Raw genomic sequence first — 72,089 nt, 5'->3', positions numbered from 1 at the left:
TATGAATGCAATCAAGTAATAAAAACTCACTTATCCAGCCAAAACACCACAAAAGAGCTGTTTAAGCTCATCTAACCAAACACACCACATAGGACCTCGAAGGGCCCATCCAACCTTATACACCATGTATGTGGACTAAGCCACTCAGATAATAATACATAGTAAGGCTGGCGTATATGCAGTGCAGTACAGTACATTGCGGTAAACCGCTGTACAGACATGTTGTAGTTTAAACTATCGGATCGGATAATAAGACGCAGCAAAGTTGACGTACAAGTAGTATAGTACGGTAAATCGCTGTACCAATAAATTGTAGTTAAACTGCCAGATCATATCGAAATCAGTCTTCCTTCTCTTCACAACCAACCCAAAAATTTCTTTATGCAAGTGCATGTATGTTTACAACCTCATAGAAACGATGAACATATCCACAGACAGTCAGACAGAAATAGGCATGCACACATTAAGCTAACCGGGTTCTGAATCAGATATCTCACACAACAGTCACAAATAATAGATAAGATGAAGCCCAGATCAGAGTCTTAACTACCTTCAATAAAGCCTAGTCAAGGGTCGGAACACACACACATATTTTCAGATAAAAAAAATAAAGCCAGGGACATGACCGTGTGAACAGGCCGTACAACTCTCTGTTTATTTGTGCTAAAATAGAGTACAGGACAGGCATGACTGTGTGAGGGTCTTACACGTTCGTGTGCCCACCAAACACGGCCACGTGTCCAAAACACACGCTCGTGTGGGATCCCTAGATCCCCAAATTAGCCATATGGTCGTGTGGCACCAAATCACTAAAACCCTAATTCCCAAACACATACACCCGTATGCCCAGGGGGCACGGCCGTGTGAAAATCGACTAATTTCCCCAAATCAGCCACAGGACCGTGTGGCACCTAATCCTGCCCAGAAACCCTAATTTCTAATTCTACATGGCCGTGTGAACCGGCACATACCCGTGTGGCCACTTATGTGGTCACGAAACTACATCAGAATGAGCCAAAATCACCGTTTTAGCCGTCAAATCAGTGCCCAACCTTAAAAATAACAAAAATATATCAAAATACGCAGTATTCCACATACTTCCTCAACAACTAAATACCCAAAATCAACGGTTTAGAGCACACTCAAGAAATGCCGAAACAACAACTCGCAAATAAATTATATAAGGTTCGAATTTTGCACCTGATTCACGATCATTGATGTCTAGACACCGACTTGACGACAAAGGAGCAAAGCTCTCTGAAATCCGCAAGCAAAACCATTTCCCAATAGAAGAAAAAGTAAAAGAAAAAAAACAAGAGAGGGAAAGGAGAACGTGAAAAGAAAAATAGTAACCAAAAATAATAAAACTAATAATTATTTTTAGACTTAAAACAAGTCTACCATTTAACAAAATAAAATAAAATTCTCCAAAAACACACACAAAGATTCAAACACGTGACCTAGAGATGCACTAACACAGAACTAACTACTAGACCAGCAAGCCCATTCTGTTACTTAAACGCGCAACTAAACACAATAACACAACCTACTCATTGACCCTAACCACAAAATTCAAAACTTCTAACCTCAAAATTTAGGGTGTTACAATTATGAGGTTGAATTATATTTGCTATTGGGTATGAAGTTGTACAGAAGCATTTTGAGTATATTAATTGAGATGAAGACATATTGATTTTAGCCATATGATAAGATATGGAGGTGATCGATGTGCAAGTGGACTAGACTTGATAAATCATCATTGTCGGGCAATCCGGGATGGTAAGCCATCATCGTCAGGCAATCCGAGTTGGCAAGTCATCGTTGTCGAGAAATCTCGGATGACAGATTGAAATGAGTTAAAATGAGTTCACGAGTTTGGAATTCCAGTGGTAGCATAATATAGAATGATGTTCCAAAATATGAAAGTGAATAATCGGTGACTAAAGATTCATGTTCAAACGTAATAGCATGAATTTTAAACATTAATTTAGGTAAATGTGGGTTAAGTTAATTTCTTTATACTTTTTCAATTTTAAAAAAAGTACATTGAATTACTTACTCATCGTGTAATTCAATTTTTGTATGCAGGATAGGTTTATAACTAAGTTTGAGTTTTGCTTCAGCATCCAATTGAGATCCCAGAGTCTTTAAAGTTTGTGCTCCTTTTTCCATATAATTTGACACATACCTAGGGATGTCATTTTGGAATCTATGTTGTCAATGTATGTTTGAATTTGTTAGTATGCATTCTAGTGAGTGGTAAACACTTAGTTTATGTAGTATTGTGTTTAGTTGAAAGAAGTAAATGAAATGATGAATGTTTAATGTTCAAGATATGTGGTTATAGAAATGTATGTTTATACCTTGAGAAATGGAATTGGCTATGTTTTGTTTGGGAAATGGTGCCACTTTGTGGAATATTGGTTAGATGATTAAGGGTGTTTTGGATGGTATGTTTTTAGCATGGCATTAACATGTTTTTGGGTAGGATTTCAATGAAAAAAATGGCATTTTAGGTCACTTTTAAAGGTTGGATTGTATCATGCATAAAATGACCTATTTTTGCACCACACGGGCTGGCACGTGGTCGTGTGTCCCTTTAAGGGTTGGATTGTATCATGCATCAAGTGACAGGACTATGTGATCACTGTAAATTATGAACCATTTGCACCACGCGATTTTCGATTGTCACATAGGTTGGCTACACGCTCGTGTGAGTACTATAGATTTGGTCATTTAGTTTTTCACACGGTTTTAGTTTGTTACACGGCCTATCCACATGGTCGTTTGACTTTTGTTGAATATTTGAAATTTGACCCATACGATCACAGTGAGTTACACGGTCTATACACGACCATGTGACTCCAATTCTACACGGTTACAGTTTCACACAAGGCCCAGTCACATGGCTTTGTGACTTTTATTGAATTTTTTGTAATTTCATTCACACAGCTTCAAAGAGTTACACAGCCCGGACACACGACTGTGTGACCCCTATTTTACATGTTTATCTTTATCTTTTGAAAATGTTACAATTCAATCTTTGTTTGTTCTCGGGTCAACTTTAGAGCTTTCGTAAGATCAGTTGGGACTAAGATTAGTTTGTAAATCATATTGTGCATGGATTGTGTAACCTTTTTACTGTTTAATTGAATTTTAAAGCCAAAATTGTATATAATTCACTCTGTTAATTATTGTAGCATCCTGTAGCTCGAGTCTGACGTTCGGACAGGGCGACGAGTATTACAGCTTATCTATCTTTAGTATATTTGAGAGGTTTATTAAGTTGGTGTTACCTTTCAATCGTGACCCAACTCAGTTGGGCAAATTTTGGAAAAATTTTTTAGGCAATTTCAAGTTGTGTCAATTAAGTTTACACTACTCAGTTAAGAAACTTATCATTTTAATCTTAGCAAATTTTGGTAACAAAATCTTTGGGCTTTGATTCTTGTTGATACTTTGGATGGCTGCAAGCCCATGTATGATATCCAAACTCTTTATAACAATATATCTTGGAGATTAGTTTGAATTTCATGAAGGAAATCGACTTCTTAATTTTGGTGAGATTGGATCGAATCAAGTAAAACTTAAAAGTGTATTTTGAAGATTCAGGACTTATCTTGAGCTCATTGAATATATACTTTATGCTTGTTATCTTTATGGTTTTATGGGAAAATTGATTATAATTGATAGAGTATGTTAGCAAGTCTCAATTCCATCTAAATTAATGAGACTTGTAATTGTGATATACTGATTAGAGAGCACTTAATTCTTATTCATTGAATAGCGTTTCTTGTAAGTGCATTGAATGCAAAATCAAGTTTGTTACTTGTTTATTGTCCTAAGTTTTCATGGGAAACTTAGAGGAGAGTTGTCTAGATCTTAGGTACCAAAGTAAGGAGGCTAACTTCTGGTGAATGTTAGAGGTTGTAATCACTTGTTGTATGAGTTGCTAAGAAATTCTATATTGATCTTTTATCTTTTTTATCTTTTCATTATTATTTTATTATTTTTCTTATAATTAAATAAAAATTAAAATAAAAAAATAGTTTGAGTTTGTAATCACTTGAACACAAATTTTTTGTCACACTAACTATGAGTAAATATTTTTTTATTTTAAAGAAGAAAAATATCATTAAAATTTTAATTAGATTATTTTAATTAAATATATTTATTAGAATATTAATTTAAATTATAATATTAAAAATAAGGGAAAATATTAATTTAAAATATAATATTAGGAGATATAATTATACATTTGAAATTATAATTTGATTGATAGTTTTAGTATGTCTAGTTGAACTAATCACATACTTGAATAAAAAAAGTTTATATTTAATTTTTGGAAATATTTTCTATTTTTATTTTTAAAGATAATTTTTATTTTTTGAAAATTGAAAAGAACATTTGGTAAATGAAATAAAAAGTTTCTTTAATAATAAAAATATGAAACTATGTTTGCACTACAACAAGACAGGTCAATGGCATGCCGAGAACTCTAAAGACATGCAAAATGACGTCGCTATAGAGTTTGGCGATGCATCCGCATGCGTCACCACTGCGTATGTCTTCTTAGGGTTGGCGATTCAAAAACTCACCCATCTCCATAGCTCAGACATGGGAGACGCTATACCTCAATCTATGGAGACACGAGACATGCATCTCCATAGGCATGTCAGTGGAGACACATCCATTGTGTCTCTACCTCTAGTTAGTGGAGACGCATGTGCGCGACGCTATAAAATTGTCAGAGGAGACGCATTATTCGTGTCTTTATTTCTAGTCAACGGAGACGCATATGTGCGTCTCTATAATTCAGTCTATAGAGATGTGTCATTTGCATCTCTATAAACCTTTTAGAGAAGACACATTCTTTGTGTCTCTACCTCTAGTCGATGGAGACACAGTGCGCCTTTATATCACAGTTTGCAAAGAGACGTGGTTTTCATTTCTATTGCCTCTAGTTCAATGTTTGGTGGGGCTTGAGCTCATCTTACTAATCAATTGTTAATAATACAAATAAATCACTAAAATAACTATAAGAACTAGATAACTAAATTAACTTGATATATCAAGTTTCCAAATGTAGCTTGCTTATAGGTCAAGCACAAAAATCTAACATTACATGTCCACAAAATGCCAACCATAATAACAAAAAGAACAAACTGAAAGTAGGTGATTGTTTTTTTTTTCAGCTCCATTCCAACTCAAGCATATCTAAAAGCATTAAGAAGTTCATGTAGTCAAGTGTCACATATTATCTCCATGGTCTGTTCCAATATCATCCGAGCATTGTATCAAAGGATCATCAGATGAGAGAAAATCTGTGATCAAATAGCAGTAATCACATTGAATGCCAGAAATCACATGAATTATGTAAAATTATGTAAAATAGTACTTACTTCCATTAAAATTATGTAAAATTTTCAGTTTGCATATATTCAAATTTGTTTTTTAGCTTATCATTCTCAGCTCGTACTACAACTAATTCCTCTGCATGTTTTTCTTGCAATTCATTAATCATTTGGTCCATTGATGTTGTCCCCGTCATTTCTGTGTTTTGTGAGTTTTACAAAATCACTGGGGTTACGCCAAGGCCGTATCCTCTCGTCCCTCCATGAAAGTTAGGACCCATCACAATTTCATTAACTTCATTTTCGAGGGTTGTCCTCTCTTCTTGTGTCATGGGTTCCCCTATTTCTGAAACAATTTTCTCTAGTTCAGTTAATGCCTCTTGCTATCAAGCAGTATAAACCAACATATTATATCAAAATATTATATGGTCATAAAAAAAAGAGCATAACTCAGACAATGCAATGTGTCTAGGTCACTTATACATATATAGAGTTTCTCGACATGCTCATTTATGAATGTACCACTATCCTTGCAGTGTTGATAATGAAAATGTTCAAGTCAAGAAAGTTCTCTATGCTTCTCTTCCTCCTAGCAAATCATTACCAAAAAATAATGTATATATATAATTTTGTCATAAAGAAATAGATAATTATTGATTAAGAAGTAAGAAAGACTTACACATATCTGGTTTTGTTCAGCAAAAGACATTGGCCCCATAGTATGAACAAATTTTAAATGGGCACGTGATGATGCTCCAATCTTCGATAATCTTTGTCAATATTTAAAGTAGGGAATAATGTATATATATGTATATATGTATATATACGTAAGTACACAAATATGTATTTAATGTGCAAACATGTCCCTAACCAGGTAGTGAACATCTCAACAAAATTTAGCTTGTCAACATAGCAACTACACTTAATCTCTATCATTTAATCTTTGTCACATTCAGCCTATACTTGCAAATCATTACCAAAAATACAACTAGACATTTAATCTCTGTCAACATTCAACGTATTCTTACCGGTCATTCTCATTTAATGTACAAACATGTAGTGAACATCTCAACAAATAATCTTAATCTATTAATTACTTACATCATGTTAACAACCCATCCACTTCTCAACTAAGCATTTCCATTGATCTTCATAAACACCTTTCGGAACTTTCTTGAATATCTGTTTAAGTGGTCATCCCCTATTAGAATATAGTTGTCACTTTTTAGCCTATATTTAAACTGTCTCCATTTCACACCAACAAAATATATTATAAGGCGTTGCACTTTCTTTCCACCAGATATCTTGAATCTTTGTTGCATAATATGAAGACAATGATCATATTCATATAAAATTTGAGCATTGCATAAATATCAAACATGTGGTAGACAATCATGAAAACAGGGAAAATACAACTTTACGTTCACTTCTTGCAAAAGTTGTGTCTTGTAGAAAGGAGGCACATCCTTTCATTCTTCATAGTTCAAAGGAAATAAATTTCCTTTTCGCGTAGCTGAACCAAGGAACTTGGCTAGTTTTCTTGCCTGTACATTAACGGGTTGAGAGAACTTGTTTAAATTTACGAGAATCTTTTTTCCTTGTTTCAAGTTCCAAAAATTAAGCATATGAGAGCGACCTTAAGTTCGACGACCATCTCCTACATTCATTAAAAATTATTATTATTTTGAAACAAGATATAATTTATATTGGTATAAAAATTTCATAATTTTTAAAAATACCATTTAAGAGGATGGGTTTTGTGGAGGTTTAGGAGAAGACAGTAATGTCTTGTTGTCATCTCTCAAACTCGGGGCCATAGGGGGATGAGATCCGTCAATTGTGAATTGAAGCCCTTGCAGTGACCTTCTTATAGGCATTTTCAACCCTGCAAAATAAATGTTGACCTGATTACAAAATTTCATGACATTCATATCAACTTTGCTTTCAGAAGAATGTTAGGGAGTCCTTTTAGAGTAAGTTGTAAAATCATATAACTTATCTCAAAACCTACATATACCTATAGTCTTTAAACTCTTTTAACCTAAAGGGTGACCAATCTAGAATTGAGGGGAATGAGGGAGCAAGATTTGAAGAACGAAAAAGGAAGGAATGAATGGCCTATCAATCTTTTTGTATTCTTTTCCTCGTGGATAAAAGAAGAAAGTTTTCTTACTAGAAGATGACACGAGCATTGGCAAATAGCTTATTCAACAATTTGAAGAGGTTTTTTTTGCACATGAATCACTAGTAGAAGAGGATGGCTCACCTTAGGAAGGAGATCGACCGACTTGGTCACCTGGTGAAGAAGATGGTTTTCAGTCTCCAACAATGAAATCATCTTTGACAATCTCTCATTCAAATATTTTAGCCTTTGTCTTCAAGTGCCAATTATATATATGTTTGAATGGTAATATTATCCACCTTTTGGGTTGTTATATGTGGGCCAAATTTTTGTTGAAATTGGCCCGCAATGCTTGCAATAGAATAGAAAAAGATTATTGTTTATTTGATGTCTCATATATTTGATAATATTTGAAGTAATATAAATTTATACTTAAAGTTCAAAATTTGAGAAATATATGCTAAGGAGTACTCCAAAATCTATTAACAATAGTTCACTACAACAAAACAACCCTAAGACGACACTTTTAGGCTAACACTTTCCTAAGTGTCAGGATAGACTTGCCGACATATGCTTTGGCCAACTCTTTGTATAAGGATTGGGATATGCATGCCTAAGGCAACGCTTAAATAAGAGTCGACTTAAAAAAGAACTTACCTACACCGGTGTAAGTCAATTTTGATAAGGGAAAAATGTTGTGCAAGTTTTAATAAGGGACCAAATGAAAATTAGCAGTGAATTTATATTAGAGTTTGAATCGAGTTAAACAACAAAGAATAAATTCAAAGAAGCAAAGAGTCGTTTAAAACAACAATAATTAATTGATTCAAAGAAACAAACAATCGATTAAAAAAAACAATAATGAATCGATTCAAAGAAGCAAATAATCGATTTAAAACAATAAACAATCGATTCAAAGAAGAAAAGAATCGATTTAAAACAACAAACAATCGATTTAAAAAAAAAGCAAAGAATAAAATGAAATGAGCATATATTTCACAACAAACAATCAATTTATACGGTGTATTTACGTATTTTCCCTTAACAGAATATTGAGGGAACCTCCTTTTTCTTGACACGTTTAACATGATGCTTGAGGGAAAAATAACTCACTTACACTGGTGTAAGTCAATCTTGATAAGGGAAAAATGTTGTACAAGTATAAATGACCAAATGAATATCAATAGTGAATTTATGTTGGAGTTTGGATCGAGTTAAACAACAAAGAAGCAATTCAAACAATAATAAATCTATTTAAAGCAACAAACAATCGATTCAGAGAAGTAAATAATTGATTACAATATACCCTTTTACACATAATTAAAAGATGAATATAGAGCATGTCAACTTGCATCATAGATCATATGTATAAAAATCATCATCCTCATTATTTATAATCATTGTTGAAATTGATTCATATAGGACTCTTGGCTTGGTCAATATTGTATGAAACCATCCCTTGCTCTTCCCATCTTCGATATAAAAAGCTTATGTTGCTTGAGAAAGAAATATGACAGGGTCATTTGTTAGAAACACTGTTGTGTGGATCAACTTGGAAAAGTTCAGCAAAGTGAATCCATTCTCATCTTGTGTGAGACCCTTTGAAGAATTTACATCAACCCAATCACATTTCATGAGGGTTACCTTAAAACTTCTATAGTAATCCGAATTAAACATGCGAGTTGCAACTCCATAGTAAATTCTGCCATTTGCTACAACCATGATGCTGCTATTTTGAGTAGTGAGAAATTTGTCACGTTTATTCGTGTGGAACCGAAACCCATTAACAATGTATCCATCGAATCACTCAATTTTGTCATTAGGGCCACGGGCAAGAGTAATTACTTCTAACGGTGCATTATCATTCATCAATAGAAAATAAGAGACATTTTACTAAATTCTGTATTAATATGATTAACAACCAACCTGCTTATTTCTTAACTATCCATTTATACTGTAAATTTTGAGTGATTCTAGTGCTAGGATAATCGCTCTTCATGAAAGCCAAGAAGCCATTGCATCATAAGTACATTCCATTTAAGTGAGAAATAAATAATAATCAAATGAAAAAAATTATCATTTAAGTAGAGAACCTTACCGCTTGTAGGTGGATAATATATCACTATAGAGCAACACATAGTGGTGTGCTTGAGCAAGCGACATCATTCCAAGGTATCAGATTTGGAGATCCCCAATACTCGATCTTTTGACGAGAAAAGATGAGTTTTTTTCATAATCAGGCTTTTTTACTTAAATAATATAAAAAATTAAAACATTTGAATTTGGTATACCAACTTATTAATTTACGAAAATGGTATGCCAAGGGTGGCGGAGGTTGGTGTATAGGCGACACCACTCTTATTTTCTGACACCCATCACTTTCAACTAAAAAACCAAAAAAAAATAATTTTTTAATGGTGCAGCCTTCTTGATAGGCGGCACCAAAGTATTTTCCCCCAACCTGAATACTACCCGAGTTGAACCCTAAGAGGTTAGCTCATAGGCGGGACTGGTAAAGGGTACCCTATAGGCGGTATCGACCTGGTGCTTTTCTGTACGATAGGATGCGGGATTGGTGAAAGGCACCCCATAGGCGACATCGGCCAGTTGCTTCTACCCTCCTCTACTTCTCTGTGCACGATAGGACAAGACCTTTTAAGGGTCTTGTGTAAAAGATTTTTTGGGGACCTTATAATGGTCCCCCAATGTGAAAAAAAAACAGAAGAAGAAAATTTAGAGAAGAGAATAGGAAGGGAAAAAAAGAGAGAAAAAGATAGTAGTAGAATAGAGAAGAAAAGAGAAGAGAATGAGAAATGGGAAAAAAGAGAATAGAAGAGAAAGAAAGAAGAGAATGAGAAGGGGGAAAAAAGAAAAGAGAAGAGAAGGAAAAAAGAAAGGGAAAAATATTTGGGGGTTTAGAGAGTTGAGTTTAAAGTTTAGTTTGGGATTTAAAAAAAATAGACTAGTGGTTTTGTTTAGGGTTTGGAAAAAACGATTAAGGGGTTTTGTTTGGGGTTAGAAATGTTTTGGGTTAAAAAAATTCAAAAGATGTATTTTTAATATTTATACAATATTTGTTAGTTTAGTGAATTTTTTATTTATATGTTATAAATGTTATTTTTGTTTTTGTTTAACCATGTTATTTTAGAAATGTTTTTGATTCATTTAGATTCTGGTTAATTTTTATTTATTTATTTTTGTAAGGTATTTATTTCGATAAGAAAATAAGTTTTTTTATAGGTATTATTTTGACAAGGTATGTTTCTGTTTTATTTTTTGATTTATATTTTTTTTATGTTTTTATTATATTCAAATAACAAAATTAGTCCCATTAGGTTTATTATGTTAAGATAATTTATGTTGTTTTAACATAATTTTATTTGTTTTTTTATGTAGGTAAAAGATGAGACCATTAAGTTGAAATTTATAAGATATTTTTTTTGTTCTTTATTAACTTAAGTAGGATTTATTATATGCTGAAATAGTATGGCAAAAAATGTAATGTGCGGCAAAAAATGTAATGTGCACCAAACTCTTTAGTATTTTTGTAATTATATTATTAGTGTACTATATTTATTGTATAATATTTATTGATAATTATTTAAAATGTGATAATTATTTTTTTGTTAGGGTGTCCCATTTTTGTATTTTAATATTTTTTTCTCTTATTATTGGGATAAAAAGCCTAAATAGAAATTAATTACCTACCGAAATGTGTTTTTTTGCAACAAACTAATTGAACTCAAATTTTTTTATATTGCAGATATCAAAATGGATTTTTTGATTAAAGATGATAATCACATATAAAAAACGGTTAATATGATGGTAATAAAATTGTTATTTCTTACATTATAAAAAGTTCCATGTCATTTGCTGCTTTAAACTAGGTTATATTAATTATTTTTGTAATTTACTAGTGGTATGGCCCGTACCGCGCATTAATGGGTCGTGTGAATGGTTTAGGATGTCCACTGAATGAACGACTAATGTCATACTAGGAGTTAGTTGGATTCAAATTAGCAACAACATTTGATTTGCGGTACGACTTAATATCCGCTTTGTTCGAGCGATGGCACTTAGAGACCCACACTTTTCATTTGTCGTGTAGGGAGTGCACCATCACTTTGGAGGATATTGCACTGCAACTCGAGCTCCCATTCAACAGGAGTGCGATAATGGGCGTAAGTGCGATCTTTGAGCCGCCCGCCCTTTGCTATAACCTATTGGGAGTCTCACCCGGTGATGCTGAGTTGAAATTTTTGGGTTTGAGGTTTTCATGGTTAAAGGTCAATTTCGAGCATTTACCAATTAATGCCACTGAGCGAGGGGTGATGTGCGCCGCTCGAGTGAACATTATGCATATTATAGGGGTGTACTCATGCCAGATGAAAATAACAAGGTCCATTGTAGCTCATTGTATGATGCATCCTAATCTCCATACAATTGTTCCATTACCATCTGTTTAGCTATCCAAGCTTTTCGGTATGATACTCGATACTTGAATCATGCTTGCATTTCGTCAATCAATATCAAAACTTTAATGGTCGACATGTCTTTAACCATTGGCATGATGCGTGTACAGATAGTTTTGGAATCAAGTTTTTGACGATCTTCTCTCATACATATTGAAGTGCATGTATGAGGCACAACAAATTTTTGTATCTTACACATTTGTGACTCCTGATTAAATGCGGCTCGTACCTGCCAACCGCAGCCTTCCGTCGACCTCCAGCACTCCCCAATATACAATATCAATTTAGACATGGTGACTTTGAAGTCCACCAACACATTCATGTTATACCATTTAATGGCAAATACACACTCTTCTTTAGTTTCAAATTTTTGGCCCACGAACAACTCCTCAGGTTCAAAATCTACGACGAACCAGTGAGCATGTAGTATATCAAGGTGCTCAGGGAACTCGGCTACCTGCGGTGCATCAAGGTTTATTAGCAACATGTGTGCCCTAGGATCATTATGTATCACAATACGTCGAATCAGGTTCCTCACTGAAGACGCATTAACATTTCTATCGTCATTCACGCCTTTGTCGTCGATATCATCTGGGACCTCATCCACATCGGGATCACTATCACCATCGACCTCGTGATTAGAAGTATCACTACTATCATATCCATCATCAACAACCACATCAGTTTTAGGTGCAACATTAAGATCCACTTGTAGAAAAGTTTTGAGATGTTTTTCCCACAACGTCTAATAATTTTTGCACTAATCCTTTCCTTTATATCATCAACCGAGATATTTCTATTAAATCTCATTACTATTTTTTGGCGACATTCAAATATACATCTAACAGTTGTTGTCAAAATTACTCCATCAAAATAAAGACATACGAAAAATTTATTATCCATCTTCAATACTAGATCTATTAAAAAAACAAATAAAAATTCTCTATATAATGTTAATCAAAATAATTACTGTAATGTAAAAAATGAATTTAATCTCTATTAACCTTGTGAATTCTTCTTTGTGTGTTTACTCTTCTTCTGTAGAAATTTTTTTTGTTGTTATTTGAATTCTCAAATTTTTTTCCCAAACACTACTTAAATAATGGCTGGGAACTGGTGCCACCTGCAAGAGTGGCACCGTTGGTGCCGCCTAAAACATTGACACTAGTACTTTGGTGCCGCCTTTTCCATGGGCACCACCATCCAAACCTGTATTTAACCCATGTATTGGAATTGTATGGAAAAAATACTTTGGTGCTGCCTATCAAGAAGGCTACACAATTATTATTTTATTTTAGTTGAAAGTGACGGGGGTCAGAAAATAGGGGTGGTGCCGACTATACACCACCCCTTCCACCCCTGGTATGCCATTTTCGTAAATAAATAAGTTGGTATACCATTTTTGAATTTTTTATATTATTTATTAAAAAAAGCTTCATAATCACCTTTTTGTTCCTGCGGGGTAGTGAAAAAATTATTTCCATGTTCGGGAAATACCGTGAGCATAATGTGAGGCATTCAACTGCTAAATATCCTTCAGCAATTGACCCTTCTAGGAATGCTCTATTACGCACAAGTGATTTAAGTCAAACCAAAAACCTAGAAAAATAAGAAAAAAATGTTATGTGCAGTTTAGGTTTAACTTAACATGTACATGCAAAAATTATATAGAATATATGGAAAAACAATTCATAATCTCTTATGTATTTACCTTTCAATTTGATACATCCACCTATATTGGATAGGACCACCTAATCTTGTTTTTTCAACCAAATGAATTAATAAATGAACCATGATGGTGAAAAAGCTCGGCAAAAATAGTTTCTCAAGTTGCAAAGTGCCAATGTAGCATGTGTCGGCAAGTGATCAAGCTCTATTGTATTGAGCACCTTAGAACATAGCTTCTTGAAAAAGCTAGAAAGATTAGATATACAAACAAGTAATTCTTTGTCTACCACATTTCTCAAACATATTGGAAGTAAATCCTGCATCAAGATGTGCCCATTATAGCTCATCATGTTAGACAACGTATGCTCTTTTAGGTTCATACACCTTGAAATATTTCACGAATAACCGTTGGGCACTTCAATGACTTCAAAGTTGAAGGAACATGTCTTTCTCCTTTGATGTTAAATTGTAACATACTGACGGTAGAAGAATCTTGCCATTAACTTCTCGTGGATGAAGTTCACTTCTTATGCCAATATCCTATAAGTTAATGCGAAGTTTCAAAATATATTTAACCTTCCGATCCATATTGAGCAAAGTGTCAATCACGTTATCACACACATTGTAACACCCTGGAACTTGGGGTTAGAAGTTTGAGGTATGTGTTTAGGGTCAGAAAGTAGACTGAGCAATTGGGTTGGTAGTCACGTTTTGATGTTAGAATGAGTCTACTGGTTTAGTGGTTGTGGGTGTGTTAGCTTGTCCTTGGGTCTTATGTTCAAATCCTCGTGAAGGTTCGAGAGTAATTGATTTTTATTTTGACTTTGGTTTCAATTTCCTTTTGTTTCTAGAATTTAGCTGAAATTTTATTTATTATTCTATTTGGTTATTTTTAATTTGTTTTAAAAAAACAAGTCCTAAAACTTCTCTCACCTATTCCAATTATTTTTTACGATCGTTTCTACCAATTTTTCCTTCTTCTTTCTTTCTGTCAATTTCAGACTTGGGCAGTTCTTTTGCTATGTTTTCTTACTTCTTTCAATTCAGTTGTAGTGATCTTGTGGTATTTCAATTTCTTCCTTCTCGTTGTCATTGATTACCTCCTTAAGGGAATTAGTAGCTATCTTGTTTTTTTTTTCGTTCAGTCTAGTGATGAATTGGAGTATGAATGTTGTTATTTTTTAGAGCACGTTTGGTTCGTTGTAATGGAATAGAGCTGTAATGGAATAGAGACGTAATAGTAATTCAATTGTTTGGTTGAATGGAATGGAATAGAACTGTAATAGTATTCTTGTGTTTGGTTGAATGGAATGATGTTGTAATAGCATAAGGAAAAAAACTAAAATGACTAGAATACCCTTAGCAGAATTTTTTTAGGTAGATGATTATTGTTATTGTTATTAAATTTTAATAAAATTATTAATATAAATAATAAATAATTTAATCATATTTTAACATAATTATTATTAAATATAATTTAATAAAAATATATAATTTAATAAAATTATTAATATTAAATATTCTTATGTGAATTTAATAAAATAATACTATATAATACTATAAAATATAATTTAAAAAAATAAAAAAATCATTTTATGTAAAAACTCAATTTTTTATATGAAAATAAAATTTATAAAAAATTATATTTTGTGAGAAAAATATTTATATTTATAAAAAATAGCATATTATCTAAAAATTTAAAGTCTATTTTATTTGCAGATTTTAAAAATTGATGAAAATAAGATTTCATTCAAAAAAAGAAATATTTCTAAAAATTAATTTACTATTTTAGAAGGTATACGATATTTTTTAAAAAGATAACAGCCCGATTTCATGTTTCATAAAAAAAATATATTTTGGCAATTAATTTGTCAAATAAATGTATATTAAAAAAGTTTATAATGTTGGTGTAAGAACATTTTCGATTTAAATATTGAGTCAAAAACAAATACATTTGAGTAGGAATTTTTTTTTATTTGTTTGAACTATTTAATCGGAGGTAAATATATAATTTTAAACAAAAATGAAAACCTTTTAAATTTAATAATTTATACTCAAACCAATTGCCGATCCTCCTTGAATGGTTGAAATGATGAAACCAAAATGAAACAAAATACGACCATAAAAAACATAAGTACCAAAATGAACATTAAAACCAAAAATAGGGACTAAAAAATATATTTACCCATCGATATAGTACCAAAATAAGATGAGCCACTAGTTCACTACCGATGGTTAAATCCTGTCTTTTCTTTTTAAACTCTGCTCACAGATACAGATTCACAGGATGAGAAAATGCATCAGATTGTCCCATCAAGTTTCAAGACATTATCCCACACTTATCCAACTATATTCATTTTTACTCATTTTGGGTTAAATGTTCCAAGGTATTTTCTACAATGAATCCTGTGGAATATGTAACTAACTATCCAGTCTTTCCCAATACAAAGCTGGGATGAGATGTTAATATATACAGCATACATTAAATAAAAATAAAACAACAATGGCAAAAATCTGCATGTCCACAAACCTCAACATGCTGCATTCCAAAATAAGTTGCATGAGGCAAAATCTCTTATATCAATGCACATTGACCAATGGCCAAAGCAGCAGTAGACACACTACATGGTGGTTTGCCTCTTTCATGAAAATTTTGATTCCATCAAGAAAACCTTATGATCTGAGTTTTGAAGCCAGTGTCATTCTACAACTCGACTCTTACTCCTTCTAGTGTGGCTGCCATTGAAGCAGATGCCTCTTCAAGTGTTCGCTTCTTTTGAACAGTGTTGAAGGCGTCAAGAACATCTCCTTCCTGCCATTGATCATAATCTTCCACTCCCATACCACACTCCAAACCAGCATTTACCTGTCCGCAAAATTATCAACTAAATATGAAACCAAAGAGAATTCCCGCATCCCTTAAATTATCAACCATACAATTTTAGTAAGAAAGCTGAAATATTGATGCTGATATAGCCATTTTGCATGATAATTGATCTAGTCTCTCTCGAAAAAGCATCTTCAAACATGATCTAGAAGTACAAGACCACAATCCAACTTTACCAAATATTAAACTTCCTGTAACAGAAGTAACTTCCATAAACATTTCTCAACATAATGAAAAGGATTAACAAAACCAAGGCAAAGGCATTAAAAGCAATGTCACTTCTTACATTACAAAAATCAGGACAAAGATCGAGTCACTGACAAATAAAATACTAAGATCAAAAGCTGTTCCAAGGCATTGAATTAGAACCATTTCATTAGACAAATGCACATGAGAAGCCCACTACAATTAGATGCATCTATTGTTGCTACAATATATAGACTATAATCAAAATCTATCCTTGGCATCCCGTGAAACTGAAAATTCCTAATTATTATAGAAAGTATAGTAAAGAAAATAGATTTAAAAAACACTTTTTAAATTTAAGAAAATTCCTAATTGTCAATCATACCATTCATACTAAAATAAATTAAAAAAAAAACTTTTTTGGTTGGGGAAATGATCCAAAAGTACACTCGAAGGTGAAACACTTCCAACCACAAAGGCAATCAAAGATGAACATAAGTTCAGTCTATCATTCAAAATTTCAGTTGAGGATTAACCAGCTTCTAAGAAAATCGTCAATGCAGGTTGCTATCTTTACAAAACAAACCTTACCACACTTCATATAGTCCAAGTTGGAAACAAGTACAAATAATTCAATATTTTGTTCATCCCACTGCTTAGCTAAACTTGACTTATTATTAATCAAATATATAATGATCTCCCATCTAAATATTCAACATAGAAACTTCTGGTTGCGGATCTCTTTATATGCAATTTTATCCATTATTTTATTTTTTCTCTCTCATCTTTATGTCAAATTACTAGGCAGCATATCAAACCCATCAAATCCTCCCAAGCACAATTATTAGATAATATTCACATACTTATATGTAGTAGCCAATATGCCAGCAGATACATATGAGAAATACATGAAAAAGTTTACTGGAAGAGTCAGCATGCATTAAAATTTCATATTAAAGAGAGCTGATGATAGAAATGTGAACAAAGAAAAAAAAACGGTACTATCAATCAATAGTATACCTCTTTAACAATTTCCTTAACCCTTCGCAATGAATCAAGAACACCGACACGGACTGTGCGACCATTTCGAATGACACGGATGCCACAACCATCCACTATCTTTCCCTCTGTTACCATACATCCAGCAACACGACCACTACCACTGCTGAAAATAGCTCGAACCTCTGCAGAGCCAATTGGTACTTGTTCCTTTCAAAAGAAGAGCAGTATACGGAAAGCCAGCAATGTTTTAAACAATCCAACTTAATACAGAAACCAAAACATGAACTCTAACAAATTTCAAGAAATGCAAATAAACAGAACTCAACATTACCTCTGGAAATCGGTTTTAGGCAAAGAGTGAAAATACATTACCTCTGGAAATCAGTTTTTTGTTGATAAAATGAAGAAAAGAAGTAGAAATCGATGGAAGGGAAAAAATCAATTTTAAGAAACGAACGAGAAGAAAAGAATCGTACGAGAAGAAGAAGCAGAAATCGATTGAAGGGAAAGGGAAATTACCTCTGGAAGGGAAACGTCAGAGAATCGATGAAACGGAAGCAGAATTCAAGGGCGGAGAATGGAATAGAAAATAGGAAACAAGGGCGGAATCCCTAATCGCCGCTTCACGAGGGGAATGGCTATTACAGCCAATGGAGGTAATAGCCGCGTAACCGAATCGGGCCATAATAGCATTACGGCAACCAAACGCCAGTTTGGTGGTGGGCCCGTAGAATAGGGGGAATGCATGCCTATTCCCCCCAACCAAACGCCTTCTTAGTTTTAATTGAGCTCTTTGATTCATTTATTCATGGTTGAATTAATATTCTTATGGTTTAGGTATATTTGAAAAATTGAGTTGTAGGTTAGTGGGGTTAAGTGGATCGATTGTTCATCGTTGTTTCGGATCCCATTCTAAGGTGTATGTTCTAGAACTGACTGATTTCGTTATCGAATTGCATAATTTCGACAACCCTTTGTGTGTCTCTGAACTGTCTGAAGCTATTAGTGAATTGTTGATGGATTTTTGGAAAAATCTATAGAAGTCTGATGTGGTTTGAATTGTCAATAATTGGGGTTTATTTCACTATCACGAAACCTCAAGTTCAGCCTATTTCGAGGTGGTTTCGTGACAACACAGGTGGCCATACGGGCGTGTGCCGTAAATGGACGGTCCACACGGCCGTGTGTAATTAGAAAATTAAGGTTTTGGGTGATTTTTGGTACCACACAGTCGTGTGACTGAATTTGGGGATTTTAGTCGATATTCACATAGGTGTGTGTTTTGGACACACGGCTGTGTCCTTTAGCCACACGGGTATGTGGGATTTCCACACAGCCATGTCTCATCTGCATTTAATTTTGGCACTTTTGGACAAAGAGTTACACGAGTTGTTCACACGGCCATGTCACTCAGTCACACGAGGGTGTGTCATAGCCACACAGCCGTGTGCCTCCTTCTGCATGGGCGTGTAGACCCCCACATGGCCTAGGCATTTCCACATGACCGTGTAAGGCCATGTGGCCCTGTTTTATAAAATTTTTATACTGTGTCATAATTGACTCGTTTAATGCCTCTGTGTATTCTGACCCTCAGTTAGGCCTTAGTAAGGATGTTTGGGATTCTGATCAGTTCAAAATCATGCATTTATTTGTAGTTGTGAAATTAATTAATGGTTTGTTTAAATGTGAGTGAGTTGTGATTTTGTTTGGTTGGATTGTTGTGTATTTGGTATATCTGTTTGAGGTTATGTAATCGAGTGTTCATGTTTTTAAGTAAGTTAATCTGTCATTGAGTTTAGGCAACTGAAAACGTGTGTTTCTACTTCTTTATGTCTATTGTATGTGGTGGACATTTTTGCATTTGCATTAAGGTTTGGGATTTGGTAATGAAGAGAAGGAAGTCTATTTGGCAGTTTTAACTGCAATATTTTGTATAACAATTTACCGTACTATACTAATTGTATACCAGTTCAGCTGTATACCTTTACTTAGTGGCTTAGTTCACTTTATATGGTGTGTAGGGTGGATAAACCTTTTATGGTTCTATGTGGTGTGCAGGGTGGATGAGCCTTCTGTAGCCCTTATTTGGTGTGCAGGATGGACGAAAAGGTGTTTTGATGGATAGGTGAGATATCTTATTGTCGCATACTTTACGCAATTGAATTTATGTCTGTTGAATGACCATTAGCACATTTATGAAATGCTTTGAGAAATCTGTTGCGTTTAGGTACATGGGTATTTGGAATGATAATATGAATGCGTTTGGTTTGTTAAAGATAACTTTTCATATATTAGATTGCTGTTTGAGATATTTGTATGTGATATGTAAACATAAGATGCACTGGATTATTTTGTTGTGTCACTCGGTCTTTTGTTTTCTGTTGAGTTTCAGACTCACACTGAGCTCGCGTAGCTCATCCCTTAGTTTTTCCCCTTTCAGGTACTCTCATGTTCTGAAGCTGGACTCGGCATGTCGGAGGTCTTAGAGTGTTACATTTTGAAGCAAGCTAATAATTTTTTCTTCAATTCTTATTTTATTAAGTTGTTTATTGTCTGTAATTGTTTTACATGAACTGTGGTATAAATTTTGTTTTGGACTGAATTTTAGAAACTACAAAATTATATTTTGAATGTTTAATACGTAACTTAGATTTTCTGTTTTGGATCCTAAATGGTTAAATGGTTTAGTTCAAACTTAGCAACTGTGTTCGAAATGAAATGTTAACAAGTCGTTTTGTAAAATTGCCTCTAGATCACTTTGGTAAACAATGTGACCTCCGAGATCCGGCTGAAAATTTTAGGCCGGGTTATGGGGTGTTATACACATTTTTCTCTATATGCATAATATCTAAATTATGATGTAATAGATTGTACCATTAGTAAGGAAGTGGAAAAAAAATACTATTTTTCTTCCATAATGTCAAAAATGAGTTTGACAGATCCGGTTGATTCTCATCTTCACCATCCAATTGAATGTCACTCAATTCTCCCAAATTATAATCAGCTTCATCATGATCTTTCTGTTTCCTATCCTTGGGTGCCTTCTCATAAGAAAATACAATATCGTCAAGTTCTTGTATGAGTGCTCTTTCATTCCATCAAACTCATTATTTTGATGCTTGAATGGATGATTTGAGGGAATCCATCGACGATAACCCATGTAGCAGAAATTCCTCTCATTATGTAGCCAACGAGAATCGGTTGACTTTGCACATATTGGATATGCGACATGCTCCTTGGTACTTTAGCCTGACAAGGTTGCATATGTTGGAAAATCATTGAGGGTCCATATGAGACACACACGTAAAGTGAACATCTCATTCTTAGATACATCAAATACATTTATTCCATTCCAAATTTGTTCCAATTCGTTAATTAATGGCTGCAAGTAGATGTCAATGTCATTACCATGACCTTTTTCACCTAGTATTATCATCGATAACATGAGAGATGAAGCCTTCATACACGTCCATGGTTCCATGTTGTATGGGATCAACACCACCGGTGATGTACTACGTATAGTGCTCATTGTTCGAAAAGAATTGAAACCGTCACTTGTAAATCCTAAATGAACATTGTGAGGATCAAAGGCGAAGTCCAAAAACCTCTTATCAAAAGCTTTCCAAGCTTCAGCATCAACTGGATGTCGGAGAAGTTCATCTTTGACACGAGAATGGTCATGCCAAGTCATAGAAGCCACAATTTTGGATGACTTGAACAATCTTTTTAGGTCTAGGGATCAAAGGAAAGTACCTGAGGAATTTTACAGGCTTTTGACACGAACAGGTTGTTGTTGCTTAGCTAGTTAAATCTGCAATTCCTTTAGTTGTACTTGTAACCCATCTCGAGAGCCCACATTTTTTACATGATGTAGCATTTGCATCCAGACCCCAATGCAATGTACAGTCATTTGGATATGCATAAATCTTGATATAACCAAGATTAAACTTTTTGAGAGTTTTCTTTTATTCATAATATGTTATAGGGAGTAAAGTATGAAAAGCATCATTTAATAAATCCAGTAATTCGGTAATTGATTTTCCTGACCACCCATTCAAGGCCTTTATATGAAAGAGTTGCAGGAGGAATGATATGAGAGTATTTCTGACAAGCGAATAAAGAGGTACCTCACAATCATCCATAAGATTGCTAGCTTCATTGGTGGTTCACCTAACATCTTTAGAAGGAAGCGAAGTGGAATCAAAATCACCTACCATTAACATGACCACTGTGAATAAATTCATCTCTGTCATGTACTGGCACATTTAATCCAATAGCTTCCCTTATCAAGTCCCTAGTTCCTAAATCAACATCAGTATCATTCAAACTTCTCGTATGACTTGCAATATTGGGGGAATAATATGGAAAAATTGACGCGAAAGTTTCGCCATGAAAAATTCATCTCTTATACCCCTTCACAAAACCATATAGATGAAGATGATTATGTACAACTTCGGGACGGAAGAAAACTCTATTAGAGCACTTCTTGCACGAACAATATATGTTCTAGCTGTTTATGCAGTTCTTGGTGGCATATTCAGTGAACGAAGCTATTCCATTCATGTAAACCACGCTTAATCTGGGAGCATCAATCCAACTTTTGTCCAGTGTCTACATCATAAACAATATAGCGACAACCATTTCAACGAATATATAATGTGCATGTTCAGTAACAAACTTATTCATTATTTGCATACGTACAAATGAAATACTTATATCACAAATTCATTCACGCAATGGATATTTGGGATAATATACATAGAAGTAAACAAAAAAAAACCCCATTAAACTTTATATAAGTGAATTTGTAATCATATGGATGGATAAATTTTCAAGATAATGAATATGGACATACCACTGTCTCTACTCCAAGATCGTGAATTTGTAAGGAAGCGAAAATTAAGGAGAATGAGAGATTGGCATTGGAAGAAAGAAAGCAAGATTCAAGAGACCTACGAAAAAAGCAAGAACAAAACATTTCAGTGTTTAAGTTGTGCAAAACAATTTAGAGACCTATAGAGATACTGACATCTCTACAATCGACAGCTTAAGAGAGGCGAGAAAGCTTCTCCTTAAGTTAGGCCTAAGGAGACGTGCCATGGTGATGTCTCTTTAGTGCCTACCTAAGGAGACACTACTTATGTGTATTTTTTACATATTGATGCGAGTTAATTTAAGAAGACGCAACCCTAGCGCATCTCAAGTCATTTGTCACTTTTGACATCTTTTGTTGTAGTGTTGGTAACTATTTTTATATTATAAAGATATGAAAAATAGAATTAAAAAATACTACATTTATAGTCGGTTGAGTTTTAACTCTATTGGTATGGGCATTATTGCCAATGCAGGAGGACGAATGGGGATTCGAGTGTGTTGAAGCGCATTATCCTCCTATTTATGAGTTAGGGAGGGGATATAGGTAATTCTAGGGTGTAAAATAGAACAGATATGAGCAGAACGTATAATAAGATTATTAAAAAAATTTCTACATTTATATGACCATAACAATTATTTTTTGGTATAACAAGGTATCATTCATGAAGACTAATCCTTTTGAAGATATGTAGTTACTCTTCCGAACAATATTTTCTTTTTAAAAATACAATATAACTTACTGTTACACGCAACACTTATTCTTATTCATCCATCAAAATTTTTTAATTAATATGCAGCACACTTGACCCTAATCATTCCCTTTTTTTTTTTTGGCATACGCATGCATGTCCATTTCAATCGTCTTCCTATGATTTTCTGTTTGACTATTTTCCTACTTTTTCTTTTCTCTAAACACGATGAGCAGATTAAATTAATATAATCACTTTTGCTGGAAAAATGAAAAGAAAGTAAAATATGTGAAGGAGCAGAAAAGCAGGTTGGCCGTCGGTAGAGCTTTCATGTGCATGCCGGCAGAGCCTAACATTTTCAAAAAGAACACCTTCAGTTTCAATTCAAAAAGATAATGAAAGACAGATCATATTTTCAACTTTGTTTGATACGAGTGAGAATAAAAGGGCAATGCCGCAAAATTTGACGTGGGAAACCCAAAGCATTCGTCTGCATCCACAAAATGGGTGGTCCCTTCCCCTTCCAAAAGCCTCTTTTTCTTGCCACTCCCATATTTCACGCAGCTTATTAGAGTAAATGGGTGGATTAAGTGATAAATTTTTCGAGATTTCTCTAACTAGTTGATTTAGGATTCCATCTCTCTCAATTCCCAAAACTTTATTTGTTGATGTCCATATTCTTTGTTTTAGTAATTCAAACACTCCTTATCATTTGTTCTTAATTTTGAAGAAAGCCTCTCCAAATATCTAATCTATCACCTCTATAAATTTTAAAATTAAGTAAAAGTTTAATTTAATTTAATTGTACATGTTTTAAAAAATAAATTTATTTTTATACAAGATAAATATAATTATTTATATATGTAATATTTAAATGTAAAATGATGTTATATTAATAATAATGTTAGTCAGGGGTGAAGTCAAAAATTTTTTTTTGGAGAGGTTGGTATATTTTCATGATAGTAAAAATGCAATTTCACCTATATCTTTATATTTTTTTAGAGGATTAAATCAGATTTTTATTATTTTTAGGAATCAAGGTGTAATTTTACCATTATTAATTTAAAATTTTTATAAATTATAAAAGGCCTAAATGGAAAATTTTTCATTTTAGGAGGGTTGGCCCCTGCTAGGCCCCTTAATCCGCCCCTGACATTAGTGGTTTTTAAATATTGAATCAAATCAAAATTTTATTGTATAAAATTATTAAAAAATCAAAATTTATGTATATTAAAACTTATATGTAACTGTTAGAGTTATTCCTTTTAAAAAATATCTTTGCGTTTTTAACATCATACTCTAATATAACCACGGAGGTTAGATGAGATAAAAATAGTCTCTTTTATCTTAATCAATAGTTGAGGGTTTGATTTTCATCTTAAGTATGAAGTAACTTTAAAATTTATGATCATTATTTACCTTTTAATGAGCCTACAAAACATAAAAAATATTATTTATTAGATTTGTACATTGGGAAACAAATAAAAAAAAAAGGTTGTAAAATATTTTTGTCGGTTAGTGAATAGCAACTTGGCAAAGGCAAAGGCCCACTGGAGTTACTGCGTGCGTTTTGCCTAAAGGCCATCCATTATCTTTTTCTAACAAAAGCATAATACTCATAAGTTGGTCCCGCCTCCCAATGCATGCAGTGAACTCAGAATTTTTCGCATCTTTTAATAGGTATGATAAAAAGCTTTTTTGTATTTAATATATTGGTTTTATACAACATATGGATATATCATATAAATATTTCCTATACAATTAATGAAATATTTTTTTTTGAATTTAATAATCGAGTGTAAATAGAACTTTTAATTTGCATATATAAAAATCTTAAGCACTTAAGCATTATCAAATTTCAAAATTATTGAATTTTTCTTTCTCAATCTTTTGGAACCCTTAACCACTTTATAAAAATAAAATGTCTTTTTTTTTTAAACTATAATTAACATTATTACTTTATTACCATTCTATTTATATTTAATTTTAAAATAAAATTTTCTTTCACTGTCATAAATGTTATATTCCTTCATATGGCTTTTCAGATCGTGAATATTGACTATAAGACAAAAAATTTTGAAAGTATAATTTGCTTACTTTGAATTTCAAACTTCTCAAAATATTTATTTTATAGTTTGATCAAATACAATATTTTAAAAATTAAGTTTGTTTGACTAACAAACATTGAGAAGAGAACTAAAATGGAGAGAGTATCAACTCATACTTACTCATAAATGTCATACATTATATTTTCAAAGGAGAACATAGATTTGAGTCTTAGAAAGAGTATTCACATTTGATATATTATGATAATGATGTCATTTTATTAAAAAATTAAAACTACTACAAAGTATTTTATTAATAACTAAGTAGCATCATCTAATTTAAGATAGTGCCAGGAATGGTAAAAGTTGGAGAACCGTGTGTCGTGTTGCCCCACTCTGGTAAGGACTAAGGAGGAACAAACAAGAGATCGGACAAAAACTAGACATGAAAGAGTTTAAAACTCAATATTCAAGGTTGCAATCACATGAAAAGTTAGGAAAGAAAGCCGTATAGCTTTTTTTTCTTCTCTTTTTTTAAAGACAGGTTAAAATCTAAAACTAAGAATTTTACAGTTTAGTTCATGCATGACGTTGATGCTAATCATGGAATATTAATATCTGTCTTCTCATGACCCCAGTTTTGGTTGAAAGCAGTGCTCCTCCTAATCTTCCTCCATTTTGAAAATAGACATATTATATATATATGGGACCAAGATTTTTTTGAAAATAGACATATGCATTTAGTCCATTGTTTGGTTTATGGAGATAAAATTATATCATGGTAGGATTCGCTTATTGTTTACTGCATAAAGGTTGAAGCAACTAGCACTTCTTTTTCAATCAAAGTGATTAAAAATGTTATTTGTTGTCATATATGGGCAAATTTAATCAAAATGATAAAATAAGGATGGTGAAATTGCTATAAAAGATTCATTAGTTTTCATTATTATTTCATAATGCTTCAAGTAAAATGAATAATAAAATCATTAAAATTGGAGTGAAATTATTAAAAATATCGCATTATTAAGGGAATGTAAGATTACCTACTGAAGGTGTTAATGGCTATTAAATTATATACATATTCAATTTATAACCTGTAAATAGTTTATTTCTATAAATAAAAAAGAACACAAATTATTTTTTTTTTAAATAAATTCATTTTAGATATAGTTGCAATTATTATGCTTCAGATGAATTTGTGCAAAATGGGAGAGAAGAATTAATGATGGAGATAGAATTTAAAATCAAACTCCTCTTACCCTATTTATGTCATTCAAATTCGATCAAAACAACATCAACTGAACTAACATGCAACTTTCCATTGAATGTAGAAAATGAAGAACCCCTAATCGCCATGTCCAATAGGGATCATGTGATGGGAAAGTTATAAAATACATAAAAGGGTGGGAGTTGCAAGTATGAAATGGGAGTGCTTACGGCATTATCCTATTTCCTGGCCTAATCAAATGTATAGTTGTAGTAAAGTAGATTTATCAAATTCTCTTCAGTTAGAACTTGAAAAAAAAGGCTACTAATATTTTCTTACTGGCTTCTGTTACTTGGATCAAAGTCCTTTCCATATTGCCCCTGATAGTCAGAGCTTTGGTACTCGGTTGAAAATCTTGTGAGGTCTTGCTGGTAGTGCTGTGATGATGCAGACATCCAAGGTAACTGTGGAGATAAAGGTTGCTGCTCATTGAAGAGGTTTGAAGTGTAATAGGAGATGTCAGCATCGTTACTGCTCGAAAGGAGTTGTGCATATTGAAGCAAGTGGGGATATGAATCCTGAGACCATGATGAAGGTGGGGCTAGTGGTGTAGGGTTTTGTTCAGATCGCATGGTACTTGAATCTCCGGGACTCGGCGCTTCCATATTCCATTGAGCTCGTTCGGGAAAATTTAGTTTGGCCTTGGTACCTTTGAACTTGAGAGCAGCTTTATCATATGCAAGGGCTGCATCCTCAGCTGTGTCGAACGTGCCGAGCCAGACTCGGGCTGCTTTCTTTGGGTCACGAATTTCAGCCGCCCATTTTCCCCATGGCCTTTGCCTCACTCCTCTGTAATGTCTCTTCCTTGTATTTTCTTCACATGCATAAAGCCAATGCATTAGGACATGACATGATATATATCATTTTATGATATAAACATTTTATGTATTTTATATATGCAAATTAAAGTGTTTGTATGTTTTTGCATGCAATCATGAGACAAAGGGAAGCAAGAAGTGGTGAAGGCCTTAGGTTGTGCTTTTTTTTTCCCAAATATAAGGTTACAAATCAAGTAACAAGCAAAAACTCATAACACCCAACACTGAACTGAAGTATCAGTGAAAGTAGTTTTGTGTAATTAATAGCATAATCTATATGAAAGTAATTTTATGTCCAAAATTGATTACCGAAGTTTGGTTCCTTTTTATTGCATAGTTGGATTAAAGTTAACGAAGGCCTTACGAAAAAAAATAGTTTGAAACAATTTCATAATTTTTATTTTAATTAATATTATAATTAATAGTTAAACAATTGAACATGTAAAATTTTAAATCAGTCTCATATCGATAAAAAATATTTGTTCTATATAAAAAAAAACTTTCAACTATTAAACATATATTAACAAAGATATCATTTTGGATCGATATAATAGAAATATCAGATCAATTCAGTAATTAACATGCATCAATTACATTGATGAATTCAACAATTACATTATTAAAATATTAATCGTATAAAAATTATATGAGTGAATAAAACTACTATATATATTTCTATAACATTTTGTATTAGTCATATTTTAACAATTCAACCATTATATTTTATGTTGGACTCATGTAGATCATGTATATCAAATTTTGAGTAAATAAAAGATGACAGGCTATTCATGTAAAAAGCTTTCAAAATAAAGACAATAATCTTAATCAATACAATGAGGTTTAGGTTAAAAAATTTACATGATAAATTCAACAATTGAAATTTAAAATACTAATTCTAAAAAATATATATATAAAAATGCATAAAGATATTAAAACTTAAAAGCATGTGGATCCCTTCTCATATATAGTTAGGTGAAATTGCACTTAAGAACAGTGGTTTAACACCATACATTTGGCAAATGCATTGCAAAAGGAAGAAAAAGATGCATGCAATTATGAGGGTTCAATGTATTTTATTTCCCTACTTTTCTTCTTCCACTTAACAAGTTCTATAAGCTAAAACATGTCAACTCAAGTCTAAAAAATAGATAGCAGTAATGTCCATCTCATTAGTAATCATTTTCAATGTTAGGCACAATTTAAAAGCAAGGAATGTAAGTTTCAGAAACTTAAAAAAGAAACGTTTCTTGGTCAAGGATGAAAATGAAAAAAGGAATGAATGTATCCCAATCCACGTAATAGATCCCGGCACGTTAGGTTGATAGTAAAAAAAAGACAGCTTCATCCACTAGTGTATATATATATGTACATGAAAGAACAAGCTAACTAGCTTGCTATACGATCAAGACACTTGGAATTATGATGACCATAATACTCCTATATATAAATATATATATGTATTTGTTTTGTGAAAGCATGAAAAATGTCGGGTGTAAACACAGTTGACAATAAAGTGCAATATTTTAATTTGTTTTTATAGGCAAAGGGATAGGAAGAGAGAGACTTCATTAAGGAAAGTAGCTAAGGTTAAGGCGTAGATACATTGAACTTTGACCAACACTTCGTTAGAGACTTTTGGTATTTCCATTTTGAGTCACTTGAAGAGCCATTTATTACACACTGAAAAGGAAAGGTAAAACCAAGACAAGGTAGATCAACACGTAACTTAAAAAGGAACAAACCCTAGTTGCTTGCCTTTGCAACCTTATTACCAATCAAATTTCAATAAACAGATAACTTTTCTTGGTTATAGTAAAAAAAAGAAGAAGCATAGATTATATGCACCTTGATCTTGAACTGCGAGTTGAGGAGGGCCAGGGTGTGGCTGCGCTGAGGAGGGCGCCGATGATTGTGGGAAACCAATGAGCTGCTGATCATCGCTGCCTATCACTTGACTAAGAGCCGTAACGATGGCTGACGAATCAGCTGATTCAGGCCAAGAAGCTGTTCTGAAGTCATCGGGTCCTTGTCTTTTCTCCGCCGATGTTTCGGGTGGGAGTGGCCGTTTCCCATGTCTTCGATGATCCACCTTTTTTTTCTCAAAAGATTTTGAATGAATGATGTATGCTAAGTAGTTGGGAGATACATAAAATACTTTGATAGATAGCTAGGTGCCACGAGGAATCAATATGAACGGAGAGATATGGGGGATGGATCGGATCGAGTTTGGGATTGGGAAGATGTTTGTTGGGATAAAATATATAATTGGGGGATGTGGGAGGAAACTTGAGGAGGAAAATAGGGTTGTAAGTTGGGATAATATATATAGAGAGAGAGAGAAAGGGAAGTGTGATGAAATTAGAAGAGGAAAATAAGGTTCGGACCATCCTTAAATATTTTACTCGACAAGTTAAATTTGGTTCGATAAAAAAATTTTGGGTTTTTTAATTATGCGTGACAATTTAATTTATTTTTAATATTAATTTTAGATTTGCAACTTTATTTGAATAAATTGAGTTTTATCCTATGATTTTTTATAATGTTTTAAAGTCTTTCCTTAAATAATTTTAAAACAATTATTTTTTTTCAAATAAATAAAAAATATCAATAACTCTTTTATATTTTTTCAAAAATAATATTTTATATAGTATTTTATGTTGTTTTTCTTTTTTTATTAATAAGTGCTAAAAGTAATATGTTCTAACCTCATTTTTAACGTATTTTGGGTGATTATCCGATCTTAATTGTGAATTTTATACTCCTAATCCTTTATATTAAAGTTTTAATGCTTAATAGAGTACTTGAAAGCAAAATGAACACAAATCGGAGTGTTGGAGCAAACTGAACGAGCCACACGGGTTGCACCTTTTCACACGGCTAGACCACACAGCCGTATGAACCATACAAACGTGTGGTAGGCCATGCCAATTTCACGGGATTGAGCATTGAACAAAGGAAAACGACTCGAAAATAACACTAAAGAGAATACTCAAGAAAACATGATTTTTAAACAAAAATCAACTGCGAATCTTCAAATAATCATACGTTGGAAATTTAAACAAAAATGACACTAAAGAACACAAGCAATCCAAGCAGAGATTTTAAAGGCATAAAATATAGGCGTCTCCCATATCTCAACAATTACCTAAAATTCAAAGTAAACAAGAATTAACATCCTCGCTAAGGTTCACTCAAAGCACTCAGGGTGTTTAATGTTCAAATAATGTGCACTCAATAGTTAAACAAGAAATGCTATTACTATATGCTTGCTTGAAAATTAAATCTCCACCACTATAGAACGAGATGACACACCAATCAAGAGATATTTACAAGGTTGTAACGGGGCTTAGGTTAAGGGTACGAAAAAGTGTTGAATTGATTTATTTGATAAATTATTTTGATATAACAAACAAAAATATCTTTAAATAAAAATTTGTTTTTGAACAAAGAATTTAAAGCATAAATAATATTTCAAAACTTCCAAACATCTTAGAAAATGCTTTGACCACTTAGAATATTTTTGACAAAGTTCTAAAAATGACTTTAAACTCTTGAACTTAATTAAAACTGTTTCAAATCAATTATAAAATTACTCCCTACAAGCAGTATCGATATTTTTAAAAATGTATCGATACTTGTACAATTTTTATCAATACCTTATTTTTTATTGATACCAAATATGCTCTCTGTTTTGAATAAAAAATTGAACACAAATAATAGGTATCGATACCTATTGGATTTTATCGATAACAAAACTTTATATCGATACCAATTGTGCATTATTTTTTCATGATCTTTCAAAAATGATAACAAGTATCGATACCCATCAATATATATCGATACCTTTTACCAGGTAAGTTAATATCCAATTTTGTATACTTGCGCATTTGCGAAAGAGCTTCAACAAAAGATAAGTTAATATCTAATTTTTTTCAATAGTTCAAGAAATTTACCATATTGTTCATTGATGTGGTCTTTCTCTAACTTTGCCAGATATGGAATTGGTAGTTTGTATTCTCTAACTATCGGCTTATGCTCTTTCTGGCATTCCTCAACCCTATCATTTTTCTCAACAGCTTTTAGATTCAACTTATTTTCAGGCTCGGCTAACACATTTCCCTGATTGCGTAGACTTACTCTTTTGGGTTGGTTTTAGTGCTACTAGGTAAACTACCTTATTGCCTCTCCGAAACCAATTTAGAAAATTGACTAATTTGATTCTTGAGAACTTGAATAGATGCCTACTAGTTCCTCAAAGTTGTTTTAATGCTTTGGAGTCTAGTTTCCGACACTGAAATAAATTTAATCAACATCTCTTCCAACATCGGCTTCTTTTCTTGCTGATAAGGTTATTGGAAACCTAGAGGGGTTGTCACTTTTGATTTCCTTGACCACCCCAAGAAAAATTTGGATGATTTCCTTCATCCTGAATTATAATTGTTGCTATAAAGATTATTCTGAAGTCTAGAATTATTACCCATAAAGTCGACTTGCTCATGCTCCGTGTTAGACTTGAAGGGTAAACATTCCAAATTGATAATCTCCGCTCCAATCGCATCACATTGCATTACCAGATTCACCTGTTTACTGCAACTCAAACCATCAATCTCTTTACTCAGTGCTTTCACCTGACCCACCAACATAGCAATTGCATCTATATTAAAAACACCGGCTACCTTAATAGGCTTTGTTCTCATAACTTGCCATTGATAGTTATTCAGTGTCAGCTCCGCAATAAATTCTTGAGCTATTTCAAGTGTTTTATTGTTCCGTCGGCTGCTACATCGATTATTTTGCTAGTCGAGGGATTTAAACTGTTGTAAAATGTTTGAACTTGAAGCCACAAAGGTAATTCATGATAAGGACACATTCTCAAAAGATCATTGAATCACTCCCATGCATCATACAATGTCTCAAGGTCAAATTAAGCATAAGAGATGTCATTCCTCAACTTAGTTGTTTTGGTCGGTGGAAAATACTTCTACAGAAATTTTTTAGTCATTTGAGCCAACGCGATGATGGAACCACATGAAAGTGAATTCAACCACTGTTTCACCTTGTTCCTCAAAGAGAATAGGAACAACCGTAAGCGCATGACATCATCAGTAACACCATTGATCTAAATGTGTCGCAGATCTCTAGAATGTTAGCTACATGAGCATTCAGATATTCATCTTTCAACCCATCAAACTGAACATACTACTGTACCATCTGAATTGTTTTCAGCTTAATCTCAAAATTGTTTGCAGCAATAGTCGATCTGACAATACTTGATTCAACCCCAATTAGAGTGGGCGTAACATATTTATACATAGTCCGAGGAGCATGAAATACAAGAAGTTGTTGATTACCAGGATTATTATCCATCTCTACAGTAAAGTCCTTTTACTCTTGATTGTCTATTAAAATCTGTTGACATTCCCTTGCTTCTCTAACTTTTCTCCAATTTATGCGAGTAGTTTTTTCGATGTCACTATCAAAAATTACACGGGTTGCCTCTAGTCATAAGCCAAAAGATCCAGTAAGAATCAAACAAAAGAAAAATTAGAATGTAATAATTAAATTAAAAATAAAAATATTGAAATAAAAATAAAAAATGGCTAAATTAGTAGAAATAAAGTTTTCCTAATATTCTAGTCTCCAACAACAACGCCAAAAACTTGATGTGTCACGAAACTAACTAATAATTTAACTAAGGCAAGTGCACCTATCAATTAATAGTATAGCTACCGCGAGTAAATATATCGTTCCCACGAGGACTACAAGTACTAGTAATTATCGTATTTCATTTAACCAAATAATTCGAGTGATTGATTAAAACTAAATTAATTAACTAACAAACACGTCAAAGAACAAATCAGGAAAATAATCGATTAATAACCAAGATGCAAAACAATACCCAGGAAAGAATCGCATGGATTTTATCTGTCACTATCAATCTAAATTACGCAATTTCTTTACTTAGTATATTGATCTGTGGAAATCCCTAAATTATGCTAATATCTCTTTCAAACATAATAGCAACTGACTCTAGATTGATTAATTGAAATTTCTTTCTAATTAAAACCCTATGATCACATTAACTCGTACTATGGATTTATGTCATCATATTTCTAAGATTGCATGCAACTTCACTCAATTACACAAGATCTACTCTTAAACAGGGTCTATTCAACCACTGATTTAAGCACATCGAACATGGATCAATAATTTAGAAATATTAAACCAAGAACTAAGCACATATAATTGAGAACAAGAAACTAAATATTTATTACGTAATATAAAAATCAAAAGATAGAATTCATCATAAGACTCATCTCCCTTAAGTATTTAAAAAATTAGTTCATGGTTGAAAATAAAAAAACATCTAAGAGATAGTATAACAGAAAGAAATAAAGAAACTCATGATAACTTTCTAAGAAATCAATTGTGGATCTTTAATCTTGACAAAAATCTACTTCAGAATCGGTTTCAATGGAATTTTTCGAGGTTTTTTTCTTATTTGTGTCATATATGTAACACCCTCACCCGGTCCGATCATCAGACTCAAGTAACAAGATGCTACAACAACTATCCGAACTTATACATATGTAAACTACTATAATTAACATTTAAAGATGAGTTCATGACTAATTAAACAGTTAATCGACAATATAAATAGATTTATATATAATAATGACTATTTTTAAAATTTTCGAAAAACAACAAAAGTACCGATACTAAACAAGCAGGTAAGAATATTTTGGTCTCAAGTATTGATACTTTTACTCAAAATTTGTCAAACTTCTGATAATTGGAACTATGAGCATACTAATGATGAATAAATTTGCATTACTCCTTATTGGGTTGACAAAGATTGAAAGCTACAAAAGAGAATCATAAGGTTTAGAGCTTTATATCCTCCGTATGATGGTTTGAACATAGCGGATGAACTTCCTTTATGTTTATCTTAGTGGGATATGGAGAAGAAAATTTTTAACATCACTTTGGATAATGCTTCTTATAACGATGTTATTGTTTCTAGTTTAAAAAATTGTTTTCATGCGAACCGAGCTCTTTTGTGTGATAGTGTTTTTTTTTCAATTTATATGTTGTGCACATATATTGAGTCTTATAGTTAAAGCTGGTTTGGAACTTGCTAATAATGTTGTTGGTAAGATTAGAAATGGAATAACATAAAAATTTGGAAATTCGTAGGAAAAATTTTATGATGTGGCCGACAAAAGTTAAGTCAAGATGTGTGTGTGTGTGTGTGTGTGTGTGTGTGTGTGTGTGTGTGTGTGTGTGTGTGTGTGTGTGTGTGTGTGTGATGGAATTCTACTTATTTGATGCTTGAATCTGCTCTTTACTATAAAGATGTGTTATATTATTAGGCCCAACCGGAAAGATTATTAAATATTTGCACTTTCTGATGATGAGTGGGGAAATATTGCTATTCTTTGTAAATTTTTGAAAGTCTTTTATGATGTGACTTGTGTTTTTTCTAGTTCTAATTATCCAACGGCTAATCTTTATTTTCGAGGGGTTTGCAAGGTTCAAAAGGTCTTAATTAATACAATTAAATGTCGTCATTCATTTTTAATTTCAATGGTTATGTAAATGCAAGAGAAATTTAATAAATATTGAGCTAAGTATTCTTTGATATTGTCATGTGATGCAATTTTAGATCCTCGTTACAAGTTAAATGATGTACAGTATTGCTTTACTACAACTACGTGCTCATGCTTCAGACATTGTGCAAACCATTCTTAGCAATCTTAAACTCTTGTTTGATGAGTATGTTAAGAACTCTAAATCCACGTCTTCCTCTTTGGCCAAGAGTACCAATGTTTTGGATAATGATCATGTTGATTCTAGTTTGCATCAACTCAATGTTAATAGGGTTGATTTGGGAGGAGATTATGATTAGAGTGATGATTATAGATAATACTTAAGTGAATCCAGTGCTAAGAGTGAAAGATCAGAGTTGGACATTTATTTGGAAGAACCAGAGCTTGAGTTGAACAGCCAAATAGATGTACTGGATTATTGGAGTAAAAGTTCAATTCAATATCGTGAGCTTTCTTTTTTGGCTCGTGATCTTTTGGCAATTCCAATATCGATTGTAGCTTCCGAGTCGGCTTTTAGCATCTGGAAGAAAGTTATCACATATTTGAGGAGTCCCCTTAAACCAAAAAACGGTTCAAGTCGTTGTTTGCATTGATAACTGGATGCGAGCTAAGGGATTTTCAACAGGTAATTAATATTCTCATTTTATTGTTATAATTTTATAACATTTTATCAATTTGATTATCTAACTATTTATTCTTATTTTATATTAGAAATTGATTGCAACAATGATGAGAATGATGAAGAAGATGATTTGAACGATGATTCTTTGATTCCTTTTTAGGTATATAATTTACCTTAGAACTTATAGCTTATTATAAAATTAAATATGTTGATTGCTTGATATATAGATATTTTGAATGGTTTATTACATTTTGCAGGTTGTTTTTTGTGCTATTTTGGGTGTTGTTTCACTATTGTCTTGCTGCTGCCGCTGGGTGCTAATTTCTGCTCTATTTTGCTTGATATATATGAGAATATAACCTTGTTGTGGTTGGTTTTAGTTACCAAGTTGTTTCACTAGTTATGAATTTTCATGTACTATCATTTAGCTTTAATGTACTTCAATAAAACAAACCTTGATAGTTTTTCATTCTATGCAAAATTTATTATTCCCTTGGAAAGATAATTATTACATTAGCAATTTTTTTTAAAGGAGCAATAATTAATTATTATGAACATTAATGAGGTGTACATTAGGGGTGTGCAAAATTCGGGTAAAACCGAAAAAATTCGGTTAACCGACCGAATTTGGTTAATCGGTCGGTTAATCGAATTTTTTCGGTCGGGGATCGGTTAATTATTTTTTTATTTTTTGATTAACGATTAATTTGGTTCGAAACTGGTCGATTAACCGAATTTTTTCGATTTAACTGAAAAAATTAATAAATAAAATTATAATATATTAATAGGCCCACTATTCACCTAAACCCAATCCAAATCCAAGTATCCAACCCAACCCAACCCAATCATAAAAATTACAAATAATTTAATAAATAAAAATAAAAATAAAAATAATATATAAATAGGCACATGTTTTTGTTTTGTAGGTTTAATGCAAATGGAGATCTTTTGGAGAGAAGAAATGGATACAAATGGAGAATATTAAAGACTTACATTTCAATTATGTGTTAATTTCAAGACTTATGTAATGTTTTTAATTATGTAGTGATTCAAAGGCTTATGTAATATTTTTAATTATGTAGTGATTCAATTCGGTTAATTCGGTTAATTTTTAACCAAAAATAAAAACATATAATTTTTGCTTAATTCTGTTAATTTTTAACAAAAAATAAAAACATATAATTTTCGGTTAATTTGGTTAACCAACCGAATTAACTGAAAAATTTTGGTTTGGTTAATTTTTTTGAAAAAATTTCGGTTCGGTTAACGGTTAAAATTTTGAAAGGTCGGTTAATTCGGTTAATGTTATTTCGGGTCGGTTAACCGGTCGGTTAGCGGGTCTAGTCAGAGTGTCATCTTTCTTACGAAGGATCAAATGTTTCATGAGAGGACGAAACACATTGATGTTCAATATCATTTTGTGCGTGATATTATTGCTTGTAGTGATATTGTTGTAAGCAAAGTTAGCAATCATGATAGTCTTGCAAATATGATGACTAAGTCACTTCCTATAGCCAAGTTTGAGCATTGTTTGGACTTGGTTAGTGTTCATTGTTGAAGAATACCCCTTAAGGGGTATCATGGAAAAGGTTAAAAAATTGTTTGTCGAGAATTTGTGTCAAGGTGGATATTGTTGGAGTTGTGTGACCCGAATCCCATTTGATCGGGCCTGAAAAGTTCGAGGTGTAACTCACTTGTTAAAGAAATAAAATAGAGAGGAAAAATAAGGGAACTGTGGGGGTGAAGGATCGAGGGTCGAAGGCCTGAGGCTGTAGCTCGCCACAGATCCCCATCCACCACTGAACTCGACTGGGGGTGTGGGTATGAACCATGCCGCACAAGTTGAATCCATGTAGGACTATATTTCTTCTATTAGACATTGATTATAATCGATTGTTTAACCCTGAAAACGTATGTAGTCGAAAACCTCTTGTATTGTTGTGTTTCAATATTAGTGAATTTCTCCTCCTTTACCGTGGTTTTTCCCAATAAGGATTTTCCACATAAAATCTACATGTTCTTATTTTTCTTTCTTATTTCTTTGCGATCATGCCTATTACTATTATTGACATATAGTACAACAAGTTTCTTTTATTCTTTTGGTTATACTGTATCTTTGGATTTTCTCTTTCCGAGTATGAACTAATTTTTTAAATACTTATGGGAGATGAACCCTATTATGAACTCTGTCGTTTGATTTCTATTTTATGCAATAAATACTTAGTTTGTTTGTTCTCAATTATGTGTGCTTAATTGTTGGTTTGATATTTCTTGAGTATTAATTCATGTTCGATGTGCTTAAATCGGTGGTTGAATAAATCTTGTTTAAGATTAGATCTTGCGTAATTTAGTGGAATTGCATGTAATCTTAGAAATAGGACAACATAAATCTACTAGATTAGAGTCAAATCTAATAGGGGAATCCATAAGACGAGTTAATGTGATAATAGGAGTTTTAATTAGAAAGAAATTTCAATTATTCAACCTAGAGTCAATTGCTCTTATGCTCCACAGAGATATTAGCATAAGTCAATGATTTCTACGGATCAATGTGCTAAATAAAGAAATTGTGTAATTTAGATTGATAGTAACAGATGAAATCTAGGCGGATTCTTACCTGGGTATTATTTCATTTCTTGGTTGTTATTCGACTATTTTCATGTTTTGTTCTTTGCTACATTCGTTAGTTAATTAAATTAGTTAATTTTAGTTTTTAATCTATCATTTGAATTATTCGGTTAAATAATATAAAGACGGTAATTACTAATACTTATAGTCCTCGTGGGAACGATATCTTGACTTAGTCAAAACTTTAGTTAATTTTGTCACCATCATTTATATATAATATTTTTTATATTATAAAAATTAAAATTAAAATTAATTATAATTAAATAAAAAATAATTTGATTTGAATAACTGCAATTTTTAACTTGTGAATAGAAAACACAGCAATTCGGATCAATTTTTTATTTTTTTCACCCTATTTTAGGGTCAAGTAATGAGATTGGTTTGAAGAATACTATAAATATGGTGATGACATGAGTTGTAAGAATGAAATCGAGTATTGTTGCCGTCAAAGTAGACTAGCAGTGAGATTAAAATGTATGCATAATGAATAATTAATATTTTTTAATACATATTTTTAGTAGTGATTACAATTTTTGTTCTACGTTTAGATTATATAAATTCAAATCATTTCCTTTCATTCTCTAATATTATAATGATAAAAGAATAATTAATATTTACATTTTATGATACATGGTATCAACGGAGATGAAAAAAGAGGAGAAGGGGCCATAACAGGAAAGGTCGGTTCACCCATTTTTGGGCCGAGAGTAAAAAAAAGTAAAGTGGCTCAAGCAAAAGTTGTAGAGGGCTTAGTGTATTAGGGTTTTGGGAGAGGAGAGAAGAGGAATCCTCCTATTAAGTGGTATCTTAGGGGTATTTTATAGGGGAGGTGAGGACCCAACGGAGAGCCCAAATTAAGGTAGGGATTCGATAGAGGGTGTAGTGATTCTTGGGTGGCCCCTCTTTAAGGGGACCACATCCGTTAATAATGAATGGCTTAACAGAGGACCCACTCAAGTGGTTAAGGACAGATAATCCTTCTCAAAAGAGGTACGAGGCACGCGGGTAGTAGATCACTGAGTGACCATTCGGACGGTACAAGGCGGAAGGTTGTTCACGGGTATCCCTTCTATTATTTTTCATGTTGCCACGTGTCCCAGCCGAGTGGTGGTATAACACATTTAATAATGAAATATATAATAATTAATAAGTATTGAAACTATTTTTGTTAAGAGTTAAATCAATAAAATTTTAAAATAAATAATTTAAATTTTTAGTAAATTTGAATAAATTAAAAAGAAAAAAACAGTAGAGGAATAAAAGAGGACTTTCTCCCTCCATTGACGGACTAGTTAACCATTTAGTGTAATTTGGGGTGGTATTTCTCCATTGACGGTGCACCCAAATGCATCCGGTGGCGAGACTTTGGTGATATTTCTCCTCCTTTTAAGGCTTTAAATATAAAGTTAGCTTTATAGGTTGAGAGTAGGGGGAAACGTAAAATATTAGGAAAATTATCTCTTACCAATGAAATTTATATATTAATTATTAGCAAAATAACTTATAATTATATTTTAAAATTAAAATACTATTATTATTGTACAGAAACAATTTATTAAAACTTAAATCAAGCACGAATATGTGTGAAAAGCTATATGTTATTGGATTTGAGTGTAATTATTGATAAATATTTACATAATTATTTTAATTTTCACACTCCCTTAAGAATTAGAAAGTGTAATTATGATTGATTACACATAAATCCAATTATTATTTGACTTGTTAGGGATGAGTGAGAATTGGAATAATTACATTTCCAAATTTTTTTATTCATTTTTTAAATTTCAAATTAAAATGTAATTACACTCTAATAATCGGAATTAGAATTACTTATAATTACAAATGATGTAATTATTACACTAGTAATTACACTTTTTTACATAAATTCTATATTGTCCACACATACCTTAAAAAATATATTATTTGTTTTGGTAAAAAATAAATAATTCCAAAAGAGATTTTTAATAACTCAAATTCCCTATTCAAATTTCACCTAAAAAATACATTTTCACAGAAATTATAAATTTATTTAATATATACAGTTTCACTATAAAATAAAAATATATTTATATATTTTTACAAAACTAATAATGATACTTATCTTATATTTTTATATTATTTTTAATATTATTACTCTTATTTATAAATACTTTTTTTAACTTGAAATTTCAATATATATAACCTATGTTTTTCTAAAAGAAATTATCCAAATAAAATAATTTGTTAACATTTTAAAAGTCTTTAAAATTTTAAAATTACTCATTTAAACACTTCCTTAAGAATTATCCTATGAATAAAAAAATTGCCAACAAGCTATTGATCTAATGGTAATATAGCCGGCATGGGTTCAAATGGTGGCGAAGACAGAGAGGGGAAAAGGTTTAAGTAGGTAGGAGTTTTGATCTCCCCTTTTACTACACTTGATGATACTTTCGACTTTGTTTTTGAGTTCATATTGATTTGAGAATTAAATTTGATCTTTGAATTTTTTTTATTTGTAATATTTGATTATAAGTTAAACTAGTTTAACCTTTATATCACCAGTAAAACTTACTCTATTAGTTAAATGGTTGAACAAGATTATTTAATCAAAATATAAATTATATATATTCTTTGGAAGAGTAAGAATTTAGTGAATATCAACACAAAGTAGCATGGATAGGAATATATATTTTATTTTTCATCAAATCTTGGAAGAATATGTATACTTCTCTCTATATTTTTAAGACGGTGCAATTCGATATCACATGCATTGCACATGCAGTAGTCGACATTAATTAGCATATGATCTTTGAGATCCTATAATATATTGATTGAATATCAAGACTTTTTTTGTGGAGATGAAGAATGGACGGTTGCGTTTGGGTGCATGTGCCATCACATCTCGCATTTGATTTGAGAGACAGAAATTGATTTTATAAATTATGCAATGTCGACAGTGTACATACATAGGTATAGGACAGGATGAATGTGCAATCCATGACTTAAATTAAATTAATACGACACATGACATGACCTTTGACACGAAACTCAGCAATTGCCCGTGTTGGCAAAAAAAAATTTGTTTGACCTTCATGTGCATAACATCACTTCGCTCTTACAATAGACCATATTGAAAAGAACAGATGTAAGAAAACATAAAAGCACAATGAACCTTAAGCCCAACCCCAGCTCACACAAGTTGAAAGCCTATACAATGAGTCAAAGCTTAGAAGAGACCGGGATGGAAGCCACCCACGTACCATTATTGGAAAAAAATGGTATGCCCACCTTATTGAAGATGAAATCGTACATTTGATCCTAAATTACTATCAAAACTGCAAAACACACACATCTTTGGGCATCAACCACTAAAAACTCAACGAATTGGTATGTGACGATTAAGAAAGGCCTTTCAAATCAAGTGTAAAGGAAACAAAGAGCCAACGATGGTAGAAAGCAAGTCTCCATTGGCTTGAGAAAAACAAGCTGTAAAAGGCTCAAGGTAGGAGCCATTTCCTAAGAAAATCTAGAAAAATTTCAATGTTTTTGTATTCTGTTTTTCCTTTCAAAATTTTAATTAGTTATGTTTTAAATAATTTTCTTTTATCATTATAGTATTGAGAAAGAGATGAGGGATGATAAGATTTAAACCCGTGTCATCTTCGTGCCACAAGATTTCTAACCATAACTCCAAGCAAGTCTTGACTAATTAAAGTTAATTTAAGTTAGAAATGGTATTGGATAGAAATAAATATCAAAATTATACATAAGCTTTGATTTTGGTTCAAATGTATATATAAATTGATGAAGAGTCTTTAAAATCCTAGTTGAATCATGCTTCGTGTTTTGTCAAATATACCACACTCAAATGGATTAAACTCCACACAAAAAAATCTATTTTCGAACCAATTCAATAACCCAAACAAAGCAACAATTTGGGAGCATTTTTCTCAGACTATGTTTTATTATCCTTACTTTTAATTTCAGGTGTTATAGTCTGATTTGTAAGAAGTTGGGGAAAAGAACCTGATTAATGCCAAAAAAAGAATCATTAAATAGCGAAAGGAGAGAAATCTTTTTATTAATAAGCCAGCCAAAGTGATTTTCATGTGGGAATTATTGGAGCTTGGCATCTAGCAGTAGCTAAACGAGTCGCTGGATTCAAAGATAATTAATTAATGAGTAAAAGTTTTGGACCCAAACCAATGAATCAAGTTTTCCAAATTTTCCATTCCATCTTTTTGTCAATTATTTGGATTTCCAGGCAACATAAAGTGAGCTAAAAACAAAGAGCTTCACCTAATAACATTCATTTAAATGGTGACAGCTCATGTGATATGTTGTGACATCCATCTTCTATTCACTTAAATTAGGGTATAGTAAATTAGTTTCTATATAATAAATTAAAGAGTAAATTGATACTTTTGTTAAAGATTTCATCCTTTTTTTTGTTAAGTGCTAAGGTAATTGCCACTAATGTGTGGCGTCCTGTTTGTACCTCATGTTGATATGGTAATATTTAAAAAAAACTAAAAAATTCTAAAAATAAATTTTTTTAAATCGGTTTAAAATTTATAAGAAATTATTAAAAATTTAAAATTAATAAAATATTTTAAAACAATATTCAAAATGAACATAGACCATTGTTCTCCAAGTTTATTATGGAGTGGTTTCTTAAATAACTATTAAAAATTATACAAAATTATTTAAAAATTATTAAGATTTATAAGATACTAGAATTAATGATTAAAATTTTTAAAAATTATAAAACACATATAGTGTGTTTAAAAAATTCAAATATACATATATATATACATATATGTACCTTCTTAATCTAGTTTATTTTTTAATCAATCAAGTTGATGAGTCTTATTTTATTAATTTCTTTTAATTCTTAATATTTTTTTTAATTTCTTATAATTCAATTATATATATATAAACATATATAATAGTACCCTTTCACAATCATTTTTATTATTAATTTTTAAAAATTTTTAAAATCATTTATAATTTCTTATAATTCTTAAATAATTTTCTACCATTTTCTAAGAAACCACTCTAGAATGAATTTAGACACATGGTTGTTTAGGCTCATTTGAATCATGAAAACCATTTGTCCAAGTTCATTTTGGATATTGGTATTGATAATTTTTAATAATTTCAATATTTTTATAATTTTTTGTCTAGGTTCATCTTACATGTGGTTTTTTTTAATATTATTAAAAATATTTATTTATTTGAAATTTTTAATTTTTAAATATTTAATGACACGACAAAATGTCACGTCAGCATGAGGTATACATGGCACACTGTGTGTCATTGTCTAGGTGCTCCTTCAACCACGTTATCGCTTTATAGTAGACATCGATAGAATTTTTAATAGAAAGACCAATTTGCTATTTGATTTAACATAGGGATTAATTTGCCTATTTTTTTTTAGTAAAGTGGGCAAAATGCAATCTGACTCCTAGTATAAGGGCTTCCGTGATACTTTTACCTAAGCTTACTCATCCTTTAATTCCACGTCACTTATATAAAATATTTGAAAAAAAAAAGCCAAATAATCACTTAACATCACATATGGATAAACTTTTAACATAAGGGCCAATTTCTACTTCTTCTTTTTTAACATGTTGGAGCAAATTTGTCCATTTTTTTTAGTAGTGAGGGAAAATACAATTTACCTCCTAATACAATGCGCCAAGCTGTTGACACCATTTTTGGATGAAAACGGGGTCGACTTGGATTTTGAAAAAAGAATGAAAACGGGAGTCGCCACCAATCCTTTTTTTGATGAGGTGTGATCGGGTCACCTCAAAAAGTGGTTGTTTTTAATAAATGATTTAATTTTATGAAAACAACGATTTTGGTCTACGAAATTCAGAAAAAAAAAAGGTTCGGGAGTCGGTTACGCACGAGGAAGGATTAGCACCCTCGACACGCCCAAAATTGGTACCTTAGTTGATTATTTAATGTCTTTATGTCGAAAATTAAAAACTCGAAAAGAATTTAAAAATAAGGTCCTTCTTTATATTGCGTTATTTTTTTTTTAAAAAAAATTACTTGGATAAGTCAAAATGAAAAATGCCTTCTTATCTCGAATTAACAAGATGTCACATCCAGTATGTTAGGACACGACACCTTGTAATTTTTGAGAGTAAGCTTTCCTTTTATTTTTTATTTAAACCTCATTTATTTTAATTTTAAAAGGATATTCGATTACTTAAAATCAACGAGAAAAATCGAATCTCAGTAAGTTAGGGCACGATTTTCTCGAATTTTCTAAATACGGAATATTGCCTTTACTTTCGAAAAATCCTCATATCGAGAAAACCACGTGTCATATCCAATGCGTTAGGACACAACATATTGAAATCCCGATAATGAGTTTTTATTTATGTTTTTTTTATTTAAGAGCATTCTCGAGCATTTAGATTCAACAGAAAATTAGAACCCAGCACGTTAGGGCCCAATTCTCTCGAAGATCCCAAGTATCGAGTATTGCTTTTGTTTCCAAAATTTTCCCTTTTTTACGAATTCGGGTAAAAATTGATGTGACGGAATATCAATTACGATAATGCGAGTAAAAATAATACGAGCGAAGATAACAAAAATAAATATATAAAAAATCAATTATATACAATAACAAGTAAATAAACAAAATAAAAAAAACTAAAACATTTTTTAAAAAAAATAATAATGGACACATAAATAAATAGATAAACATAAAGTAAAACAATAATAATAATAAAGAAATGAATAAAATTATAAAAGTTTTAAAAATGCATGTATGAATTTTAAAAGATTTAAAATACAAAAAAACTATGTAGGTATATATATAATGAAAATATGTATGTCTATACATATATATATATGTGTATGTACAAGAATTATAAAATATGAAAACATAATTATATATATATAAATAACATGCGCATGTATGTATATATATTACATAAAGACAAAAAAATATAAATCTATATATTATAAAAATAAAATAACGTAAGTATGTACATACATTTATAAGTATATGAATTAAAATATGTAAATATATAAGTATATATATGCCTGTAGAAAATATGAAATATAAAAATATATACTTAAAATAAATAAAGAATATGTACATGTATATATATAAATTATAATAAAATATTAGAATAAAAATGAAATAAAAATATTAAATATGAAAATATATATATATATGTATACACGTACATAATAAAAATATATACTAATACATAATAATAATAATAGTAATACTAATAATACTAATAATATAAAAATAACAAGGATATTTAATAGAGATATAAAAATAAACGAAAAAAAGGACTAAAATTGAATTAAAAACAAAGTTGTGGGGCAAATGTGAAAGGAAATAAAGAGAAATGGGCTTATTTGAGCGCGCACAAAACATAGGGGGACCGAAACAACAATTATTCCATTCCATTAAAACACAGCACATTAGCGGGGACTAAATCGAAAAGCGCGAGAAATTATGGGGCCAAATTGGAAACAAGAAAAATGACTTAATTGCAAAACCTTGAAAAAGCGGAAGGACTGCGCGCATAAATATCCCATTCAAACGAAAACACGCGGATCCTCTAGCGGGTCGGGTGGATGGGTCGGGCAATGGTCAAAACGACGTCGTTTTGAGGCTTAAGTGTAGCCCCCAAAACGACGTCGTTTTGGAGGGCTATATAAAGGCCTAAAATAGCCAAAAAAATCATTTGGAGAGGGAAAGAAAAAAAAGAAGAGAGAAAGGGAAGAGAGAAGGGAGAGAGAAGGGAGGGGGAAAGGGAAATCCGGCCAGGGGGGCTTTTATATACCCCAAAATCCAAAGAAAAATACAAAGAATTTCATTTTTGGTGTTTTTCTTTGCTGTCCTTTTTTGTCTTCTTTTGCAGGCATAGAGTGGTGGAGGCAAGTGGGTGTGCTGGTGGCAGACAACTGGTAGTGGCGGGCCAAGGTGGGGCGGCGGCTAGGGTTCTTCTCCTCTCTTTTTTTTTGCTGAAAATTGTTTAGGTTTGGGCTGGGCTTAGGGTTTTAGTCTGTTGGGCTAAATTTTTTTGCTATGAAAACAAAAGATTTTCTTTCAATATTAACAGATTCAATACAAGAACCATTCGAAAATATATATACTATCAAGGGCTCTAACACCAAATCGGAGAATCAAATCTAAAACCTAAGGTGACTCTTTCTTTTTTTTTTCTTTACTGTTTTGAGTTTATTTTCTACATAAAAATACTAAAAAATATAAAACATAAAAATATATGCATTATTAAGCAAAAAAAGAAAAAAAGAAAAAAAATATATTTTTTACCTTTTCCGGCCACCGCACGGCGCCGGCGAGCCTCCGGTGGCCGTCCGGTGACCGGCCCCCCTGGCCGGATTTCCCTTTCCCCCTCCCTTCTCTCTCCCTTCTCTCTTCCCTTTCTCTCTTCTTTTTTTCTTTCCCTCTCCCAAATGATTTTTTTTGGCTATTTTAGGCCTTTATATAGCCCTCCAAAACGACGTCGTTTTGGGGGCTACACTTAAGCCTTAAAACGACGTCGTTTTGACCATTGCCCGACCCATCCGACCCGACCCGCTAGAGGATCCGCGTGTTTTCGTTTGAATGGGATATTTATGCGCGCAGTCCTTCCGCTTTTTCAAGGTTTTGCAATTAAGTCATTTTTCTTGTTTCCAATTTGGCCCCATAATTTCTCGCGCTTTTCGATTTAGTCCCCGCTAATGTGCTGTGTTTTAATGGAATGGAATAATTGTTGTTTCGGTCCCCCTATGTTTTGTGCGCGCTCAAATAAGCCCATTTCTCTTTATTTCCTTTCACATTTGCCCCACAACTTTGTTTTTAATTCAATTTTAGTCCTTTTTTTCGTTTATTTTTATATCTCTATTAAATATCCTTGTTATTTTTATATTATTAGTATTATTAGTATTACTATTATTATTATTATGTATTAGTATATATTTTTATTATGTACGTGTATACATATATATATATATTTTCATATTTAATATTTTTATTTCATTTTTATTCTAATATTTTATTATAATTTATATATATACATGTACATATTCTTTATTTATTTTAAGTATATATTTTTATATTTCATATTTTCTACAGGCATATATATACTTATATATTTACATATTTTAATTCATATACTTATAAATGTATGTACATACTTACGTTATTTTATTTTTATAATATATAGATTTATATTTTTTGTCTTTATGTAATATATATACATACATGCGCATGTTATTTATATATATATAATTATGTTTTCATATTTTATAATTCTTGTACATACACATATATATATATATGTATAGACATACATATTTTCATTATATATATACCTACATAGTTTTTTTGTATTTTAAATCTTTTAAATTCATACATGCATTTTTAAAACTTTTATAATTTTATTCATTTCTTTATTATTATTATTGTTTTACTTTATGTTTATCTATTTATTTATGTGTCCATTATTATTTTTTTTTTAAAATGTTTTAGTTTTTTTTATTTTGTTTATTTACTTGTTATTGTATATAATTGATTTTTTATATATTTATTTTTGTTATCTTCGCTCGTATTATTTTTACTCGCATTATCGTAATTGATATTCCGTCACATCAATTTTTACCCGAATTCGTAAAAAAGGAAAATTTTGGAAACAAAAGCAATACTCGATACTTGGGATCTTCGAGAGAATTGGGCCCTAACGTGCTGGGTTCTAATTTTCTGTTGAATCTAAATGCTCGAGAATGCTCTTTAATAAAAAACATAAATAAAAACTCATTATCGGGATTTCAATATGTTGTGTCCTAACGCATTGGATATGACACGTGGTTTTCTCGATATGAGGATTTTTCGAAAGTAAAGGCAATATTCCGTATTTAGAAAATTCGAGAAAATCGTGCCCTAACTTACTGAGATTCGATTTTTCTCGTTGATTTTAAGTAATCGAATATCCTTTTAAAATTAAAATAAATGAGGTTTAAATAAAAAATAAAAGGAAAGCTTACTCTCAAAAAATACAAGGTGTCGTGTCCTAACTTACTGGATGTGACATCTTGTTAATTCGAGATAAGAAGGCATTTTTCATTTTGACTTATCCAAGTAATTTAAAAAAAAATAACGCAATATAAAGAAGGACCTTATTTTTAAATTCTTTTCGAGTTTTTAATTTTCGACATAAAGACATTAAATAATCAACTAAGGTACCAATTTTGGGCGTGTCGAGGGCGCTAATCCTTCCTCGTGCGTAACCGACTCTCGAACCTTTTTTTTCTGAATTTCGTAGACCAAAATCGTTGTTTTCATAAAATTAAATCATTTATTAAAAACAACCACTTTTTGAGGTGACCCGATCACACCTCATCAAAAAAAGGATTGGTGGCGACTCCCGTTTTCATTCTTTTTTCAAAATCCAAGTCGACCCCGTTTTCATCCAAAAAATGGTGTCAACAATCTGTATTTATTTAATAAATATTAAGTTTTAATTGGCTTGGTTTCACAAATTAATCTCGCACCAACTTAGTTAGAAACAAAAATTAAAAAACACTTTTTTAATTAAATAGTGCTATGATGATGTTTTTATCATTCTTTTTATTTTTATATAAAATTTATTAAAAAATAATTGGTAAAAAAGATCTTTATTTTCTCTCCTAAAAAAATCAAAATAATTTAATCTTTATCAATTTAAAAAATAAACAATTAAGAATAATTAATCACATCATTAATATTTTCTATCAATTGTACATATTTATTATTGATATAATAATAAATTTAGCCTACAACATTTACACATTTTATCAATTTGATGTTAATATTGCATATTCTATCAACATTTATATAGAGTATATAAACATTGAGGGCTAATTTTCTTATTATACCAACCAAAATAATATATAATTGATGAGAAATATTAATTTCTTGATTAATATTCCTTAAACTTTTGAAATTGATAGAAACTAAATTACCTTAATTTCTTTAAAGGAGATTAATTTACTCTATATTAAAATTGAGAACGATTGGAAAGGTATATTACCAAAATAATTGAAATCTAAAAAACCTTACACATAATTTAAATTAAAACAGCAAAAATATAAAAAATATATAAATTTTTATCTTTAAAGCTTGAACTTTCTTATTTCATCAATTAAATGATATTTTCACATGATTTTTTAAAAGTAAATATTTGGTATACTATCAGAATTTTTAGACTTCACAAACAATGTTAGGGGTGGACAAGTGTCATTTAAAGGTACAATAAAATGTTAAAAAATACATATTTAAAAAAAGACGCATGTTGGTTTTTTAAAATTATGGGTAATCTACAAAAATAGTCACTTTTGTTTACCTCAGGTTACATTTTAGTCACTTATGTTATTATTTTGTTACGAAGTGATCACTCTACCGTTAAGTTCCGTTATCTCTCTAACGGTAATCCTATGTGGCAATCCAACTAGATTTTAAGTGCCAACTTGGATTTTTAAATGGGATAAAAATAGATTTTAAATTAAATAAATTTAATTAATTAAAAAAATTTAACCTAAACCTTAGCTGAAAAATCTGTTCATCTCCTCTTTTTAATTTTTCTTCAGTCTTTTCTTTTTTTTATTTTTTTTTGTCATGACTGGAAAAACCTTAACAAATTTTTCTACCTGTAATTGGTTGCACAATGGGCATTGTACAAGCCCAATTATTGCCTAAGCCCAAACAATCCAGACCCAACTAGCCTAGCCCATTACAGAACCAAACCCAAAATAACAATTAAACCCTTGACCCAATTCCAAACCCACCTAGACCTAGCCTAACCCGGAGCCCAAAATAAGGCCCAACTGGCCTAATCCCCTTAAAATCTAGCTAGGGTTTCAGAAAAGAAACCCTAGCGCCGCATCTAGGTGCCGCCTCTAGGGTCTCTGACCCTTGGCCTTCTGCCACCGCCGCCACGTCACGTCGCCGCCAACGTCACGCCACCACCGCCACGGTCATGTCGACCCATCCACTTGCGCCGTCACCTGCAAGGAAGGAAACAAAAAAAGTAACCAAACAACAGCAACAAAAAGTAGAAAAATAATAGAAAAACATGTAATTTTTAGGCTATAAAAAGCCAAAGATTATCAGTGTAAAGGGTTCGGTTTTTCCCCTCTTTTACAAACATCTTTCAGAAATCAAAAGCAAACAAGTTTGAAGGTGATTTGGCCTTGCATTTTTTTTGTTTCCTTTTACTCTTTTATCGCCTTTTTTTATCTTTTTTTTTCAAAATCTAAACAATCGAAAGGGAAAGAAAACCTTACCTGCGCCGCGCCGGAGGGGGAGAAGTCGAAGGGCGTCGGCTCGTTTTTGAGTATTTGGTCTCCCTTTTGGCTCGTTTTCGGCCCCATATTCATGGCCTAGAAGCAGTGGGCTACAAAAGGGACCAAAAGAGGTCCGATTATGAGCCTCCAGCCGCCACACACGGTGGCGCTACGGCGGAGGCTCACTGGATGCCCAAGCCGGATGTGTGGCCAGGGAGAGCATCTCTCTCCCTCTCTTTCTTTTTTTTGTAAAAAATGAAAATCTGATGGTTTTGGGTTTTTTTATATTTTTATATTAAATATAAAACGGTGCCGTTTTGACATGGCCTGACCCGCGCAGTGACCCGACCCAGGGGGAGGATCCGCGTGTTTTTAGTTTTTGGGTTATTTGCGCAAGCAGTCCCCCTGAGTTTGCAGCGCATTACAATTTGATCCTTTTTCGTTATTTTCTTTTTTAATTTGGCCCTGCAATTTTATTTTTGTTTCGATTTAGTCCACTGCTGCGCTGCGTTTTGGGGGCTTTGGTTTATTCGCAGTCTTGGTCCCCCCTCTTTTGGCGCGTATTGCAATCTAGTCCTTTCTGTTTTTATTTATTTCGAATTCGCCCAGTATTTTATTTTTACTTTAATTTAAGTCCTTTGTAGTACCTTTATTATTATTATTATTATTATTATTATTATTATTATTATTATTATATAATTGTTTTTTATACATATACGTATATTTTTTTCTTAACTTATTTAATATGTAAACACTCAATTTTATATACATATCTATATACATATATATAATTAAAACATGTATATTATATATATTATTATTTTATATCTATATATATATTTTTATGTATTAAAATACGTATATTATATATTATCTTATTTTATTTTTATAATCCACATATGTATATTTTTTTTATCTACATACATATATTCTTATGTTTTGTAATATTTATGCCTTTCTTAATATATATATGTACATATTTTAACCTTTGTAAATACATATATATATTTATATATATACACATATCTTAATTTTTGCCTATATATATATCTTTATATTTAATCGTATTTATTATTTATTTGTTTCATTTTCATTTTTATTTTGAATGAATGTTTTAATTTTATTCGTTTTTATACTTTGTTATTTTTATGTTGTAGATTTGGCCTTTTATATCGTTGTTATTGCTCGTATTTTTTATACTTTTTATACTTTCATATTCATTATGGTTCTGCCATGCATGACAACAATGAAATTTGTTTTCACATTTCTTACTACGACTTCGTGTTTTATTTTACTCGATTTAACAAAATTTGTTTTGAATAAATAATATTTCGTGTTTAGATTCGAGAGGATCGTACCCTAACTTACTGGGTTTCGATTTTCACGATAAATCTAAATGTACGAATCTTTTCAAACTCAAGTTTTAAATGATCTCGAGATTTAAGAAAAAAATCGCGTCCTAACTTACTGGTCGTGATCTCATTCTTAAATCCGAGATGGTTAAAATATCTTTTAAATAAGCATTTTTCATTCGCGTATCGAGAATTTGAGACATTGTATCCTAACTTACTGGATATGATTCTCTTTCTCGAATAACGTGAAATATGCTTCTTTTCCAATTTTTTTAATACAAGGATCGTATTTTTAAATTCTTCAAAGTTTTCACTCTTCGACACTAAGACATTAAGTAATCAACTAGGTACCAATTTTGGGCGTATCGAGGGTGCTAATCCTTCCTCGTGCGTGACCGATTCCCGAACCCGTTTTTCTGAATTTCGTGGACCAAACTTGTTATTTTAATAAAATCAAACCGTTTATTAAAAACAACCCATTTTCGAGGTGATCCAATCACACCTCATAAAAAAAGGATTGGTGGCGACTCCCGTTTCTTTTTTTTAAAACCCAAGTCAACCCCGTTTTCCATCCAAAAAATGGTGTCAACAGGTATGTTACTAATAACAATGAGAAGATGTCAAAATCTTTGGGTAACTTTTTCACAATTCGCTAGGTAAAGTTGGGGCTTATTATTTATGTGATTTCCTTTCCCTCTGGTTCTAGTTGCAGAAATTTTCTCATATAAGCTTCATTTTTTTTGTGTTTATGTGTTTTTTTCTAGATTACCCAGAGATATCATCCACTGGCTTTGCGGTACTTCTTGATAAATGCACACTATTGTTCTCCTCTCAATTACTCCGTTGTTCAATTGGAAGGTGCATCAGATGCTATTTTTTACATATATTAGGTTTAAAGCTTATTTCACTGCTTTTACTTTGCACTAGGCATATGCTGGTCAGAATTCAGATGTCTTAGTACAGAGACAGACAATGATCTGGCCTTTTAAGCTTAAAATTTGTTTGTTTGAATTGTGTAGGGCTTGTATACTTGTAAGGTGTCATGGATGAGGAGCATGCCTCATTCTATTTATTGGAGTTCAGCTTTATTTAATATTGGCTTCCTTTTACCACTTAATATTTCTTCTATAATTGATTAGATTTGCCTCTCCTTCAGGTTAAAAATTACTCAAAAATGTGACTGAATTATTTTCTGAGTTGACCTGAGATGCAGAGTTTTTTTTTTAATTTACATAGGCAACTGTACCTGGAGTTAGTTTAGATTCAAGTCCTTTGGAAAAGTATCCTTACCTGCTTTGTTGTATAGACTTTGAAAGATTGCCAAGATGCTCTATTGCAACTACAAGAAGAGATTCCCAATGATGGCAAACCAGCTCGGACTACTTCGGACGCCAAGGAATGCATTAGCAAGCTCCGCAATGAGTTCCAAGTGAAAATGTCAGATGATTTAAGCACTTCACTTATACTGACTGGAGCCTTTCTAGAAGCGTTGAAGTTGGTAAACAATTTGTTGACCATGCTAAAGGTATTTGTTTATCTTTTAGAATGCTAGTAACTCTCTTTTTTTTTATATACATATAATATACACACACACACATATATGTCTATGCCAAGGCCAATAACAATATATTTTCTCACGTAATTTGACAGAAGAAGCAGCAAAAGTAACAAAGATTATTGGTAATTCAATCCCTTAAAGAGATCAAGGAAGAAGTTATGAAAGTTTTGGATGTTCTTGGATTGCAGCCACCTTGCTCTTATACTGAGGTGTCGGGATTTACTTATTACACGATGTTAAGATTCATGCCTTTTGTAAAATTTTGAACACTAAATATGATGAATTTCTTACTTAAACAGGTTTTGCTGCAATTAAAGGAGAAAGTATTAACGAGAGCCGGGTTGGTGTAAGATGATGTGATTCGTCTAATTAACGAAAGAGTTGAAGTGAGGAGAAACAAAGACTTCTTAAAAGTGATCAGATGAGAGCTCATTTGCAAGCAAAGGGCGTTGCACTCGTGGATGTAAGCACGAAAACAATTTGGAGACCTTGTGTTCCTGTTCAACAAGAATCAGAAGTAGTGCCATTAGAGGGCCAGAAGGTCCCTCCCAAGCCTGAAACTGTATAAGAATGTAGATCTTGATTCAAGTTCACCAAAAAAACATATTGAATTTGGTGGGATCAAGGCCATTTGTAGACAGTTTTGATTCATAATTTATAAAATTGTCTTTCCGTTTCTGATAGCTTCAGTCACTTCACAAAATACATACACAAATTCAAATTCTATGTTGCAACAAATACATGCCCAAATTCAGGTTCTATGTTGCAACAAAAGTATGCGCATTTTTTAACATAGAAGAACCAACAGTTGAATATCTAACATGTCCAATAACCATTTCTCAAGTAATAGTTTAACATTTCAAAAAAAATATTGTTTCAAACCCTCAATTAAGACAAAATGTATATTCTAACTATTGTTAACATGATTCAACAACCCTTCCAAAAAGATATATTCTTTGTTCACAAAATAGATTTCCTTTTGATAGGTAATTTGGCCCTAAAATTTGCTGTTAGGTTTGAGCTTTGTTGGGTTAAAGGTGGTTGGCTTGATGTGTTATCCATTAAAGTGGCTTGGTTTAAAATTTGTAGGCTCGATGATTTGCTTGCCATTTGGTTACCCCTAACAATCCCTTTGCAAGTCCTTGTATTATGGCCTGGTTTGCCACATTTGGTGCAATTAGCTTACTGTCCTGTCTTGCTTAATTTTGGTCCACTCTTTCGTACTTCATCTATTTCCTTCCTCTTTATTTGTTTGGGTCTTCTCAGGGGCCTTCTAATTATGGGAGGAAGAATGGGTTCCATGTCCCTTACATGTTCCCATTGCATAGGACCTATACACAAAAATTTAAAGATGTCAAACACATTTTATAAATAAGTAATATTTTATAAAGGTTTAGGGTTTTAGGGCTATTACCTTTTACAGGGTTAATTAAGTAGCTGTAAATATTCAACTAGGTAGTGACAGTATAACATGTATTTACATATGTTTCAGGGCTCATAGCAAGTAATTGCATGCAAGAAACAGCATGCTTACAAGGAATTCCTGACAAGTCCCATTTTCTGCATGAACAGGAGGAGTTGAGGAGGTCAACCACATGCTTGTTGCCTAATCCACAGTCTACCTCATACTTTTCATTTCCAGCATATATCGGCCATATACTATAAACAGAGTAACATTTTAAAGTTAAAAAATTTTCCATCCAAGCAACAGAATTCAAGCTAAGTAAAAAAAAGTTAGCAAAGCTTACTTATTGGACTGACTAACAATTTCAGACAACTTCTTCTGTATCCTTGGACATAAAGGTCCAGGATACTTCTCAGCAGCCTCTCTCATAGAAACCAACCTAGTCATGATTTTTCTTCTAATTATTTCCAACTTCGTTAGGATGGGTTTATCTCTAGCTTCTAAAATGATCTGCAAGGAGAGCAAGTCTTTAAATAACTCCAACAATAATTATACAACATGAAGTGATAAATAGCCAAATTTAAAAAATAAATTTTAACCTTGTTGAAACATTCACTGTTGTTGTTCAGTAGTAGATCAGATTTGCATCTAGTTGAAAAGTGGGCTCTTTACCAAGTTCTTGGATCCTTGTCACGCAACCAAGCCTCAGCAGATTCTGACAGTGACCTCATTTCAGACATTGCTTCTTCAAATTGTCTTGGAAAAGTTGCTTTAGCAACTTTCTAGTAAGTAAGACGCAAAACTTGGCCTCTAAATCCTTCCATATTTTTAAAATTATTGTAAAGATGTCTGGCACAATTTCTTGCTTCAGCATTAGGAAACAACAAAGAAATCGCTTCTATTAAACCCTGTAAAACAATTAAAACAACATGCTAAGTAATCATTTTTATATAAACAATTTAGCGTATACTATGACTTTATAGTACCTTTTGTTTGTCAGACATGAAGCATATATTGTAGGAGTTGTCGATCTCCAAATCCCTCTGTAACAACTCGAGGAACCAAAACCATGATTGTTTGTTTTCACTCTCAACTGCAGCAAAAGCCACTGGATATATACAATCATTGGCATCAACCCCGACAGCAGCAAGCAAATGTCCACCATAATATCCCTTCAGCCAACACCCATCTAACCCTATAATTCTCCTACAACCAGTTAACCAACCTGATTTGCATGCTTCAAGGCATATATAAAGCCTCTGAAATAGCCTACAGTCTAATTTACAGATGGTTGTTGTACCAGGGTTGCTTCTCCTTAACTCAAGTAAATAATCATATATATTGGCATATTGGGCTTTGTGATTCCCTTGAACTAGTTCAAGAACCCTAATATTAGCCCTCATACATTTAGTCCGAGACACTATTGTTCCAAAATCCACCCTAATATCATTTTGTAAGGATGTTAAGGAATAATTAGGATCAACTTGAAATTTGTGTAAATAATGTCTAGCCATCCACTTTGAAGTAATATTCTTATTTTTCATTACCTTGCCACACTTATGGTGGTTGACTAAGGTCTTAATTTGCCAACTCCCATCCATTGGATCCTTGGGATTTAACTTGGATGCCCATAATGTCTATGGACAACTAGGTACACAGACTGCTTTCACCCTAAGCTTGTCATTCCTAGTTAGTTTGGTTTCTACCCTATTTATCCTCCCATACTGTTTAATTGCATCTTTTAAAATGTCTCTACTAGGGAAAACCAAACCATTTATCAATATAGGGTTCTTCATATCAGTTTGAGGATTGAATAGAGGGTACTTTTTATTCTCATATTTATCATAATCCACGTCATTATTCAAATCATCATCACTGTTACTATCAAAATCATCTTCTAAACTCCAAAAACTTAAACCCAGTAAGTGGTCTAACTCATTCTGTATCATTTCACCTACTAGTTCAACCTCTGGTTCATTTACCCTATCACCATCAGACTCAAAAGAATCAAATAAGCAGTACCTAACTCATAAGCTTTATATAAACTATCATCTGAGTCAAATGCTTCTCCTCCAAAATCTCCCCCTAAAGTATTTTGTTCAACTTCAAACCCTAAACCAAAAAAGGAAAATAAAACATTATATTAGTATCAACAAATTGCACATTTCAAACCTGAAAAAAATATTTTCTCAACTTCAGTTCAATTTCAAACAACATCACTAATGAATTTATGAACATTTTAGGACATTCGGACAGCAGTCAGTATTCACATTTGGACAACATTAAAATACATAATCTAAAACATGAAAATAGTAATCATTATTCACAGAGAAAGTGTAGAAGATAAATCAATTTATCTCAGTAATTATGTAATAGGATTCTTTACAGAGAAGCTGTGGGGTATATGCTCAAAAACTAGCTTTAAGATGGAGAAGAAAAAGAATTGTGGATGATTTTTTTTTAAATGCCCTGCTTCCTTTTTCTTATGATTTGCTTATTCAGAAACGAGAGACAACATAAGAGGAAGCACTTTATTAAATGAAATTTTGCTTCATTCTTATTTGATAGATTTACAATTGTTTTTGGTTTTGTTCAGTAGACAGGTCGAAGAAACAAAAATACTCCCTTACTGTTTACTATTTCTTCTTTCCACTAGAAATATATTGACAGTATATGTTCATGCTTGGGCTATCTAAGTTATTTAGTGGTTGCCAGTTGAGGAGCTATGTTTACTCTCTTCACCTGTTTTTTTTTTTTTTGGGGGGGGGGGAGAGTGGGGTGGTGGCTATTTTAAGAATAACAAACTAATCCATCCTTCTAACAAACCCAAAACCCAATGCTAAAAGGCCATGAACACTCATACACAACTCTAGGAAGCCCTTATCCTTAGAATCAAATCATGTTTGGGGTTTTCTTCTTAACCCTTCACTGCAAAAGAATTTTTATGCAATATTTTTTTTTCCAATTTATCACGTTTTATGGAACATTTGGCACCTCCTAATCCTTTGTGTAGACATTGAGACTGATGGATGATAAGATGGAATAAGCCTACTAATCTTTGATTTAAAACTTTTGTTCTCAATTTCACATGCAGGATGTCTGCAAAAACGGTAGCATGTATAGCAGTTGAGTCCCTATCAATATTAGAGAAGATGCATTCCAAAGGGTTGGTGATCTTAGTTATTTTTAGTATGAAGATTAGCAGTTGAGTCCCTATCGGCAGAAAAAGTGATTCCACTTACAATAAAAAAATTCAATCTATTTTTAGGGTTTTCATTAAACAATAAAAAATTTAATCTTTTGTTTTTCAGTATTGAATAAAAGAGGCAGAGGAATGCAAAGAAGACATACCTGGACTCTCCATTGAATCCATTTTTATGAAGCAGTCAATTTGATTTCAACTATTTTGATCTTAATAATAGTTTTTCCAGTCAAATGAAAAAAAAACCTAAAAAAAGAAGAGACGAAGAAAAATTAAAAAGAGGAGATGAACAGTTTTTCAGTTAAGGTTTAGGTTTAAAAATTTTAATTAATTAAATTTATTTAATTTAAAATCTATTTTTATCCCATTTAAAAATCCAAGTTGGCACTTAAAATCTAGTTGAACTGCCACATAGGATTACCGTTAGAGAGATAACGGAACTTAACGGTAGAGTGATCACTTCGTAACAAAATAATAACATAAGTGACTAAAACGTAACATTTCAAACATAAGTGACTAAAATGTAACCTGAAGCAAACAAAAGTACTATTTTTGTAGATTACCCTAAAATTATTTGTGGAATAAAAAAAAGTACACTGTCAATGTACCAATTACTCATCTTTAGGATAATTATTTGACATACGCTGGTAGAATTATTTAGACTCCACAAATTAATTGAGGGTGTGAGTCATATTTATTTAGATAATTATTTTTGTATTTTTTTTACTACACCCTATAATATACACTTATCAAACTTTTAATTTAATTTTGAATCTGAAAAACTTCACTCGGTGCACTAAATATTTGTCCTTTTATAAATATATTTTTTAACGGATGCACCATAACATAAGATATAAAAATGGTAAATTTATATTTGTATTATTGGTTTTGGTCATTTTCTTGAAGCATTGGGCTTATCCTATAACACAGTTTGGATCAGTGATGTGATCCCTTAGCACCCAAAAAAACCCAATTAGACCTTTACCCATTAGCCTATCTCAGCTTCCTCTTCAATTCAGCACTCACTCTACCCCATGCCAGAAAACATTTACAAACATGGTTCCTCTTGCATCCACACATATTTAATGAAAGTTAAATATACAAAATATAATAACTAAATTTTTGAACAAGTGAGGATTTTCTATCCTACCACACACTCTTCTGTTCCTTTGTTCCATGGAAGCATCTTTTTAGTTATTTTTCCCCCCTTGGCAGCTAATTCAAAGTTTCAAATTGAGCAGTTCTTAAAAGGCAAATGTCATTCCCCATAGGTCTTTGCTAGAGGCAGGTAAAGGAGGCAATGTTTTTTGGGCATGGAGTAGCTTGTTAAAGAGGAGATATCACAAGGCAAATTATATGAAACAGAGAAACATATATGTAAATATGGAGTGAAAACTGGGTTCCAAATCAGACCAGGCAAAAGCCAAATCATCTGGGATTGGTGGAGAGTGATGTGTCAGAAGAAGAAGAAGAAGAAGAAGGAGAGGAAGAAGGGGTATGAGATGTGACAACTACTGCACTGCATTGCAGTCTGCAATATTTATATGTTATAATGGTCCTATAACTATCCAGTACTCGTTATTGTCGTGTTGTGTGAACTTATGTGGAAACATAGGGCTTTCATTCTGTGCTTCGTACTTTTTTACTACCAAGGAGTTGCGGTTAAATTGTACTATTAGCAGGATTAGAGGTGCTTTATAGGGAGTGTGTTCTTTTAGGGGTATGAACTCTCCCTTTCATATTAATTGGGTTGGGATTGTAAATGGTTTTTTTATTCATGAATGCTTCTTGCAATGATGAATAATTGTGAACAAATCAAACTAATAACTAATGGAGTTAGTCTATGGAAACTAATTCTTTTAATGAATTAAAATTGAAACCAAACTAAATCAATCAAATTGCATTGATAACTTGATTTTAATTATGTAGATTCGACTATAGGTTCTTTAACAAATTTAAGAATTTCGTAGATGGGATGAAACTTTGTTGGGTTCCAACTTCCAGACAAGACCTGCTGCTGCTTGAATAAATATATTATTAGCTCATTGAAATAATTATGCTACTAATTATAACTTCCCATGCTTTATTTGCCAGCTGCTGTTAGGAAATTCCAAGTCTTCTGTAAAAAATAAAATATTTAAACTAATTTTGCATTAAAGTTACATATTTCAGAAGTTAACTACAATTGTAATATCAATTAGAGTAGAAACCAAATTACATATTGGTCAAAAAAAATCCGTCCGTGTACGTATAAAACTGTTATCCAGGAGGGGGATTCTTATTTAAATAGATACATAAGAAGAGGAAGAAAAGTAGGTGTATTTAATGAAAATAACTATTCAGGAATTGACTCATTATATCCCAAGATAGCAATGAAATTTGCACATTTCTAAAGGGTTGGGAGCATGCAAGTTGCTGGGTTGCACCCGACACAGATACCTAAATGGCCTGCCTAAGCCACAAACCTTACTCTCACCACCCGTCTGTTTCATCCGGTTGCGTAGTCAAGTAGGAGAGGTTTAAGTCTCTCTACTTGTTGTCTTAGTCTCAATTTAATCATGTTTCACAGCTCCCTCCAATCCCCTTTTTAATTCGAATCCAAGTTTGAGTTTTTTTTAAGATCCAATGTAATTATCGAATACCGTAAAAATTAATATATATATTATTTTTTCTTCCGTATGGATGTATTGCTTGGGGCCGCAATTAATTTGACAAAATTGGCTTTAAACTCAAGAGTCAACTTTGAAATGTTTACATACATAGGTTGCTTTTGAAATTTCTACACCCTGCTTAATTTGTTTCTAGAAATTCCTTTTGATGGGCATAATTTCATCTTTATTTATTTATTTAATTTTTTTAAAAGAAGAGGATTCGAAATTATGGAATAAGTAGCAAAGTGTGGAATAAAGAGAGTAGCATTTTGATTTAAAAGGGCAAAGACAAATGATGCCTAAAGAAAAGGAGAAAGGGGGCATTATACATAAATGATTGACATAAAGGGCTTTTAAGCACTAACGCTAACATCATTTCATTCAATTTCTTATCATATAATAATTGCACAAAGACATTAACAAATGGTTTATTTAATTTTTCATGTTCGACTTAAAGGCAAGCTTTAGTGTTTAATCACTATTTTAAGTATGATGTGGAGGGATAATTAAGGGTGTTTCAAATTGTTTTTGGTGTAACTCTTGCTGTGCATGCTTTGATGCTCTACACGACTTTCTAATTTCTCCTGCTTTTCAAAGTAATTTAAGATGATGTGTTGAAGGGTTATAACTTGTTGATGAAGTTTAAAAAGAATATTAATAACTGGTGCTACATAATTTCAAATAATTAAAAAATAGAAGAAATCTGTACCTTTTAAGTAGTTTTTTTTGTTGTTGTTGTAACGAAACCCATGTGATCTAAAAAGCAATTACTTTGGAGATGTGAACGTGATGGAAGGTTAGGTTTGTGTGAAATCTAGTAAATAGGGGTTTAATTTGGGGAGAAAGGAAAAGGGGGAAAGGGAGAAATATAATGTAAAAGATACTTAGGAGAGAGTAGAAAGACATATTCCAGTGAACAACATATTTTACTCAAAAATACAATAATTGCAGCCTTTGACGTTTCTCTCTTACTCCTTAAAACCCTCTTCAACCCCCACACGCACACGCAATCTTCTTTGACTCAACCCCGAACCCAAATTAATAAAAAGGAAAATTCGAAAGCCAAAATCAGAGCCGCAACTTGGCTTATTACGAAACCCATATTTTCCTTCCATTTTTTATATAATATTATACAAGACAGAAGTGGGGTAGGAGCATTCCTTGTGGATTCTCTCTCTCTCTCTTTTTTTCTCGAATATATTTATACAATTTGCATTTTCCAGTTGTGTCCTGGCAACACAAATGGATGAAATGTGGAAAAGGACATTCTCTTCGCCCTACGGAAACGCCCTTTTTCTTCATTTGTCAATGTTAGAGGCTCCGGTTTAACTAAATCTCAACTGTCCCCACGCTACCTCGCTTTTATCCCCAAACTAACCCTACACCCTGCACAAAACTTCCGTTGCTGGCACTAGGAAGCAAACAGCAAACAACTTTGGGAGGGTATATTTGTCATTTTCACAGAGAGATTCCATCCTAAGCATTATTGAGAGAGAGTAAATATAAGTGAAATGGATGCATCTCATCCAAAATAGTGAGACAAGAAAGAAAGATTTAGGAAATCTTTGGAAATGGGGTCATCCGTCACATTTGAAGTTGAAAGCTCCCACTTTTCTCCGTTACCCCTTTCTCTGACGTCGTTGCCTTGCCCCCCGCCCCTTTACAAGGCATCCCATATGACTTTTTATGACCACTTTACCCCTCCCTATTTTTCCATTTATTTTTTGATACTAATTTACCTAAAAATAAAATACAAGTCGACTTTCTACGATTCTTGCCACTCAATTTAATATCTTATTATCATCCTTAAAGAAAAAGTAACTGACAGACGGTAGGATAGCAAATGTCAAAGGAGCGACATTGTCAATTTCAAGGACCCCTCTCCAGCAGCATCTCTTTTATTCATTTTTATCATCGTCTTGGTCTTCTCCCTTCGTCCCGATCGTCGCTCCACAACTAGTTTTTGTTTCTAACTGATTTTGTCTGTCACCAACTTATCTCTTCCCCACCATTTTGTGATCTTCTTGTTTATACTTAATTATACTTACTTTATTAAAGGGTAATTTCGCAAAGTTTAGTTTACGAAATTGCTCCTTTCTTCATTTATCACATCATATTGAAATTTAAAAATTAATTAATTTTGTATAAGTATAACGTTTTAAATTTTTTAATAATTAATAAATTATTTGTAAATTTAATTACACATGAAATGTTTTTTAAATTTTAAATATAATAATAAATATTATGTAAATAATTATAATCATATTTTTTAAATAATACTTAAATTATTTAATATAATAACACATAAAATATAAATTAATCTAAATTCTAAAATATATTTTAAATATTTAATATAAATAAGAATATTTTGATCATTTACCTTCTTTTAACCCCAAAAGCCAAGTGTTTGACATTAGTTTTGGGTTGAAAAACAATTTTCCACCTCCAAATGTAATGTCAAACGAGTCTAAGGCTTGTATGCATTGAAAAATTTTCATGGATCCTTTTTAATATAATTATAATACAATTACAAATATACATGTTTTTGAACAATTGTAAAACAAAATCAAATTATTATAGCACACAATCAAAATAATCTCGTACAAAATCCACCAATCATATGACAAGTGTGCACGAAGGAATTCAAACTTAAATACTATATAATGCACGAGGCTTTAACCTTTGTCAACAATACCATCGCCCCAATTAAATTATTTTTTATTTGACATTGGAAATCACTTAATAGATTTTTTTTAATTAATTGAAAAAGCAAAGTACATATTAAAAAATTACATTGATTAAAATTTTAAATAGTAAATAACAAAATAATTCACTTTCAACATTGTTTAAAAAAATTACTTTTTAGCTTTATAATATTTTTATACTTAACACTCTGAGTTTTGTAAATATTTTATTGTTATATTAAGATTAAAATATACCATTAATTAATAACATAAAATGCAATAAAACCATTGTAACAGAATATTTATATTTAACAACATCAACATGGTAATCAAATTTATAATTAAAACAATCAATATTGAGCATATAAATTTTCATACTATATTTTAATTTATATTCAATGCAGTAATGATATATTAAATGACACATCAGTTATTATTTAAAATAATAAGTAAACATGACTGAAAGCTACTAACATATTTCACTTAAAAATTGGGAAAAAAAAATATTAGCATGAGTGAAGAAGATATTTGTTTTGGGCTTATTTTTATTGTTATTATTGAAAGATATAAATCCCATTGGCACAAGTAATCGTCTCCGCCTACATACGATAAACATGCACTAATAATTGTATCCAACAATTGAGGCCTCCACTTTGCTTCATAATTTTCATTTTCTTTTCTTTTTATTATAATACATCCTCACAAGGTTTTTATTCAGAATTTTACAAATAAATCTACTTACTGATATTGTGGAATATTTTGTTCATTTGCGAGTCATGCATTCTAAATGGATATCTAATAAATTGTTAATTAATTTATAAAAAAAAAAGGACTCTAATTAACTATTATTTTAGAAAAACTCTAAGCGTGAATTTAAAATATTTTTAAAAAAATTGAGATATAATTTAAGAGTGAAATTACGAATGAAACCTTTGATTTTATGTAATAAGTAGAAGGAAAGAGGGCAAAAAGGATAGAATGGATGTTGAGATTTTGCTGTATCCAGAAACCAACGGCTAACAATATGTTGTCCCCTGCGATGCATGCCCGACGAGTGGTTGCCTTGTCTATAAAGGGGGTTTTCTGAAGGGTACTTGCGTACTTTCATTACCGCACCCATTATAATGTCTTTGGGTGAGCTCCAGCTGTAACCATAATGACATCGACCTGACTTCACCCCTTTCAATCCTTAATTACGAGGGCATGTATGTCCGACCACTTTATTTTCGTACATTTACCGAAAGACCCACCTGATTTTTCATGACCAAACTACCCCTCCCATCCCTCAAACTCTCCGCAGGGAGGATAACATAGTCGTCCGTCCAATCAAACACAAAATCTCTTGAATTTTTTTATTTATATTTTTAAAATTAAAGATGATATGAAATCATAACTCAAATTACGAAGATGAGGAAAGAATGTTTGAGAAATAAATACGTAAAAGATATCTCTTATTTCTAAAAATAAAGTGAAGTGAAGAAATGGGACTTTCAAACTGCCCCCACAGATCACAGATGTACGTGTAGGTAAATGAGTAAATAATTGGAAACAGCTACGGTTATTCCCATACGCATAGCGAGGAAGTCGAAGTAAACTAGGCTTCCAACTTTAGACGCTTTCACTTCTGCTTTAAATTCAATTACTTCAACCATTTCGATTTTAAGCTTGTTTAAACGTTTTTTGTTAAAATAGCGTCAAAAAGAGATTGAGTCTAGTTTACGCCAATTGGATCCCCTGCCCTCCTTATTCTATTCGCCTCTTAAGAACCCCCCCCCCACCATTACCCTTCTATAAAGACGCCACACTTTTCCCTCTCAATTACCCACCACCCCTCTCTCTCTCTCTCTCATATCGCCAATTGTGTTGAAGATGGAGAAGCTTAGTTTTGTAAAGAATGGTGTGCTGAGATTGCCTCCTGGCTTTCGTTTCCATCCTACGGATGAAGAGTTAGTGGTTCAGTACTTGAGACGAAAAGTGCTTGCTTGCCCTTTGCCTGCCTCTATCATACCCGAAGTCGATGTTTGTAAAGCTGACCCTTGGGATTTGCCAGGTTGGTTTTAATTTCTCATTTACCACCAAATCTCTTGGGACCATAAATTAGATTTTTTTTTCTGAATGTTCGTTTGTGTGGTTGAGCAGGTGATTTGGAGCAGGAGAGGTATTTTTTCAGCACTAGAGAAGCCAAGTATCCTAATACCAATAGATCCAACAGAGCCACAATTTCAGGTTACTGGAAAGCAACTGGAATCGACAAACAAATTGTAACATCTAGGAGCAACCAAGCTGTGGGTATGAAGAAAACTCTGGTTTTTTATAGAGGAAAAGCCCCAAATGGATGTAGGACTGATTGGATTATGCATGAATATCGTGTTGTTAGCACCGAGACAGCTGCTTGCAATGCCCCACCCAATAAGAACCAAACTCAGGTCAATTGCCATATTACATTGTTGCTTTCATTATGCCTGTATGTGTTGGTCAAAGCAAAATCATTGATTTTGTATTAAAAAACTTTGTGCAGAACAATGTGGTGCCGATGGAAAATTGGGTGCTGTGCCGTATATTCTTGAAGAAAAGAAGTGCTAAAAACGATGAAGAAGGCCTGCAATCTTGCAACCAAAGAATTGGTAAATTAAGGACAAGCAAGCCTGTCTTCTATGATTTCCTGACTAAAGACAGGACTGACTTAAACCTAGCCCCTTCTTCCTCGTCATCTGTCTCCAGTGGGATCACCCAAGTTTCAAATAATGACGCGGATGACCACGAGGAAAGCAGTTGTTGCAATAGTTTTCCTTATTTCAGAAGAAAACCTTAAAAAGTCACAGTTCACACCCCTTTTTTTTGTTTTTTTCTCTTTTCCTGCCTGTACCAGTAGCTTGGATTCTGATTAGCCAATCAGTGTAACATCTTCAAAGAAAAGAAAAGAAAAAACTAGTCTAGTGTTTGGTAATTTATGTCTTTGTGTCTCTTTGTCTGTGATTATAAGGAAGAGATAGAATTCGGCATTAACTATTAAATGAAAGAGCAAACCGTGTTATAAAACATGGTTATCCCCTTTTAATGTAATCTCTAAATGTTATCAAGTTAGTGATATTACCCTCCTTTTGGTACCTCATTTATGGTCAACTTCACTTTGATTTGCACATGAGCATTGTAAAGCTAGGTAAAAAAGGCTAATGGTTTGAAGGAAATGCAGAAAAAGAAAAAGGCATGCAGTAATATATATGAGAACTTTAGCAAAAGCTGAAATCTTTTTGGGAAGCACGAGAATAAGGCATAAGATCTTTGCAAATCAGCATTTGGGCGAGTTTGTAGTCACTTGAAAAGAAAAAGAACCCAATTCCCATTGACATCCACTACTTCACCATGGTCAGAATCTTCACCAAAAAGAAATCATAAACGGCGGCACCTAGTTCTCATATTCCTTCATCGACACTCCATACCAGTATGATATCATTGAAAGATGAGCCCAACCAACTCTTGTACCCAGAAACTGACATTCGGATCTTTAATTTTTTCAAATCAGTACAATGAACAGGGAAGTGTGTGTAGGTCCAAGGTTGTAGGCAAACAGGGTTAACTAAAAACTTTGAAATTAAAAGACTAGTTGGTGGACGTAAGGAGACTAAATTGTTAATGATACTAGATCCTTTTATTCATAAAACTTAAACTTGAAACTCCAAGATTTTTCCACCTCCTTTCTACGTATCGCCATTTAAGTATTACTTGTAGGTAAAAAAATGGTCACCCTCATTTAACTTGGTACACAATAGAAAAATATTCTCATGCTTTGAAATTTTGTAGCTCAATTGGATTTCAACAGTAAGATTCTCCCACTATTGCGCACCTACCCTGCAGTATTTGCACCAAAATAATAGATATATAGAAAAATAACGGTAAAAGTTGTACTGGAAGTCAGATTGTGTTTTGCCTCCTTTATTGAAAAATAGGTAAATTAGTCTCTGTATATTAGATCAAATAGTAAATCAATCCTTTTGTTAAAAAGTTAATTCAAATTCTTTCTTACTGTTAAAAATTGGTCTATATGCGTGATACACCAGTTATTCCATTAACCACATTAGTTTTTACCGTGGAAATAGATGAAATACTTAACAAATAGGATGAATTTGCTCTTTAATCTAATGTATAAAGATTAATTTGTCTATCTTTTAAGTAAAAGAAAAAAGAAAGTAAAATACAATTTGACTCATAATATAAAGGGCTCTATTGTAATTGTACCACAAATAACCTATTGTATTTTCTTTTAGGGGGCAGTAGTCTCCTTCTATGAGTGGTTCCTTTTGGAATTATTGATTTTGTGAGAGAAGGGAGGACTAAGGAGCAGCTTTACTGTTGCGTAGCACACGTGTCTTGCATGCAAAGGAGGATGTTCCCTTTTATTGTTGACTCACTCCTGATTAATTAAACCCCATAAACCTAAGCCGAAAATACAAGTTATCAATGATGGTAATCATCCATGACTTGTTGAGCCAAAATATTATTATAAAACAATATAAAATTAAATACTTACTTACATAAGGATGTGATATCATTAACCTGAAAGCTTGAACAGTGGGCGATGGAGCTTTGTGTGCTCGCCAAGTGGATGCCACACGGGCTGAGGGCGGCATAAAATTATATATATCTTCACTATCTCCATAATTGAGTGCAATGCCATAACAGGCAAGGCAAAAACAACACAATCCAAGTTTAATATATGAGAGGGATGATTGATGAGGTCAGTCTGTAATTTGGTTTTGGGGAAAAAAAATAGTGCAATCTAAACTTTAACAAGTTATTGAATGAGTCAATCATTTTCTTTTTTATTTTCGTTAGCGAAGTTTTTAACAGTGTTGGCATTCGGGCTTTGAGCGTATAAATTCAAAATTTTACTGCTTCGATCGGTTAGTTAGTTGAGTTGGATTTAGTTAAGAATATGTAACGGGTCTTTGTATTATTCATAAATTTGAAATTCAGTCATCATATTTTTATTTTTTATGAATTTAATCTTTCTACTTTTCAGATTTCAAAATTCAGACTCAAGTGTTTATACTGTTAAATTTATTGGTGTAATATTTTGAAATTAAAAAGAAACACCCACTCGATAGCAATGTAACTGAACAAAATGATATTGTAATGAAACTTAAGTACTTACGAGGAATATAAAGAATTTATGATATATTTTAATATAATAAATAAACAGATTGGATTGGTTCAAAATCATTTTTGACTGAAATTCAAGATAAAAATAATAATCAATGATAGCATTAAAATAAAAATTCCATCATCTTCCTATCCTAAGGAGCTCACTAAGATAAGCAAATGCGGAAAATGGGTTATAGATCATCTCACGCTATTGCACATCTTTACGACATGTTTTTTCTTTTTCAATACATTTAATTTTAATTAAGAAGATTAGAGTTTCAAATATTTTAGTATGATGGTCAAAGGCTTTTATCATAATATAAATTGATCTCTTACTTCATATTATCATAACATATTATTTCGCTTGATAAACTATGATCATATTTTTCATAAGTATTCACAAAAAACATCTTCGATTATCTTCGTAATGACAGATAAAATTTGATGTTTTTATGATTCGATAAAGAAGAAACTTCGACTACATTCGATCCTTGCTGATGTGATTCTTACACGTTTAAGCATCGTAGATTGGCCACAATCCATAAATTAAAATACATATTGTTTTCGATAAAAAAAATCAACACAAATAAGACAAAATTTATCGAGTTTCTAACTATATTTCAAAATGCAACCACTTGGTTGTAGAATGATACATATTTTATTATATTTTGAAAATAGAAAATAATAAAAAATTAGAATTTCTTTGGTAAACTCTTAAAAAATCACTATAATTTTATAAATCTAGATAAAGGTAGGATTTATATTTATATTTAGTGTACAATTTGGGTAATGTATATAGCAACGATGAATCAGGTGATGTCATTCATTAAAAAAAATGTATGCATGTATTAAATACACGCGATAAGTAATAAGAAATTCGATACATGCATGTACAAAATTATATTATTAATAGACTAATGCCAATATGATTATTTGATAATTCATAAAGATTAATTTTTTTTAGAAATTATCATTTATTCCTCTTAATCATATCATTTTCAAAGTCTTTTTTCGTATTAGAGTCTATTTCTTTTATTGTATAATAATAATGATAATTTAATAATTTTCAACAGATCAATTGATGTTTGCTAAACTCATAATACTAACTTAGTCTGAAGTTTTATTATTACTATAGATCTAATAAAAATGTAATTATAATAAAAATGATATGATTATTTTGGTATAGATATGTGTAATAGTTTTAAGAAAATACACTTAAAAATGAATGAAGAAATTATTTAACAATTTTCAGAAAATATAGTTTAAGAAAAGAATAAAGAAATAATATAGTTGAGTATTTAAACGCGTATGTCACAATTTAACCCCAACTATACTTATTTATTCACACCTAAATTTTTTTTTGCCCCATTTTGATGCTTAAATTATTATTTCGTTATATTATTTGTTCCGAAAAGTTAATGGTGTTAAAAGAAAATGACACATCTAACCAATAAAAATACACCACATGTTTGACTTTTCTTATATCATCAATGACAAGGTCATTGATAGCTGTTAATTGACTATTGACCAGCATTGACCGTTGACCAAAACCTTCTACAATTGTTAAATTTGAAACAACATAAAATCAAATCACTAAAAATGTAAAATCTAAATTGATAGAGAAAAGAAAGAATCTATAACCAAAACAATGTGTGATTGAGGTTAAAAAAACACACTTTTGTGTAATTCTGTGAGTACAGGTGAGAGAGAGTTTTTAGATATTATTTTTAAAAATTTATAAATTGTCATGAAATTATTACTTTCATTTTAAAGCATATTGTTTTTGTTTCAAAATTATATAATAAAAGTAATTTGGTGAGTTTCTTAATTGAGTTAATATCTGATTAATTCGTATCACTAATTTAGTTCAATATGGGAAAGAAATAGGATTGGGTGGTGTGGGATTGATGAGATGGGCTTCAAAATTGTGACTCACGTGGGAGGCCTTTGTGGAGGACCATGCCCACACACCCACGCATTGGAAAACAGCAAAAGTATTTGCAGGCTTCACGTATGAATTTATTCAACCCAATCACTTGAAACAAACTCAACTTGTCCTCATACAAACCATCATGTAATCTCATATCTGACTTTTGAACCCCAAAATCCAAAAGTTGATTCGAGTTTTGAAAGGCTTGGTTGGTATCTCCCCAACAAAACAATGAATGTTTTTTTTTCTTATGACAGGGCAGGGAGGCCGTCTACAGCTTCCACCCTACATACAAATGCTCATAAGAGTACCCAAATCCAAGCACATACTATATATGAAATTCCTAATCTACTTCATTCTGTTTAGATTCTCCGTTAACCAAACACAAATTACAAGGCAGAAGGTATATATATTTATGAGGAAAGTATTGGTAAAACAAGGACGTGATTTGTTGCGTGTAACAATGTGCAAACTCAAGGATCTCTTCTTCAAGTGGGGAGTAGAGACGTATGGAAAGAAGAATTCCCCAAATGTCAATATCAGACAATGCAGTAGGGCTTCTCAAACCCCTTTTTTTCTTTTGGTTGGGTTATGGGTCCACCATCTAATCCGTCTTCAAACTACCCGAATGGACCACCTCTTCTTTCACTCTCCATCTTATCTCACTACTATTCCACCAAACCTCGGTTCCAGTAGTAAAAAACTTAAAAGTTGGTATCCTCTAAACAACCCTAAAAAGGGTTTTGCTCCTCATTTAGAGATCCGACCCTGAAATTTTTGGCCCCATAATTAATTCATTCAAAAGCTAGTTTCTTTTTTTTTTTAATTTATTAAAGTCCCTGTCAAGTGTCAGCTGCCGAAACAAGAGGCAAACCGGCAGCCGCTGAATTTTAAGAAGGGGAGCCTTTTAAGTGAACCCTTAAAAACAAACAAGTCGAACGTAAAGGATCAGGATACCTTATTTCACCTCACATCATAACCAAACCACTTTAGCATTCTTCACATTCATGGACAGCTACTGATAAGAGATATGTGATTAAGGTTTGCCTATATCCATTGACCCACCGCCTCACAACAATCGTCTTTAAACAACAATAAAAAAAAGGTGGTCAATGATACCATACAACTAAATTTCAAATCTCAGATTGTAAAAATTTTGCACCATTAACCCCCAAAGAGTCACCAATTTCTTCCTTTCAGGCTTATGTAGTGTCTTCCTTAATTGTCCATTAAGTTGATTGTTCCACACCTTTCTCACCACCACCACCAGCTACATCCGTTGCTTTCGAAGGAGGTGGTTCTGCGCATGCTCTCAAAACAGCTTCATTCTGAAAGAAATAAACATTTCCAATATCTCAAAAATATACAAGGCTTGAAAATCATATCTAAAATGAGTAGGCAAAAATATAATCATCCATGAGTCCCACTTTACAGGATCAACAATCTGCAAGTTCATTGGCATACCATATAAAGAGTAATTAGGCAAAAGAGGAAACAATTATAGTAATATTAATATTCGAGTTTTGCAGCACATAGATGCGTGAAAGCCAAAGGTATCACGATTCAATTCTCATAAGCCCCTTGCAACAGAAGTTATCGGACTGTTACTGAATGCAATGCAAACAGCAA

At 32.1% G+C, this 72,089-nt stretch overlaps 4 protein-coding genes and 1 non-coding gene across 7 annotated transcripts in view; 2 read left to right on the top strand and 3 right to left on the bottom strand.

The window, feature by feature from the left end:
* Positions 1–15,955: 15,955 nt before the first annotated feature.
* LOC107898985 (translation initiation factor IF-2, chloroplastic) lies at positions 15,956–18,633 on the bottom strand. Of its 3 annotated transcripts, XR_005911920.1 has the most exons (4): positions 18,211–18,538; positions 18,023–18,065; positions 17,710–17,898; positions 15,956–16,482 (listed from the first exon to the last, which is right to left on the bottom strand). XR_005911920.1 is itself a non-coding variant. In XM_016824574.2 (3 exons), exons 2-3 carry the CDS (start codon positions 17,824–17,826, stop codon positions 16,321–16,323), a joined length of 279 nt encoding a protein of 92 aa, XP_016680063.2. In that variant the 5' UTR covers positions 17,827–17,898; positions 18,211–18,633; the 3' UTR covers positions 15,956–16,320. The 3 variants fall into 3 exon arrangements, 2 of the variants coding, with proteins under 2 accessions (XP_016680063.2, XP_016680064.2); XM_016824574.2 differs by lacking the exon at positions 18,023–18,065 and having other exon boundaries at positions 18,211–18,633; XM_016824575.2 differs by lacking the exon at positions 18,023–18,065 and having other exon boundaries at positions 17,710–17,873; positions 18,211–18,486.
* Positions 18,634–26,599: 7,966 nt separating this feature from the next.
* Positions 26,600–32,752, bottom strand: LOC107898110 (ethylene-responsive transcription factor ERF113). The gene is made up of 5 exons (XM_016823653.1): positions 32,594–32,752; positions 32,442–32,504; positions 31,957–32,013; positions 29,231–29,552; positions 26,600–27,381 (listed from the first exon to the last, which is right to left on the bottom strand). Exons 1-5 carry the CDS (start codon positions 32,750–32,752, stop codon positions 26,843–26,845), a joined length of 1,140 nt encoding a protein of 379 aa, XP_016679142.1. The 3' UTR covers positions 26,600–26,842.
* Positions 32,236–32,339, top strand: LOC121216589 (small nucleolar RNA R71). Its single transcript, XR_005912769.1, has one exon. It is a non-coding gene; the product is annotated as a small nucleolar RNA R71 (small nucleolar RNA).
* Positions 32,753–65,223: 32,471 nt separating the features above from the next.
* LOC107898987 (NAC domain-containing protein 83) lies at positions 65,224–66,335 on the top strand. The gene is made up of 3 exons (NM_001398522.1): positions 65,224–65,438; positions 65,528–65,814; positions 65,907–66,335. The coding sequence occupies exons 1-3, from the start codon at positions 65,258–65,260 to the stop codon at positions 66,198–66,200; spliced, it is 762 nt and encodes a 253-aa protein (NP_001385451.1). The 5' UTR covers positions 65,224–65,257; the 3' UTR covers positions 66,201–66,335.
* A 5,101-nt stretch (positions 66,336–71,436) lies between these two features.
* LOC121215925 (uncharacterized) overlaps positions 71,437–72,089 on the bottom strand; it is a 2,917-nt gene continuing 2,264 nt past the window's right edge. Inside the window, exon 2 of the mRNA XM_041090805.1 lies at positions 71,437–71,788. Within this exon, the coding sequence (XP_040946739.1) occupies positions 71,690–71,788 (99 nt within the window). The 3' untranslated portion in view covers positions 71,437–71,689. The remainder of the gene's footprint in view (positions 71,789–72,089) is intronic.

Source organism: Gossypium hirsutum, chromosome D04, assembly GCF_007990345.1.
Source record: "Gossypium hirsutum isolate 1008001.06 chromosome D04, Gossypium_hirsutum_v2.1, whole genome shotgun sequence".
Lineage (NCBI taxonomy): Eukaryota > Viridiplantae > Streptophyta > Magnoliopsida > Malvales > Malvaceae > Gossypium > Gossypium hirsutum.
This window is presented reverse-complemented; position numbering and strand designations above follow the sequence as displayed.

Bases quoted from the DNA above. Each gene is read 5' to 3' on its own strand.
- LOC107898985 (XM_016824574.2), bottom strand. From the start codon at position 17,826: ATGGTAACAGAGGGAAAGATAGTGGATGGTTGTGGCATCCGTGTCATT. The intron at 16,483-17,709 runs GTATACTATTGA...TTTTGCGGACAG, and splicing joins TTAAGGAAATTGTTAAAGAG to GTAAATGCTGGTTTGGAGTG.
- LOC107898110 (XM_016823653.1), bottom strand. From the start codon at position 32,752: ATGGATAATAATCCTGGTAATCAACAACTTCTTGTATTTCATGCTCCT. The intron at 32,505-32,593 runs GTACAGTAGTAT...CGACACATTTAG, and splicing joins AGCTGAAAACAATTCAGATG to ATCAATGGTGTTACTGATGA. The intron at 27,382-29,230 runs GTGCATATAATC...ATGCATGTGAAG, and splicing joins ACTCGCAGTTCAAGATCAAG to AAAATACAAGGAAGAGACAT.
- LOC107898987 (NM_001398522.1), top strand. From the start codon at position 65,258: ATGGAGAAGCTTAGTTTTGTAAAGAATGGTGTGCTGAGATTGCCTCCT. The intron at 65,439-65,527 runs GTTGGTTTTAAT...GTGGTTGAGCAG, and splicing joins TGACCCTTGGGATTTGCCAG to GTGATTTGGAGCAGGAGAGG. The intron at 65,815-65,906 runs GTCAATTGCCAT...AACTTTGTGCAG, and splicing joins CCAATAAGAACCAAACTCAG to AACAATGTGGTGCCGATGGA.